General features: G+C 41.1%; 1 protein-coding gene across 1 annotated transcript; it reads right to left on the reverse strand.

The window, feature by feature from the left end:
* Positions 1-19,592: 19,592 nt before the first annotated feature.
* Positions 19,593-46,926, reverse strand: ZDHHC8 (zinc finger DHHC-type containing 8). The gene is given in 11 exon segments (XM_009274343.2): positions 19,593-20,173; positions 23,130-24,166; positions 27,121-27,230; positions 27,949-28,066; positions 28,971-29,103; positions 30,796-30,887; positions 34,244-34,346; positions 35,038-35,210; positions 38,447-38,604; positions 42,949-43,070; positions 46,874-46,926. Coding segments are annotated over 11 exon segments (2,271 nt in total). The 3' UTR covers positions 19,593-20,001.
* Positions 46,927-71,951: the final 25,025 nt, after the last annotated feature.

The raw sequence follows: 71,951 nt of genomic DNA on the forward strand, positions 1-71,951 counted from the left end.
CGCCGCCCCGCCCCGGACGGAGCGCGGCGTGGGGCAAGATTCCTCCGCGAAGGCTCCTGGAGCGGGGCGGGAGGGACCGGGCGCCCGGCGCTGCACAAGCCCTTCCTTGTCGCGGGGAGGGCGATCCCCTCTCGCTCAGCCGCGGGGTCTGAGGCGCTCGGGCGGTGCCGGGGGACTTGAGCCCGCCTCGCGGGCCTTGGCCTTGTCCTCTGGGCAGCCCGAGCTCAGCCTCCCTCAGCCGGGCTGCGCAGGGGTCAAGCCGGAGGCCTGGGCAGCAGGCTGAAGGGGCTGATCCTGCCTGGCCAGTCCAAAACCGGTTTCTGGCCCAGCCGGGTCACTGGGAGCCCGGTGGGGGCTGGGCAGGGAGATCACCTCCAGCCCTGCCTGGTTTTCACCACCCAATGCAGGTGCCAGTGTGAGCGCTCCCCGGCACGAAGAGGAGGCTGCAACTTTCACGGGTAGAGCGTGCATCATGTTTAGTTACAAGCCCTGAGCTGACTTACGTAGGAATCAGTCTCGTACAGTCAGCATTGGGTTCCTGGCATTGGAAACCCGGAACCTGGGTTTTGGGAAACGCAAGCGGTCACCAGCCAGCTGGTCTGAGCGGAGCTGAGCTGGCTTACGCCGGGGCTGGGCATTCCCGTCCCCACCTCGTACAAGGAGCAGCGTTGTGTCCCCTTGAACACTGCTCCGCGCTTCACAAGGAGACTTCTTTCAGAAGGAAGATCTCAGTTTAGCTCCACCAGCATTGCGTTGTGCAGAAGAAACTATGTGGTCGAACTGGAACGTTAATTATCCGTAGATCAGCAATGGTACTGTCTTAATAACTTCACAACAGAAGCCTTGGGGAAAGAGCAGCAGAACAGGGCAGAGCCCCTTTTTTCTGAGCTGACATCCAAAATTCAGCACTGATTTCTACCCGTTAAATTCAGCAGTTTGCATATGGTGACAGAAATGCTACTGAATGTGGATCTCGGGATGCTGGCAGATTTTACAGATCCCATTATTCAGCCTTTGCATATTTATTTATGCATTCTTATCATTCCTGTCCACCTGTTCAAGCCTTGCCTCCATATCCACATTCCCCACACTACAAATTGCACTATTCGTGTTACTCCACTAATAAGCCAGCTGCCAACAGCCAGATTTCAATCAGTGTGAGTGACCCCAGACCAACTGAAAATACGGTCTGTTCCCTCCCCCAAGCACACAGGGACCTGTTCTGCTTAGTCACGGTGCTAACAGGCTCCTCCGTTCTGCGGGACTTACAGCAGAACGACGAGGACGCTGTGCCTGCCCAAAAGAAAATGGTCTTTCTGCTGAAGAAGTTAAACCACTTTCCAGCTTTCCCAGCTGCGTGTCTTTCCCCTGTCCACCACTTTGTGTCTCTGTCTCACACATACATGGTGCAGACGGAGGAGCAGACCTGACTGTGTGACAGGTCCTTCGGCTCCAGGACATTTTACAGATCAAGAGTGGCCCCCAGGGGTCAAACAAGTGAATCGGAGACCCTGATGAAAATTTGCTGCAGGCTAGATGGCTTTTTCCCCTCCTTTATCCTTCTTGCCTGCCTCATTCTCTATATTTAAGGTACTCAGCTTTCTGTTTCTTCTCATATAGCTTTACAATTTTAATTTGATTCTTTATCTTGGAAGTATTAGCCCTTATCATAGAGGCAGGTGTGTGTATTTATACTGTATTTATACTATGTTCTTTCTTTTTAAGAGCCCAGAAGGAAAAAGTTTCTTTTCAAAACTTCACATCCAATTCCTCATAAATAGCACAGTTCTTTTTCCCCAGTTCTCAGTCTCCTAGCTTCCTGCAAATGACTTCTAAATCTTTTCCCCCCGTAATGCCTTTTCTCTTTTATCCCTCGTAACACTCATTCTCCATTAACTGTCCCACTTGCCCACAATCCCAGTTGCCATATTTGACCTCCAACAACTCACAAAAGAAGGAAAAAACTGCACCAGATACCATCACTCACTTGGGGACAGCTGAAGCTGGATGGGACAAATAGTGCAATTCCTGATAAATCTCTCAATTGCTTGAAATGAATTCCAAAATCATATGGTTCGCTTTGAAATTTCAGTGCTTAAAGGTGCATCGATTGCACACATAATCTGACACTTGAGGTCAAAATCCCAGCATAAACACAGGCAAGTTTCCCAAGTGCACGACAGTGGCACCAACTTACACCAGGGCTGAACTCAGCTCTCTGCCAGAAAAGTTTGAGACTGTTGTTAAGCAATAATCAAAACTGTTTCCTCAGCAAAAATGTATTGCTGAACATCTGGGCAAACTCACTGTGCTAGAAAATGAAAATGGATAATACTGATTGTTCGCCTCAGTGCTGCATTTTGGATGTCATTCTTCTGTGGTAACACTTCACCATCAGAAATCTCCTGTGCACGTGCTCACATTCTGCAGTTTATTTTTGCTTGGTTTAGGTACTAATGGACTTACACAATTTATGTGCAAAAGTCTTTTGAGATTATCTTAGATTTTACTCAGTAAATCCAAAAATGTTATTGTTAATTAAATTATGTTTACCGTTTTGTAAAATTTGCAATTCAATTAGGTTAAAAAAAAATCTCTAAAAATAATTTGTTGAAAGATGCCACTAGCTTGAATATACAGTCCTGCGTTACATTAATAGCTGCTTAACTTCTTGATCTTTGCTTTTTATATATATCCATATTGCTACTATTCTAATCCGGTTTTATTGTACTGTATTTCATCTGCGAGCAGAAAATCCATCTAAGAGGATAACAACCTACTGGTGGTACCCACTAATGGAATTAATCTGTTAGCTAAAACAGTGCTACTGATGCCATAGGACCAACACTCGGGGATGATTCCCAGGGGTTTATCCCATTTCTGTGGCTAGATGCAGAGATAACTTCAAGCAAGGTGCCCAAGGTTAGGGTGGCCTCTTAACTACGTTGTGACCAGAACAAAGCAAAACAGAAGTCAGAAAGCCAGTATGGCTGGCAGAAAAGTCAGCGCAGATGTGGCCTGACAAACAGTGTTGCTTTCCCGTGGCAGGCAGAAAAACCTTGTGGCAACAGGAGGAGCAACGGCAGCCCTCCGGGTTAACTTCGCTACACGAGGAATACGAAGAACTTCTGTTTTCTGTACGGGACCTGGATCACTACAGCCATGAGTCAGTGTTTGGATGTTTTATCATTAGCTACAGGGAGAGCAAAGGCAGGTCTCCAGCCTACAATTGGCAAGCAAAATTTATGAACTTTCAGGCTTTTTTTTTTTAACAAAACAATTAGAGTAATAAAAGGACATTTGAAATGAGGAAAATGTGGTTTTGAAAAGCCTTTTCCCAAGCGCATTTACTCACCATGCATCACTTTCCCAATGTAAAAAAAATCTGTAAATTTATTCTCAAAAGAGACAGAGAGAGAGAAAAAAAGGAAACATTATGTCTATTGATCCAAATGTATTCAGACATATACTGTGGACTTACTGCTGGCCTTCTTAAATGAAATATTGATGTCATCCTGGCATGCTTCAGACGCAGCAAAATTTAAATGATACACTAGTTTAACCTTTTGGGTTATAAAATGATGCTACTTAAGCTCACTTAATACATTTTTTTTATAGAGCAAGAGAGAATACTGCTTTTAAGCAACTTCGGTTTGTATGACTTGACCAGTTAAAAAAATAAAAGATTTTGAAGCAGATACTGGCTTCCTGACCATATCTGACCGCATCACTGAAGGGTAAGCACAACCACGCAAGTACTGTGTTGGTTAAATACAGCATAAAATTTAGGGAGATTTTGGCATGAAAGAAAGTCTACATATATATATGTTAGCAGTGATTCAGATCTTGAATTTAATCTAGGTGTTGTGAATCACCCACTACAGGATCCTTCAGATCTCTTTTGACCAGAAAAAAATGAGAGAGAAGCTTATTTAGGATGAAAGACTTGTCCTCTTCCTCAGACACACTCTCTATAAGCATATTTAAAACTAGGCTTCACCTTATCTAGAGCACAGAAGGTCTTTATATCACGAAAGATTAATCCATTTCTTAATTTTACACTCACAGTCACTGTCTTTCTAACAGAAGTAGATTGAAAGAAATATTTTTAGTAACGCTGGGTATCACTGGTAAACTCAAGTATCTCAAATACAGCTGTGAGGAACTGCTTCTTTCCTGTGACTGAATCTCTTGCCTTACTCCTTTAGAAAGGAGTAAGCCTCTTTAGTACACTGTGACTAACGTCTCATTAACACTGAGAATTTAAAAAAAATCTTCTTGCAAGCTCTTGTACTTCTTAAATTGTCCCAAAATGGTTAAGACTGCAATGACAGGATAGCTCTAGGATAAAAGTCTGTCTTCCGCGTATCGGTGTTATGAAGCCTTGCCTCTGACAGAAAGCATGCGAAAAGAGTTGCTACAGGGGGCAAGAATAGAAGCTTTTAGAGAACTTCTTCAGGGGTGGGGGGTGTTACCTGCCAGATCTTCAGTTGCTCTCAAATCACATGGGTGTGTGCCTTGAATGCTACAGGGCATTGCAGATTTATGAAAACGGATGTTACCCCATCATGTACAGGGTATTGTGTTTTCAGCTTTAGGTGTCTAACAGTTTATTACCAACGAGTCCTTCTCAGTATCTTAGCTTTCAGTCATTTAAAACCAGAAGGTTTCACTCTGCCAAACACAAACATTCAGAGTTACAAATCAAAAGACACACCAAAAATATATTTGTGAAAGGAAAGACCTAAAAAAAAAAAGTAATTTCTGAACTGGTAAACTAGTTTTATTAACACAGTCTCTAGCCCTTTCATTAAGTAAACACATCCAGTTCTGCCCCTGAAGTCATACTCATGAAACTAAGGGTTTTTAACAGCAATACTAACACTGCATTATCTAATGTAACGCTCTAATAAATAATGATGTGTCACGCCAGAAGGGTTTAATTTGAAACAGATGGTCTAAGGAATGGAAACATAAGCAAAGTATTTTACTGTAATCACTATCCAGGAAACAAAAGGGGATTTCATATTATTGCCTCAAGGACTGCCTTCCCCCCCTCAACGTTTTTGTCTTAGATAACAGTAAACTTTTATTTTGCTACCAAAGCACAGGTGCTGCTGATAGCTCACAACAATGAAACAGAACTCAGGCATTTTTCCTAATCCTGATTAGCAAGTGAGAATTTGCTTTTGCAACACCATTTGCTGCTTTTGCAAAGTTCACCTGATCTCTCTTTACACCATTTTCTTTATCTTTTTTCTGTTTTAGAAAAGAGATTTGTAGTTGTTATGGACTTGACAGTGTTGGCTTCTGTAGCAACAGATAGTTATTAAATATTAGTTGATAGTTATTAAATATTAATTTAGGCACCAGAGTCTAGGGCCTAAACCCAGCTCTGCTTTTGGCAAACCTTTAAAAGACATGATCTGCAAAATTCACTTAGCAGGAAAGAGAGCACTCTGCTTGTAAAATCATTTGAGGTACTGTGATGTACATATTTACACAATTTAGGAGACTTCTAGTCTTAACAATCCATTTAATTATTTACAAGAAATATAAAGGCAAAATTCTAACTCCCTCAAAATGCATATTCTTTCCTACCTCTCTGTCAGGAGCTGTTTCAGATATTCCCTGCTTTACTTCAGAAAAATCACCCTAGGGATGGGATTGGCACATGCTGTCTAAACCCCGCCGTTCCTTTTTTTGGAAACAAGCATTTAAATGCAGTGTTTTCACATACAAGCTTGCATTGAGGCTGAGTAGGCAAAACCCTGGGATGAAATAGTTTTTGGGGCGCTAACGACAGGTCTGGAGAACCCACAAGATAGTCAGCCACATACGTGACATTCTCTGCTGTTGACACAGCAGAAATAGCAGCAGCTCAGACTTAACTAGACGGGTTTTCAGAACACCACCTCTGTTTCAGAGAGACTAAGGCCCAGACCAAGCAAAGCACTTGCTTTGACTCCACCTACCTTTAAGTACATGAATAATCCTTCTGAAGTCAGTGGACCTTGTCAGTAGTGTGCCAGTGTTTAAAAACCCCACACTTTTCAGGAGAAATAATGAGCTTGACACTTATTTTTCTCAGGTTTGGGGAGTTTTGGAGAGGTAGAATTTTCGTATTTCAAGCTTTTCTCTGCAATGCCGAAGACTTTTTTTTCCTCACCTCTAGTGAAAACTCAGAAACCCCCATAAGCAAGTGTTTACTTGAGACTTCAGGAGCTTGGCACCTTAAAAACCCCAAGCACTGTGACATCAGTCCAAATAGCTTGAGAAGTAAGAAAAGTTAATGGGATATTCAACTGTTTAAACACAGATGTCTGCTTAAGTGTCTTATTACACATTAGTCGCACTATCTACTAAGCATGGTATAAAGCCAGGAGCTAAGAATTCTTGAATATTAATTGCTATTCTCTTGACTTACTGTGTGACAAACACTTCAGTAAGAAATGGCCTGAGAGCATTGTCCTGGGTGCTCTACAGAGACTCTGTGAGCACAAGCTCCTTTCAGACCCTGTGTGGATGAATTTCACACTGCGTTTGCTGGGTTTATACCTCTAGGGAGAATACCAGTGGAAAGATGAATTTGTCCCAGTGACGGTATTTCTCAAGAAAAAAGGGATGTAAATTATCTACATGACTGATGAGACACAGAAATAGCCTTGCCTCTGCTGACAGAAATGATGAGCACAGCATCAGACTGAGCAGCGCTCTCTCCTGACAGCGTGGTCGAGAGCTGTTGCTTCCAAATAAGAGGAGTTAGTACAGTTTCTATGTCTGTTCAGTGTTTATTTTTGCCTGAACACAAAAAGTTCAGGACTGAGGAAACAGAGTCTAATCTCAGTTACAACAATCAGCACCTGGATCCTGTGGAAGTATTCCAAACTTGCATTAGTATAATTGAGACCTGTCCTACAGCGTAACACCCCCCCTCCCCCGAGTCTGAATCTCCTACCTGGGAGCAGCACATAATGATGTTATTTTACCTGGGATTTTTTTTTTTTTTTTGATCAACAAGTAGAAAATCATGGAGAGCATCTTCTCATTACAATACTCATTACTACACATGTCGTCTTTCTGTCTCATTCCCAACACTAATAAGCATAGGACCTAATTATCCCCATTTATAAATAACTTTCTTCATCCTATCTCTGTCCAACAACGTTTTGGCAGGCATCCTCAGCAGAAGATTTGAAATTATGTCCCTGCCAAAAACTATTGCTGCTGATGAATCACAGCACACACAACTGAAAGGCTGTGGTTGCTTTTATAAATATCTGCACACATACATATATATGTAAATGTATGTGTCTGTATATATGTATGTGTGTGTGTATAGCAACTTGGAAATTGCTGTACATATAGATCAGGCAAAATGGCATGGTGGCTTCTTCTGTCTTCCAAATGATGTTACTGAGCTCATTCAATCAAATTTCTGCTAATGTATTCATGCATTTCCTAGGGAACTTTTAAGGATCCTCAGGTGAAAATCATCCCGCTGCATTGAGCTAGTCTGACCACCACATTAGTTTAAGTTATCAAAGTCACCAGTTGTAGGACTCAAGTGATGAATTTCTTCTTGAGCATAGAATTAGGCAGTCATGGAGCATCCAAGGAACTAGGCTTCAAAAATCAACTAATGTCAACCCAGAGTAAAGAGGGCATTGCTTTCACATCCCCATGCAGGGGGTTGCTAATAACAGTAGCAGAGTTAATGCTGTGCTAAAGGATACCTTTGTCGCTTTTCTCCTGGTCCAGTGATAGGTTTTCACAACATCCTGTGGCAATTTAATCCGCTTTCTTGAAAAAGTTCTGCCTTGTGTTTCATTATGGTTTTTGGTAATTTCATTTAGTGCTCACTACTTCTTGTACTGTGGGAAACAGAGGTCCTCATGCCTTGTTTGCTTCCTCCGTGGCATTAATTATGTCATTTATCAGCTTTAAACCAACTGGGTTCAAGAGAGAGTTCTTGATGGGAGATGCTCCAGAGAGAAACTCTTTGAAGAGCATTGTTTTTCTATCCTAAGTGATTTGCCGCTAGCACTTTATTGTTATAACCTGGTGCGATTTACCAGTGACTTTGCTTCAAAAAGCAGGAATGTATGAAAATTACTTAGCTGAAATGAACTACAGGTTCATTAGCTAAAATAATTGTTGCTATTAGTAGGAATTTATGCAGAACTATTTTTAAAATATTAGCAAAATCCACATTCAGCAGCCGTGGCTGTAGCAATAGCTGAAATACACAGTGTACATTTTATGCAAGTTTTTTGAATCTGCGTTTCAGATCTTCTATAACATTTTATATCTGCAAAATGAAGAGTAATAAGCAATTTACTGTTGCTCCAGATTGAATTTATGTTTTGTAATGAATTTAATATTTCATATAAAACATAACTTTGAACTGTAAGCTGGCCTGGAAAAAAAATAACAAATGTTTTCTTCTTGCCAACTTCAACAACTTGGGGAGGGGAATGAATTCTACAGTGCTTCACTCCGGCTTTTTTACAGTGCATTCGACAGACACATGGCATTGAAAGACTGGTTGCTGCTTAAAATGAAAAAAATACATTTTATACTAAAAGTGTCCCTCAAAGATAAGTGCAGAGGAATGTGGAATTGCCAAAAACTAATGGCTATCCTGTGAGGACAGAGCTCCATTTGAACTTTCCCCTGCTAGCCTGCTTTCAGTCCCCAGCCAAACCTGTCATAAGGCTCTAAAGATTTATGTTATTACTCTGCCTTATACCCCTGCCCTCACCAAGGCCCTGCCTACATTATAACCTTCTGTCTTTCTGCAAAATAAGGATGGAAATCCATCTGGAGCAGGAAGAAGAGATCTTCTATGTACTTAACAGCGTGCTGCCTGACCCAGCCAATCAATCCTTCATGCTGATAGAAACCTGAGGAAATTTTTCTTGCCAGCAATAAACCCAGCTGCCCTTTGCTCTCTTTTGATGCTGTCTATTCCCCTTCATGTCAGCTGAAGTTATTTCTTTTCCCTTTTTCATTACCTCTGTTTTCTCTTTGACCTGAGCTAGGGACTGTAAGAACACCCTCTGAACTCCCACACCCCTGCCACAAGGCATCATGTCCATATCGTCATCATATAGCCTCTACCAACCAATGCCCTATTGCCAACAGATTTCAGATCTGGCCCCAAGGAATGGCCACATGACCCAACACTGCAAGTCACTTAGCAATTTAAATCCAGAGGATCTCAGATTCTGTGTCACACTGGAATAACAGCTGCCGAGTGTGACGTGACTTTCCCAAGGTCACTGAGTAAGTCAATGACACAGCTGCAAACACAGATCGTGTCACCGTTTCCCAGGTCTGTGCCTCACCCCCACGGGGTGGCAGGTAACACATCCTGATCGCCAAAGAGAAAGACCACAGAAGAGCTCACTGCTAAAAACTGCCCAGTGTTTGAGCTAGCAGGGAGCACAGACACACTGTACCTAGAAAGACACTTCACAGGTCTCTGCTTCAGGCAGGCAAAGCATTTCTGGGTGCATGGGTTGTGTAATGACTCCATCCAACAGCAGGATGCTCAGGTTCCTTCTGGCGATCAATCTCTGTGGGTATATATGTAACTAAACCAAAACCAAGGATAGCACACCCCAAGTCTCTCGTACCCAAAAAGGACTCTCTCCATCATTTGTGACACAGTGCTGAAATGCAATTCTGCAGCATCCAGGGCTTTAGATATCTATGCAGAGAGTTTGTATAGATATCTCTACAATTTGTGTAGATATAATTCAAGAAGAAAATTATTTTCAAAAATAAATGAAAATACTCATAAAGAATATTATAAATTCTGTAAAAAAATTAGGGAGAAATACAGTAAATTACTATGGTATATTTTCTTATGAAGGTTTTACAGGTTTTGAAAAATGTAGCTATTCTGTGCTTCAATTTAAATGGAAATAAATATATTTATTTTGCCTTTACAGTTAAATAAACTCATGCAACTTCTGTTTACACATGCACACACCTAATCTTCCTATCCCTTAAAGCAGGATGTGCCTTCCTGTGTTAAAAATTCCAGTGATTAGTAATTTCTAACTCTTTCCTGCCCCTTTATTAGAAAGGGAGTATTGAGTAAAAGACCATACTAGCAAAGGAATTATTTTGTGCACTAATAGCCAACGTTACTCCTTCTTTGATAATCTTCATATGCTATGAATACGGTATTGTAGATAAATAGATATGTATTTCTGTACAACATTAAAACAGACACAAAAAAGACAGGAATTAATAACAGTTTTCTCATGGCAATATAGCAGCTTAGTCCTTGCTCTCAAGAAAAAAAGTAAAAGGCTGTATTTCCTCAGCAGCCCACAACACGTCAATGGCTGCGAAACTCAGCTGTCACTGTGTTCTGTGCCGTAACAGCACATTGTAGTGTCCCCCCTTTTTGAGGTCACTCCCAACCTACAGCTATTTCTTTTACTGTATTTCTGCTCAGTAATTTTAGTTATTATTATGTATATGTACAACTATTCCAATAAGCAGGCAAGGAAGAGTGGAATTGCTTAAGGCAATGAAGCATATGGTCTCTTGGAATGAGGATTGTGCTATGTGGGTATTATGCAGAGGGTTTGGATTATAAGGAAATATGCAGGAGTTCAAGGGAAGGATCAAGGCAGAAATGTCTTTCATATATATACTAAAACAGCTTTCCAAAGTCGGTGTGAAAGACCAAGACTACTGTCAGCACCACACATCACACAAACACCCAAAAACTTCCTCCCCAAGAACATGACCTGAAGCGATGCTTTCATTTGAGGTTAAATATGCCCCAAATCTGCTCGATTGCTCCTGGATACCTATGGGATGTATCTGCTTGGCTCCAGCTACACAGCTGATTGCAGAATGATAGGGTTTGAGTCTCTCACAACGCATTTGTGAGGTCAGGAAGTCGCATCCCCATCTGACATGGAGTGAAGAGGCACGGAAAGACGTAAGAGTCAGCAGTAATTTGTAGTGGAGCCAGGAACTGGTGCCAGAATGCCTGAAGCCCATTCCTATGCCTTAAGTGCAGACCATGTTTCCAGCTGAACATCTAACTGTACATCTTTTACTGCGAATCATAGCTTAACACTGGGAAACTGCCAACAAGATAGCAGTGCAAAGCATGTGCATTTTGATATAGAAGATTGCGGCCAACAACAGAGCAGTTTGTCTGCATTATGTCATAGTGTCTGAAAAATTAGTCATAACCAAGTACCACCTATTTATAACTACTTACTTCTCTGTTTTTAAGTCTGTTATTTTAGATATCTGTCAATGAGACAGTAAGGGCTGATCCCAAGGCCAGATGGATTCATAATATTCAGGCTGCAAAAATAGGATCATGCTGTTACTCACTGAATTTACTCAGACACTGCAGTTTCTACAAGGTGAGTTTTTCCTAAGAAAAAGTAGCATTGGTTTGTATTTATAAAAAAAAAAAAAAAAAAAACCCTTTCACCATCTGTTTAAATGACTGTACAAGAGAAAAAGCTGACAGTAAAGCTGTATTCCGCTAAACCATCTGTGCCCAGGACTAGAACCAGATTATAATGCCATTTTATGAGCTTCCACAGTCATCTTTGATCCAAAGACCCCTATGTGCTCTGCACCTACACAACTGAAAGAGGCTTTCAAGATGTATGCTCCGTGGCAGGGAGCTGTGCTTTGCAGCTGGCACACACAGGAGCTGTCCACCTCATATCCATTGAAGCAGTGAATGCAGGAAGAAACCACTGCCCAGGAACCACTTATCTGGACACCGCATGAAAGGACAAGCCAGAAGGCAGAAGAGCACCACGTTGCTGCTTCACTAGTAAACCCAAATTCCCCCTTGCTGCCTGCCACTCAAAAACACCTACATGAAGACTATTTATCTAAGTTCTCTGTAGTAGGGACAGAAGCTCCATTAAAAATAGTTGGCCCAAAAATGGGATGTGTTTATGAAATTCCACTTTTCCCTTTGTCCCCTGTTGTGGGAAAAAAAGATGACAATATTTGATTTGCTCCAAGTTAGAGGCTTGAAGAAGTCCTCATGTCAATGAACTATCGCAGTGAGCTAATTCCTGTGGGTGTCACTCCCAATGGCATGTTGAGTATAATGAGGCGCCATTAATATTAAAGGAAAAACTACCATTGATTTCAGGGGAGCTAAGATTTCAGTGTGAGCTAGGCATGGCATTCATGAGCTTAATGTGTTATTGTGCCACTTTAAAAACAGGAATTCTCATTTTAGGTGTTCATCTCAAGTATTCAAGGCTTGTGATTTTGGTGTTGAAACCTCTACGTTGAGTCCTCGTTGCTGACTGTGTGTAATGACATGATTTATTGAACCCAAACTCAAGGGCATGCTTTGGTTCCAAAACAACAGTGCTAACTAAACAACAGTTCTTCATTTGTATGGAAGGCTACTTTTTCCCTTGAAGTGTTCCAGGCACTGACCCTTCTCCAGCTAATCAGACATATCCTCCCCATCATTTATTTCAGTTACCACTGAGTTCAGTGGGAGGGTTTCACACAAACAGACAATGCCCAAATACATCCTTGAAAATCCTGTTCTTACCCCATATTGAAGAAATAAATGGACAGTACAAGCCCCACGTGGAGGCTAGGAGTTTAAAGGTGTGAAATAATCTTTAGGAGGTAGTATATGGCCCTCATGGTTTTTACATGGCAGATAATTCACAAAGTCTGCTGAAAGGAAGGTTTTTGAATTACTTATAGTTGTAAAATTGTTTTATTTCAGAAAGGGGATATTTTTTAAAATACAAGACTTACTTGTGGTACCCCTGTTATTCTAAAATGCAACTAAAGTAGAAAAGCTGATGAACTGGCAGAATCTGCTGCGTAAGTTAAGTTGTGCACTTCTGCCATATAATCTGATCAAACTGGCCTATGCCCACAAATGCAGAAATTATTACTTTGATTAATGAGGAGTGGATAGACAGAATATCTTAACACAGTCTAGAAATATTGGTAAACCTCAGCATTGCCCACAGTGCTCACATAGCCTCATATGCTGTCCATCTCAGGCCAGATATATTCTAGATCTAATAGCATATGGATAGGCTATGTCAGTGCTTTATATTCCTTGCAAATAAATGGCAAAATTACTGTCTGAAAAATCCACACAAGGGATGCATGTATAAAAGGTGAACAGGATGGCAACACAGCATGAAATAATTTGTAAGGGAAAGGAAACATGAATAATCTTCCTTACAGTCAGGAGGTGAGAGTCTCTTCCACAGATGCCACTTTTCTCTCTCTAGATAAGATCCACTGTCTGAAGCTTTGCAGAAGTCCCTGTTCCATATCTAGCTAGAGTCATGAGTATTGCATCCCTGTTGGCAGAAAAACAAAACACTTTGGGGGAAGGAATCAGTTTGCCCGTTTGAAAGAATTGGTGAAATACCATCAATGCCAGTGGGGCTGAAGGATCCTTGTTGCCACGGCCAAGAGCCAGTTTCTCAAGGCCACTTGTGTGAGGCAATTTCTGATGGTTCGTCTAAGGTCTCAGCTTCCCCTGAAAGACAGCCCATCCCGTCCTCCTGCACCTCTCCTTTATAGGTCAGAGCACTGGGGTGCTCTCAGGCATCCCTCATGCTCTTACATATTCTCCACTTTCTCCAAGCTTCCATCACTGCTTTCCCTTCTTTCTGAATATCCCTTAAAATGGCGGGTCTACCTACCAGTCTTCCGTGGCCTGGAACATAACCACTGGCAGAAACAGTTTCCAGTCTATTTTATTTCCTTGTGTTTTAGTAAGTATTTTTGGTTTTGTATTTTGCTGCTGATACAACCGTGGGGTTTTTTTTCCTATCAACACAGATCAGTTCCATTTAAAATACATCAGATAGGGACACCTGTAACTAGTTTTACTTGAATATATGTACACAGTTATGTACACATTATATACACATAGGCATTATATATATACATATATATATACACACATATATATAAGGCACTGTAAAATGTACCATCATTTCTCTAGCACTGTTTTTAATCTGTAAAAGTAGATCATATTTCTTAATATAATTTGAAATGTCTAACCAAGACATTTTTAAAATGTTTCAGGGTTACAGAAATATCAGCTGTGAAATAAGCCTGACTTTAAAATTCAAGTTATTGTGACAAGATCAACCAAACCTATTTTGACAGTAATTCTAATCTATTTATTATATAACTGCTCCTCTCTTAAAAGATATATTCACCTGTATAAATAGTTTCCTTTGTCTCTCCTTATTATGTTCCAAAATGTGAACTGAAACTTGTCCTGCAGAATAAAAAAAAACAGTAATGGAGAATTGAATACAAACTTGGATAATTTATCCATTACTTAGAGAGAGGAAAGCCAAGATTGCTGTAAGCCCAGATGTCTTTAAATAAAATGTACTAGAACAGATCATGAGCTTATATAATTCTGTTTGATGCAGCCAACATCAATGGAGCCTGGTGATTACATTTTTGGCCATTTTATATATAAGGTAATCTCTGCCATGTGAAGACATGACAGCACACAAATATGACTGGCATTTATAATGAGCATGCTTGAATGGATCCTAGCTTAATGTAATTACCCTACATATGCAAATTATGGCATCAGAAATCCTGCAGCAGCTGCTGTTAGGAGGGCTTGGCAACTGTGTGTGTTATAAGTCAGTCTTACAGATCAAACGGACATATTTTCAAAGACTAGAAACAGATAGATAGATGAAGATAGATTAAAAATTGTGTATCTTTGGGATGTATAAATCCAGATATGCTGGACAGAACATTTCAACAAATACCAATATAACATTTTTTCCACAGTTACTCTGTAGCAATGATTCACAATTGTGTGAGACCACAGGATCCCTATTAACCGCACAACTTTAATAAAAAACAGTATAGAAAACTTCATTTAGTGTTGTTTCATGGACCACTTACTGTGGCCTCACAAGCATGATCCATTGGTCACAACTAGGAGACACTCTTTTAAAGACAGCATATTTTCTACTCTACCATAAGCACCTCGAAAATGAGACTTAACCTGCAATCACTTCTTTTATTATTTTGTCACCTGCAGATTTTGCACTGGAACTGGTCTTTCCAGTTCTACTGTTTCAGTTCATGTTTTGCACAAGTGGAAGTGGAAAAGGGCAGCACACCATGAACCATCTCAGCGAACGAATGCATCTGAGGCGTAACTCATCGGGGAAAACCAGACACTTTAAAATACTGAAGTGACTCAAAGGTTTAAAAAATATATATGTATTACGAGAGCCACAAAAAAGGTTACAGACAGAGCTCCACAAAGCCTGCACGGATACATTCCAACAATTCAAGGTGGCAGAACAGGTGAAATACAGACCATAAAAATGGTTCGACATTAACTTTCCAGACTGTCAGAGACAGCAACCTTGACCCCATCTTTCCCACACAAAAAAAAAATATTGAATATATCTCTCTCTCTCTCTCTCTAGTCTGGACCACAGATATAGTCCAAAGAAAACCACATTGCAATTTCCACATTAGGCTTATAGGAGAACAGGCATCATCTGAGGAATGTCCATTATAACACCCATAAGGTGATTATCATAGGCCAAGTTGACGTAACATCATGCTTGGTTAGCAATTTTAGAACAGCAACACAACACAGTTCATTTGCTGCACATGGCTACTAACACATAGCTCTGTGCAACCCTTAGAGCTGACTTTAACCAAACTAAGTAACTATATTTGTTTTGTTTTGTTCAATTTAAAAAGAAAATGCAAATGTAAGATATTAGGGCAGTTCCTGCTATCACCTTTCTTAAAAATTCAAGACTTGAAGACTTCTTTAATGTACTTGCTTACAGACACATTTTGAGACTGTATTAATGATCTTCAGGAAAATATGCCACCCTGAGGCTTTTTCCCTTGTTCACTTCAGGTTATGTCTGCATCCAGTTTTGACATAGGGGGCCAAATGCTGGTTGTATATCAGTGCAGTATTTGGCCCAGAGTTTCAAAGTCTTTGCTATTCAGACTTTCCTATGAGGTCAACAAACAAAGTAGTAAAAAAAGAAAATATTAAGGCTTCAAGTAAAAATATTTCCTCTCTCTCCCACCCATGTAGTAAGGTACATTTAATTTCATAATACTCAATATATTATACAATTAAAGATACAGAGATCCAACTTTTCAAGGCAGATTGTACTACAATGAAAACCTGGAGGCTAAATGGGAGTGTATGAACAGAGAACGAACGGCTAATAAAATGCAATATGCAATGAAAATTGATGCATAAACTAAACAAAAACTATTGCTGTTTTTTAAATAAGTAATACAATCCACAGCTAAAAATAAGAACATGTTGAAAAGATTTAAGACTTCTGAAACATGAAATAAACATGACAAAAATAAAGAAGCTACTTTACAAGATGTGTTAACGTGTGCTGGATTTTCATGGCTGATCCCCACCTACTGTAAATGAGCATCACTTAAATGAGCTTTGATGGAGCCACACCAATTTACACCAGCTGAATATTTGGCCTACAGTGTCTGTAAAAACTGAGACTATCTGGGCAGTAGAACCTTACTGCTAATCTGTAAACTGCTTGAAGAACTATACTTTAACATGGGCTGGATTGTGCTCCAAAATTAGACTTAATAAATAGGTCCCCAGTCCCGCAACAGGAGCTATGGAAACAGACACTTACATTTATGAGAAAATAGCTGCAGGTTCAGTGCCTTGGAAGGAAATGAGGCTGGATTTGCTGCATGCAATCTCCTGTTAACAGTTCTGCTTAGATTATTCTTTCAGAAGATTTGAATAATTTATTCCAGGCTATGTGCACTGAATTATATGCAAACCTCAAAAGGAAAAAAAAAAAAAAAGACTTTGGTACCATTGTAAACCTATTAACAAGTTGAATGTCTCTCAACTGTGGGCAAAACTACTCACAAAATATATAATCCCTACATCTGAACCTGTAATGACACAGTGCATTCTTTCTTCCCTTACCCCTTATGAACTATGTCAAAATAACCCTGGATATTAGTGCTTTATACACACAATACTGTGTTTAGTCTTACTGAGAAATTCTCTCATGAACTAATGTAGTTAACTTCAAAGGCTCTTTGGCCCTTCAAGTTCCTCAGTAGCTTTTTTGTTTATAAATGCAGGAGAAAGAACAATCAAAGTGGAGCATCACTGGGATGCAAATCTCAAATATTACACAGGTGCAAATTTTCAGCCTTGCTTGCATGAATTTCATGTACGTATTCAAAGATACATGATAAAATGTGCCCTTGCCTAGTTCCCTAGCCCAAATTCAGTGTGTCACATATCCTCTCTTTTTCAGGGCTTACATATGGCATACATGATACTTTAAAAACAAGTAAGTCTTGTGATACTCTATGCACCAGAGTGAATTCCAGTCCTTTAGGAAGTACTGCATCTTCCTGAGGAGTTAACATCAGGGTAGAGTTGCAGATTAATAATAGTTAAAGATGGAAGAAATCTGTAAGGCCACCTGGTCTAGCCCCTTGTCCCTGCAGGCTTACCTCTTGCAGAAATTTTTTTAATGACTTGTCCAAACATAGTTTGACCATCCTAAATAGTCTCCAATACTCTGCCTTGGAAGACTGTTCCACTGCCCCTTCCTCTCCATCTTTTCTGCCCCCTTCTAAATGTAGCCCATTGGTTACCAGTGACAACCCTTTGATTTACCTTTGGTTTTACATATTTTAACTAATGTGTTTGTAAAATTATGATACTCAATTTCCGCTTCATTGCTTAGCCAGTGACATGTTTTTAGCCCTTTAAATCTTCTCATCAGCCAGCCTGTCCAGTCTTTTAATATATATTGCTCCATCTGTACCTGATCCAGTTTGCCAGCATCTTTCTGGTACCGTGGCGCCTCTAACTAAAGACAATATTCTACATGCCAGTGAGCAAATCTGCATAGAAAGACTATTGCTTCTCTGCTCTGCAATGTCCCTACAGTAGGCATTTAAAATATCATCAAGGCAATAAAATGCACACTGATTTTTAGCTCACTCTCTCATAAATTTGGCCTATTGCAGCTGCATTGCTTTCCAGGTTTCTCCCTTCAGGCAACATAGAGCATTACACAGAGAGATTATTAACTTTCTCATGTTCTCTTCAACCTTCCTCTCCAAAAAATGATGTGATATACAAGGGACATAATAAGCATGTATTGCAGCAGATGTCAAGATTTATCAAATCAAAAGATAAAATTTAACCAGGCAAAACTGAGGTCAATATTTGCCTTCTGGAATAATTAATCTCAACGTACATGAAAACAAGTAAGATGTTATCAACACATTCTGAATTGCTAACAAATATCTGGAGAGCTCTCCATTACAGTCAAGGACTGAAAAGGATTCAACCCCTTGAAACAAATATCCTGAAAGATGATGAATTTAGCTCTCTAGTCAAAACTATTCACCAGGAGAGCCAGGTGGGAAGTCAAGGTTTCGTATGCTGACTGGCTCAGTGATAAATAATCATTTTTAGTGACTTTGGCAACAGTCGCTCAGGATATTCTTAATTGCACACATGATCTGGCTAGTTAGCATTGGTCCAAATCTCAGTACTTTTGACTTCTGAGGTGGTAATTGAATGGGAAGAAAAAGGAGATAAGGAATGGAGAAAAGAAAAAAAAATTCCATTTGTCCCAAAATTAGCTTTGCCAGAGTCCTCATATTTGTGACAAAAGTAATGCACCCCTCTCTTGTTTTTTATAGTAAAGTTGTCTTTAAATCCAACAAAGTAAATGCAGTTTTCTGGAGACAGGAAAAGGAAACCTCAGAATGTTAAATAGATTTGATTGATATTATTTTAAAAAGTTGTTCCCCAGGGGAAAAAAACCCAAACGGAAAATCCTTTGTCTAACAGTATTGAAGATCAGAGGGAATGTGCTAGTAATTAGGCAGACAGAAAATTTATATCCTTTAGATGTACGCTTGGCTCAGTTACACACACTGTAAATTCAACAGATCATGACAACCTTGCTGCAGGATTACACAGACGGCACCAGGGCAAGGCAGTAAACCATGTTATTGCCTAAATCCAACAGGTAATAAGGAGGGTGCAGGGAAAGCAGCTGACGGCTGTTTAAAATATATTCCCATCTAAACATTTCCTTTTTTATCTGCTTGGTTTTGTTTCCGAGTCAGAGAAGCCTTTAAAAACCAGAGGGAGCAAGAGGTCAGAGTGGAAGATCCTTACTGGTGTTGTGGTCCTTTTCCATGAGAGACGAACACACGCGCGCGCACACACACACACATAATATTTCACACACAGGGAGGCGAATGGCAGACAGTGAGAAGCTGTTGCTATCCTTTCTCCCGCTCCCATCAGAGCGGGACCAGAGAGCAGGGAGGCTTTTAAAGATGACACGGCGTTTGAGGCCCAAGTGCCCTTGCCTTGCTCCTTTCCAGGAGGAGGAACCCAACCTGCAACGCCTGGGGGACACAGAGCAGTTCTCGCACACGCAGACTGCCCAGCACAGGAAGCTTGCTTTCCACGTCGGTAGGAAAACAGCAGTTGGGCCTCTGACTCCTGCCGGACACATCGCTGGCCAGAGGAACTGGGAAGGGGCATGGGAAAAACTGAATGATCCTGGACTGACCGTACTTTTTCACAGCACAACTGGTACACAACAGGTTTGTTGGACAGACACACGCACAATGGCTTTAGTGCTCTCTTGCACAAAAGAAATCCGCTCTGTGGTTGTGGTGTTAGGTTGTAGCCAGTTCCTGCCTGTCAGTTCAGGAAGGGTCTGATGGACTGTACAGTTTTATTCCCTCAAGAATAAGGCTGCAGCTGGTTTTTGGCCAAAAGAGAAAGATGAAAACAGAACAAACCCAAAACAAGAAAAGGAGAGTGGTCGGCTGCTGCTGCTCCTTCTTTGTTGCTATTTGAGTCTTCACAGTGCTCCTAGCTTCATGGCTGGCTGAGTGGATGGCTCTTTATTTTTAATTAATTTTATTTTACACTGAAATTTCATAGGTTGTTCCACCAACTCCAGACACCTTCTTAACACTTGAGTGTCTAGCAGGGCTGACAGGTGTCCCCTGGGAACTTGATGTTGAGCCCAACCTGGATATTCCTTTTGGCTGTCCATTTATTTTACTGTGAGGTGTCTTCAACTGCATGTCATCCCTGCATCAAAAGAAATACCAAAAGATGCAATGTTAGTGACCAAAGCGTGATAGCAGAATGGCTTCATTCAGGATAAACAATTATCCCTGTAACCCTGAGTCCCAGTGTTGCAAAATGTTCAAGCATGGGAGCAACCTGGTTGAAGCCAATATACTTGATGAAAAGCCACTGAAATGAGAGAATTCATTTGGCCATTAGGTTAGTGGATCAGACCCCAGTAATATTTGTTCATTTAATTACTTGCTTAAATGCTTTGTTGAACCAAACTAATTGCATAAGCATTTATAGGACACAGGAGGGTTTCATTGTCACCACTGTTGACCTTAAGCCAAACTGTGTCTTACGGTCAGAAATAAAATACTCAGAAAAAACACTTCCCAGTTAAATATCCAGTTAAACAAAATTATGTTGCTCATCTCTGAAAGATATGAGAGGTGAAGCGTAAGACTTCGTTATGACAGAAGACACAAACTGAATCAAGTCAGGAAGCATTCTAGGATGCCTGTAATTAAAGATCATATCCTGGATGGACTCTTTAAAATAATTTCCTTTCTTATGACATACTGCCAGGGAGCATGGACAACAGGCTTTCCTCAAAAGATCTTTTAAATCTAGGCCACTACACACTAAAGCTTAATGTGTCTCATCCCCAAGACTGACAAAGTAATTAGATAAAAGCCTACCAAAGAACTTGTGTATGTTCTGGAAGTCCCAGTACAACTGGGGTCTGCTGTATTCTCACATCTTACTCCTGCACAGTGGATGTCTGCTTGGGTTTGCCTCAGTCTGAAGTTTAAGACTGGCTCATGCCAACAACAGTGACCGAGGGCTGAAATACCTTCCAGAAGGGAACACTTTCTGTCTGCCTGCAAACCGAGGCGGCCTGAGCTATTTCAGACCACCCTGACTTTTTCTGGAGGCCAGAGGGTTTGATGGATTAACTGTAATCAAAAGGCAATTTCTTTCTTTACATGTGTCTGCAAAACAAAACAGACTACCCCAGACTTTTACACAGCTCTTGATAGGCTCAGAATAGCTCCAAAACTAAAAGCACGGTTTATTTGGCAACCTGGTCTGACAGCTGTATCCTGGAGCTGGAGCAGCAGGTCCATCAGCTCACACCAGCCCGGCTTCTGCTATGCATTTAAGCTGTGCTTGCACTAGAGAACGGAGTTGTGGGTTTCTGAACCAGCAAAACACACATACATAAATATAAAAAAAAAAGATTGTGTCGTTTCATAAAATGCTGCTGTATCCCCAAACAGCCGAAATATGCAGGGACCAAATCCTACATTTGCCTCACCAGAGTATTATAAAATTATTCAGCGCTCCTGAATTCTGCCTCCTGAAACAAGGCAGAAGGGAGCTGGGGAGTGTTAGGGGAAAGGGAAGAAGGGAAAGACATTTGTAGTGTTACTGACAGAGAAAATGTGCTAGGTTTATAAAGCACAGGGTGCCTGTGGAAGATTTACTTCACTAGGTAAAAAACTTCAAGTTTATTAAGCTATTTATTTATTAATCTAGGTACTTGACTTGACTTTAGGAACTTCAGTAAAGAAGATCCTCTGCAACGGTATCATATGTCTGCAACTTTCTTTAACATCTGATGGGATCTGTAGCTATTTTAATAGCTAGACCACTTTTGCCGGACACTGTATTTTTCATTACTTCAAAGAGCTGAACTGAAGTGAATTTACAGGCTCTACATTTTAAACAAGCACAATGTAAAAGCAGTGGAACCGACAGGCTGACAACATAATCAAGAACCAGAGACTAAGAAAAGGCAAACAGCTTTTCATATTAGCATCTTTCCTACAGCAGCAGCTGACACATCCGGGTCTCAGAGGGCAGAGAGGCAAAAGAAAGTCCACAGGTCTTCTTTCACTGAAGTAGACTTGCTTCTTTAATACATATGAAGAGGAAAAAATGGCTGTCTACCTCCTGAAAGTTAGATCTTCCACCAGCAGACAAATCACCTTAAGAACTACAATTCACTTGAAAACATTGAGGAAACACTTGCTAGCACTAAACTTCAGGAGACCTACAATAACGGTTCTCCCACATTTCAATAACTTTCCCCAAAATGTTGGATAATACTGGAGTGAGACACCTGGGACCTTAACCAGAGGACAGTATAATGCAGTAAGTGCCAGAAGCAAAGAAAACCTAGATATTTGTGATGAGCCCTCCAGGCCCCAACTTGGCTGAAATAACTGCATCCTCAGCGGGATCATGTAGCTCTTCAAATTTTCCAAGCCCCATAGTCTCCAGAAGGAAGAGGAAGAAAGATTAGTGCATACAGAAGCTGCAGCTGGGGATCTTGCTCAGATACCACTTACTCAGGCTCTCAGCACAGCAAGTCCTCTCTCTCCCATGCTTTCTCACAGAAAGGAAGGAGGCAGCAAGGCCTCCTAAGGTAATGCCAAGATGGTCTGTGCTTTTATCGCCAGTTCTGTATTACGGGACACTCCACACAGCTAAATACACAGCTCTCTATGCCAAGCACAATTTCCAGGACTGGTCTCAGCCCGTTTCCCTTAGAGCTGGGTATGCTTGCACATGCTGTGATCCCAGCTTTGCCTCTGTGTCCAAGCAATGGCTGGGTCCAGCCTCCCTTTAGGCTGCAAACTAAAACAGCTCCACCCTTTTGTGCATAACGGGAGGGATAATCTGCCTCGTATCTTGCAAATAATTACCCAATTCTGCTAAGACACTAAATCACTATGACTTTTACAACTTAATTGACCACCGGCAGTTCAAGTTACAGCAAATGTGCAAATATTTTGTGATGATGAGGTTGCTATGAGGGTGTCGCAGAATTGAAGAACACCCACAAACCTCCCACCCTCGTTGGCCTACAGCAAACATGTAATCTGGGTCGTGCCTCCAGTGAAGCGCTCTGCACTTGCTTGCAAACAGATTCACATTGCTGAGCAGCACCTAAAGCAGTACATACCTTTGTGCTCCCACTGGTTGCACCTCTGTAATTTCCACAGTGTTTACAAATGAGACAGCCTTTGGGCCTCCATAAGAGGGTGACCTAGGCATCCCTGTGGGGGACGATGGGACCTGGTGGCCTGGGGATTTGTAGGAGCCATTGCTCACCCTGCCCTGTAGTGCTTGATGGGACTGGACATTATTATTGGCTAAATCAGCTTGCAGAGAGGTTGTGGAAGTCCTTGGTGCTCTTGTCATTGCACTTGAGAGTGAAGACACTGAGGACTGTAGTATAGGGTTCCTTGTGCTAAAACTGGTAGCAGCCATCAGATTGTCTCTAGATCCGTATCTCATTGCCATGCTGCGTGGGTCTTCAGAGAGCGTGCTGACTTGCTGAAGGCTGTAAGAGCTAGGGGTGTCATAGACACCTGAGTCTGCAAACACTGAATCAGGGTGCGAGTGGAGGAGCTTCTCCCTCTCTTCCATCTCTTTCCTCTCCTGGATGGATGCCATAATGGTTTTGGAAAGGTTATCATAGCGGACTGGGGAGGGGTCTCGCTGATGTGGAGCTGGACCCCCCAGCACTGGGCTGAAGCTCTGCGGTGGTTGGCGTTGCAGCTCGCTCCCCCGTAGATGGCACATTTTGGCTGATAAATATGGGGAGTGGTACCCAACGGAGCTGACCGCAGAATGGGCGATGCACTTCCTCCCCGAGGGCGACATGGGGTTTAGCAAACTGTCATATGAAAGACTCCCATTTCTGTTTGACAGGGAATTGGGAGAAAAGATGCTTTTGTAAGGGGTGGAAGCCGCCCCTTCAGACTTTATTGGATGAAGGGGCACTTTGTCTGTCCCTCTCCTGCCAGCAGATTTCAGGCTCAGGGATCGTGAATTGATGGCAAAGGAATCTAACTGGAGTGGGGAAGACTGATAGGTCTTGTGGAGGGAGCTCTTCCGGTAGCTGGGAACGTCCAAGCTGGGTTCGGACTGGTAATCAAGGCTCCTGCCATCCTCTTCTATCAGAGCCCCTTGACTGTGTCCCTCCTGCATGGTGATCTAAAACAGAGGTGAATATGAGAAACAGAAGCCAATGATATGTAAGTACAGGTTTGCTCTCCGTGGTGAGTGCACGGGAAGAAAAGAGCTGGAGGTCTTCTCTCAGACTCTCAGCCCAGCTATGACACAGGTTCATTATAAGGAATCTCCTAACTCCTGTTCACCTTATGGATAAGCACCTTAGAAGCAAGGAGGAGTTATTCATAATAACTGCTAAAGAATATTGACAGTAATAGATATGTCAATACATGGATACTGAAAAAACAGAATGAGAGATGACCTAAACTGAGACTCAAACCTCAGTAAAGGTAAATCAGATTGTAATCTGATAATACTGCCCTTGGAAAAAGCACTTCACTTCAAGTTTTCTACAAATAGCTCTTGAGTTGAGGGATGTCTGGTTTTGCGTGCTGAGTCAGAAATACTTTACGCTTCATTCCAACACACTGGGGACCAGCACACTCTTATCCACTTTACTCAGAGCTATGAATATTCAGTAATTCTGAATTTCTGGTCATAGGTCTTCAGAATTAAGCACCTAAGCCTAATTAAAGCAGAGAGGCTCCTTCCCCACCATTGAGACAACAAAATGAAGCAATTTTCTCTTTTTTATTGCTTGTGTAGGAGAGAGTGGCCGCATCAGAGAAAGAAACACAGGCCATAATTTATTTATGTGCACTGAAGACAGATAGGAGTTCACTTTGTTTTACTCTATGAAAGATTGCTTACAGTTCTGTTCACTTAAAATGCCATTCTGTGCTAAGCAAATAATTTTTGCTATTATTTTTAAGGAAGAGTTTGCCATAATGCACAATAAATTGGCTACATTGGCTCTGCAAACAAAGAATTAGTATCAGTCACATCTTTAATCAGAAATGCAGTCAATGCAGTTTGTTCTTTATGTAATTTCTTTTAAAGGAAAATTATCCAAAAAAGCCTAACTGGCAAAAATCTGTTTTATTCTGAATTTTTCTTCAAGTTTTCTTCTTTGAGCTAGAAGATAGGGAAATATGCAAAACAGCTCACTATCTTCTAGAGCATGGTGCTAAATTTGGCCTTCTCTGCAAAAAGGAGACCAAGTGACAACCTGTAAAGGAGGAGGAGAGAGCAATGACATAGCTTATAAGTATATTTGTGCTACTTATCCTTGTGCCCTGATCCCTCTTTCCTAACAGCTTTCACTGCTCAAAAGCAGAATTACGTTGACAGGCTGAAGAACTGATACAGAAGAGACAACATGATATTCCTCACACCTCTTTCCCTCTGTACCTTATATTTAGATATGGCTTAGCAGACAAATACATGCTATCCTGTCAGCTTGCCAAGTGAACTCATTTTTATAATATTCCCACTTGACTAGTAGAAAGTTGTGACTACTATAAAATTGAACAAGTACACAAAGCTGATTGTACGCACACCAGTCAGCCTATAGCAACAACATCTTTTTAGGTTAGGATTGAAACAGCAACCCTCAGAGTGAAGATGCTGTACCTTGTTATCATTTCACAGCATTGCCCTGTCTCCTGGCCTAATCAGAACCTATCCTGTATCTATACTGCATCTATGGCTATGTACTGAATGAAGAAAACAAGCTTGCCTTCCATGAGTCTCTGAATTTTGGCATCATGACCCAAAACACTGTTGCTTATGCAGCTCAAAATTGCTAGCTGATGCCTGTAAATAGAATATTTTGAATTGGATGTCAAGCTATTTTTCATGTAATAAAGTGAAGATGATAGGATGTGACAACACACTGTTGTTCTTATGTTCCCTTTCATAAGCCAATCTTTTCTTCATTAAGTGGACAAATCCAGAGAGTAAGATTTACAATTACTGCAGTAAGACTAAAACCCAAATTTGGTGGTAGCTGGAATTCCACCATCTATCACCATCTTTCTTTTCAAAACAAGAAGGATACTAGAAAAGTTTTCTTCACCATTTAAGGAACAGTCTGTCTTATTCCAGTGTTGCCGCAGTCAATTATCTCTCTCTAACGTATTTTCCTTTCCTTACTAATATCACCCCCTTCTTGTTATTGTAGGGGTGACATCGGAGGACCTGATGAAATTAATTGTAAGAAAACTGCATTGTGTTAAGGGTATCTCCACTGGTGTGTGAAGACTTGGATACATATTGCAAATATACAAGTTAGACCAGTGATTTTCAAACTGCTGTACTCAGGTCCTGGGGGGCCAAGGAATATTTGCAACAAATCCATGAGAAATAAGTGAGAAAAACAAGCCTATTAGCAGTGGGCTTAGTTTTGCACTCCGCTTCCAAAGGAAACAGTGTAAACTGTTTCAAAACTCCTAAGCAAAAGAGAAAACAGTCAAAATTCCAGAGCAAGTCTCTTTAATTGTTTTGACCTCAAAGTTTTCCTGACAGGAGGAAATGATGCCAAGTGTTAGGAAGTTGGTTTCTTTTCCCCATATAACCCAAATGCACTGAGAAGGTGCTAAGGAAGGTCAAACATGAGGAATCTTCCATTAATTTTAACTAAAATATCTCTTGGGATGCTTTAAAACTTCCTTCTGTTTTGCAAGCTGACATCTTAAGGAATCACCGAACATGTTGTCTGTTGGCTAAAGGGTCTGATCCAGAAAAGCGCTAAGCATGCCCAGCTCCCTCTGAAGTGAATGTGAGTTGGCACCTATGTCAGGAGAAGCCAATGGGAGGTGACACTTCTCAGCATCTCAGGATCAGGCTGAGACACTGGTAAAGCAGTAGTGCACGCCTGTCAGCAGGACAGACGTGTCAAGCTCAACAGAGGAAAGCTGCGAAAGCAGACATGTTTTCATAAGGAACATAGTGAAAATATACACTATCGCACAACAATGCCAAGTGTTGTTATTTACTTTTACACCCTGACATTCACTACAGCCCTGCGGTGAATTTATCCTCAGGTCCATGTTGCCCGGTGTTAGCTGGGAGCAGATTCTCCCAGGCTCGCTCACCTGCTCAGCTGTAGCATGGTAGTGGACTTTGGGATTGGTGCTGAAAGCCGGTCGATACTTGTACATGGCAGGTGTAGGAGGGCTGATAAGTTTGGGCGAAAGGCCACCTTCTGTAAAAGAAAAAAAAAAACCTTTCTATTAAAACGTGTGGACAGAAAGCTATCATTCCTAATTGCTTGCTATCCATGGTCCTCTGCAAACAGATCTGTTCTGGAAAGAATAAAACTTGCAGTACTTTTGTGCAGAATTCCACCAAAATCAATGGGGCCCCTGTGGAAATAACAGTACATTGCTGGCAGACCAGCAATCTAAAGAGAAGAAGAAACAAGGTATAACATATTAAGTGGGGTGACATATTTTGGTGAGTAGTAATTTTGTCATAATTTGAAATACTAGATATTTGGGTTGAATACAACTGTTAGTTTTGTCTGAAAAAAAGAAGATTTTTAGTAGTATCAAAGCTTTAATTTCACATTTTCATAAATGAAATAATTCAGTTTGTAATGCCTAAGCATTTCATGCTAATATTTCTGATTCTTTAGTTCAAAATGATATTTTTCATTTTAAAATTGATTAAAAATTTAAGAAGGCGTTTAAAAACCCTGCGAAGCTGATATGAAATATCCAACCTAGGCTTGAATGAACCACTTCAAGCTGACTTTTCTCTCCCTTTCCTGCTGTTTATTCCCCTAGCTCAGAACTCCTATAAATAGAAAAAAACCCTTCACCCAGATCCCATTACTGTTTTGAAAGAATACCAGAAGCCTTTTAAAGAGGCTGAAATATTTTCTTATTAATAAAAATAAAACACTGATCATGCAACTATACCTTCACTGGTCCCCAGCTGCCCTTTTAGCTCAGAGTACTTGCTTGGATCTCCTTTGGGTGGGAGAGGTGGTTGCACATCCATACTTTAAACCTCCAGACCTTCCAGGCTAATTTTAGACTGAAAACGACCAAAGAATCAATCATTACCCGCAACTTGGTTAAATAACAGCACATGTCAGAGTGCTGCATGTACCACAGAACAGGAGCTACCTATACCTATAATGACAAACATGATTTAGCATCCACTGCAGACAAGGACTGTCATGTGTAAAATTAGCACTGACATAACAAGCCAGTATAATTTTAAATGCACTATCCTAGTCTACTTGGCATGCTAAATAACATTATCATCATGCTAGTTAATATGTGGTAGAAGACAATGGTGTTTTCTAGCATTTTTCAGCAACTTTCCAAGCAGCTCTCAGCAAGTAACTATCCAAAGAGTGTAACAAGTAACTATCCACAAAAATCTTGCAAGGTGGCTTCTTTTGATTCCACTGCTTTTTATATGACTAAACAAATCCTTCTCCCTATTTCATGCCAGGAGAAACTGAAAAAAGAAGAGGAGAGAAAAGAACTCAGCTTCTGAGCCAATATTCCTTTCACTGGACTACAAGTCTTCCTGCAGTCTGGAAGCTCAAAACCTTCTTTGAAGTAGAACAGCTGACCTGGTGGTACAAGGGTTCCTGCACAGTGTTATGTTAGTTAAAATTAATTTGAACACCACGAGGTGGCAACTCTTGGGACAGAAAGTAACTATTGCAAAGAACAGCCACCTCTTCCAAAAGACGCCCAGAGGCATTCTATTATAGAGCTGCAAAAAGGGCTTTTACTGGATCAAGATCTGCTGTTACTGAACCTGGGTTACTTTCAGAGGATGAAGTATACGACAAAGACTCAACCTCTATAATTTTCTCCAAAAAATGCATCATCTCAAAGAGATTTTCAATGACAAACTCATTCCCAGGCTTGATAATGCTCAATCCATGCTCTTCAAAAGCAGCGCTTGAAGGCTGCCTTACCTTGCTCCGGTTGAGGTTGGCTTGGATCCCGTTGTCACTGATCTTCACTGTGATCTGTCGCTCAGATAAATCAGGTCTGAGGAAAGGAGGCTTCACACTCACAGCTTGCTTTTTCTTGGGCTCAACTATGTACCTGATTAATTGTTCAACAGTCATCATTAAAATAAACAATAACCTAAGAACAAGGCATAGAGACAAGAAAATCATCCTGCTTCCAGGGTATGATTTAAGAATGTGTCAGGATCTAGGTAAGCAAACTCCATTTATTTCAATGGATGTAATAATTAAAAAGCAATAAAAAGATCAATGTTTTTTTTAATGAGCAAAAAGGAAAGGATGCATTAAAAAACCCAAGTAATTTTTGAAGCACTGATGGACAAGAGTACAGTTCACATGAAGAGAGAAAGAGAGGCCTACCACCAATGGAAGCGATTTACTAGATCTTACCTAGTTAACATGAAACAGCTTCCCTGCCGTGGAAGACGGTGACTGGGGGAATAAGACCCAGCACATGGGGAGTTAACATGGAGAAGATGATGTGCTGTCAGTTCTAGCTTACCACACGGTGACTTGTTTCTGTAGCATGTTTAGAGTGTTCAAATAAATGGAGGCAAAAGAAACAGACAGGTCTATAGGAAGCAACAAATCTAAAGGGAAATGGCTGACTTTAGATATCTAATTTCTTTCCAGTGGACTAGAATTCTGTAAATGCAATTGGGCAGTGGCTGTACAATACATAAATATCAACACACACACAAGCTTTCTTTGTTTTATCTGGTGAATAGAACATTCTAGTAGTGATGGCTCAGTGACTTTCAATATACAGGACAATTTGAACAGGTCTTCACAAAACACAAACATTCTGCTTGCTGAAAGTCTGAGAATAGCCACGATGATAGTACTCGCACCCCTCTCTTAACAGGAGTGTCTCCCAACTTCTAATACCTGTCTCTCTTAAAGTATCTTGACCTGATTTTCACACTTTGGGAAGTTTGAGAAGCAGCTATTCCAGTGTCTTCACCTTTACAAACATAACAGTCTTTTAGGACTTACTTGTTGCATAGCAAAGGGAAAAAAAAAAAAAGGCAGATAATAGTGTCAGGGTCTGGAATTGCTCAACACCCTGAAAAGGCTCAGATAAGTCTTCTTGTAGTACAATTATTAACATGTTTGCAGGCTGGACAGCTCAGCACCTAGGATATTTATACTCCATCTGATCTATTGCATCAAAATCCTGATTTCAAAATGTGAAACGATAAATCCATTTCCCCAAAAATAGAAAGCCATAAATAAAATCCCAAGTTCCATGATGCAGACCTCATTGAAAATCTGTTTTATGATAATGAAAGTGCCAGTGAGATTGAAAACCACAGCAGCCTTGAATTAGATTTAAGTCTTAAGGAGAAAGGCTGATTTTAGATTCCTTCCCTTTCTCCAGCAGACTAGAATACCTGGACATTGACTGTACAGTGCAAAAAGTCGTGTTGGGAACATGATAACATATGGAAACTTACCTTGTTACTGAAATCCATTGGATAAATAAGTTGGTGAAGACAAGGATATCAGCTCCTGATATAATTTAACTTGCTCATTCCAAATAGACATTTCTGGGATGGTGGTTATGAATTACATGAAGAAAGCAACTGCTTGGACAGGCAACAGTGAAGCAGCTATCACAGAGCTCTGCCTTCAGGAGTGTTTTGCTTTACTTCCCTGTTATTTCATCAATGGTCTTTCACTTGTGAACCCAACCAAACACATTTTCTTCCTCTGTCCCAACAACTACTCCACCTCTTTCGTTCCCAGTTGAGAGCATTTCTCTTACCTGGGAGCCAAGGGGCTGCAGAGCACATGTTCCACATTTCCACAGCATCCTCGGGTGAAAGGATTCACTCCCCCCCGGAATTTACCTGTCACCTGGAAACATATTCAGGACAGTGCTCAAACCTCTGGTTATATAAAAGTCATCATCCAACCCTCAGAAAGCCAAGAACAAGTATGCCTTGCTCTGACCCTACTGTCCTTCCCAAACAGATCGTTTTTCTTTGAATGCTGCACTTCCTCTCTCCTGCTCTAAACCACCACCTCCTTCAGCTACTTCTAGCTAGGAGGCACACCAACTAAAGATCCCTTCCCAAAAGGGCAGTGAGCTCAATGTGACTGGGTTTCAAAGTGGCCAGGTTCACCTCCCCATGCTGCTCCTGCATTAGATTCGTGCCTGCTGTCAGCCAGACATCCTGTTTTGGTCCCTTTCATTCCCCTGTCACTTCCGCTCCTCTGCCTTGGCAAGTCCCCTCCAAACAAACAGGAATGTCAATTCAACATTCGTAATGTTGGATGAGAGCAATGCTTCCCCTCTATCAGCATCCCATCCCTAGCGGCAATCAGTACAAACCACTGCCTTATGCAGGAGGGTGCCAGGAACTCCCTGGTGATCGTGATGTTTGCTTGGAAATGAGCTAGTTTAATAAAAGCCAAGCCTCATTAGACTGGCGGGATCCATTCAAAGCTTCATAAGCATTATAAAGGGTTTGTACGCTACAGGCAGATACTTGAAAGTAACCATATGGGGATAAATACCAATAAAGCCAGAGAGATTAATAGTGGTTGCTATGAAAAGCATTACTGTTGCTGTTTGCAAGTAATGTATTTTAATCAACTCATAGTTCTGATCTAGCAACAAGTTTACAGAGTAACCAGAAATACTTTAATTACTTGTACATAAATTAACGACGATTAAATGATTTTGCAATATATTACGCTGACCTCTTTGATATAACATAAAAGTCTTTAAGAGGCCAAGAGAGAAATGTTGGAAGTTCTGAGTGTTGGAAGAGTAACCTGATGACTAAAACATGGGCCTGGGACATTTGGCACATCTGCATTCAATCCCGGGCTTAAGCTGACTTGTGCCAGATGCTGGCAAAGCACTTCATATCTCTGTGCTCATTTTCTCAAACACAATATGAAAATAAAATTTCTCTAACTCACAGATTACATTACTAATTATATCAATTTGGTTTCTAGAGTAGTTTGAAATCCACTGATAGAAAGCAGTCTCAGAAGGAAGGATATTTATTTGATCTATTCAGAAACTAAAAATACCAGGATATGAGCAGATGTTGGGTTATGGGTTATTTTCATTCCATAAAAGACTTTCGAGGCATTCAGAAAGCTCACAAACATCTAAACTGAGCCACTATGCACTCCTAAATCACAGTCTGCCTACTATGAATGCTCAAAACCTACAAACTCTGGAATGAACAAATACCAAAAATTTACAGTAAAACACCAAAAATGTCTGTACCACTGGCCTATAAAATGTACTGGAAAAAGAGAAAAGAGGACAAGTGTAGCTGAGCATATTGTAACTGGAAAGCTGACAGCAGATAACTAACAATGTGAGAAAAGAGAATCAATACTGAGACTGCAGGAGAAAAGTGAATGTTTTAAAACAGTGGCAAAGCCAGGAGCAGATCTCATACCCATCACTCCTGATCTGGTACTCTAATTACTTAGATATGCTTCCTTTGAAAGGGACCCGAAGGCTGGGAACATCCATCCTCCAGTTACAGATAGGCAGTACATATGACTAAACAGAAATTAAGACCAGATTATATTTAATTTTCAGAAAATGGCATGGGAAGATCAATTAATCTCAAGTGGTTTGGTAGCTTAGGAAATCAAACCAAGCTAGGATGCATTTTCCAATAGTTATTTCAATCGAGTTAAATGCAAAATTCTCAACCTTCCTAAATGTTAGTTTAGCCACAAGCACAAGAAGTTAATTTTTTTTTAATTTAAATTTTTCCTTCCTCCCCAGCCTAAAATTTTCATGGACAGTTTTCATCACTGCACAAAGACAAGCCTAAGACAGACCATGATTTGGGCTATGAGACCAAAATGCCCTGGGTTTCATGCTACTATTTTTAACACTACCAAACCTAATACTTGGCCAAAATAAATTTTAAAATTAAGAGCATCTGATTCCAAGCAGGACAGAGAAAAGCATTTAAAGAACTACAGCTATGGTAAGCCTGCTTTGTTCAAAGTCCATGTTAGGCAACAATTCAGGATGATTTCAGATTCTTTGCTTATGTAAACCTCCCACACTATTCTGGATAAAAGTTTTTATTGTCTCTTGTGGGATAGGAGACAACCTCATCCCAGTTTACGAAGGCCTGGCCTCAGAGAGATGTCTTCAACTCTTACAGTCTGCACAGCAGCCATGCAAGCTACACAAGCATGAAGCCATCAGCCTGCGGGGCAGCCAGAACAGCACACTGCTCAGCATGAGCTAGAGAGCACCCATAGATGCAAGAGCAATAGAAATGCATTTGAAAAAAGAAAGTGAAAAAGAAGTGTGATGTGGAAAAAAAATTGAAAAAAACCCAGATGCGTGAGGGGCGCTTTGGAGCTGGAGCTGTGAAAGGGTAAAGCACTGGAGTGCACACAATTAATTAGCCTGGGAAGAAAGCTGAAAATGCTGTGTGCAGCTGACTGGCACGCTGCGTGACCCAGTGTCACGCTTTCTAACTGAGCTACCCCTTACGAATGGCAGGGGCATGCTATCGATCTAGATCTCCATCACCCGTATCATGCTACTGATATACACATGCATATAGGTCTGGATCGCTCACATAGGGGCTGTGGATTATATACATTTGAGTAACTGCAAGGGAACTAAAGTTTTACAGGCTTTTTGGCACAAGATGTCATGTTGGCACTTGATTTCAAGAAGCAAAACAAGTTAGGTCCAGTAGCCTCTCTGTGTGCGTGTGCACATACACATGAGAACAAGAGAGAGACAAAGAGAGTGAGACAAAGAGCTAGCTCAGACATTATTATGTGCGGTGTGGGTTAGCTGAGAGAGTTCAAAATATCAGGAGACAGGGCAAAAGCATGATTTAATCTTTTCCTTTCTTTCATTCAATCTCATGGTTTGTTCAGTCTGACTCATAAAGTTTGAACTTCTGGGGTTGACAGTACTTACCACATAAAACCTATTTCAAGGCCATGAGTAGATTTTAAATGGTAAATAAGCCTGGGATGATCCTTCATGGTTAGAAGGGGGAAATCTTTGCTTGTAGTGCATTCAAGCAAAAAATCTGAAAATAAAAAACTAGGCAATCTTCCTAGATCTTCACAAAAGCTCCAGTAAGAGTGTTACTGCTAAGATTTGGATCATTTTTTGCTTTACTCAAGTTACCTTGCTGACTTTCCTTCCCAACTCAACATCTAGCCACAAACACAGAGAAAGGATTGCTTCTTACCTGTTCATTCGTGGTGCGGCCTCGGGCCACTAGAACAATATGGAAGCCAGTGAGACCAATGACTGGAATAAAGAATAACCCAGCCACACACATGACAGCCATTCTGTATCCAGGAGTTAAAGAAACTGGGATGAGTGAAACGAAAAAGAGGCTATGAAGGAGAGGGAGAGGAAAAGGAGAAAAAAAAATCTTGGAAATAGGGAGGGTGTCCCTCACCTTTAATTAAGTCTAACTAAATTTTACCTCAAAGTTAAGTCCATCTGCTCCTAGCCTGGGTCCTTACCCTTGAGATGGTTAAAAAATAACGTGAACTCATTGATTCTGGCTCTAACCATCTTGTAAAGACCGTTCTGCTCTAATCTATCAATAGGGGTAGCACCCCTCAGAGCCAGCAGTTTGTGTCTTACACTAGCATGCAGGGGGACCGCTTCCAGGGCAAACTCTGCTTTAAAATACAGTAACAGAGTTTTAAATACAGTAAATAGTACCCAGCACTTTAGAGTCACACCCAATTGGAAGCAAAATTCGGGGAGGCAGCATATCCTTCTGCTGGGTTGTCATGGCAAAGATTGAGATAGACAAAAGGTCAGCTATAGTTTTGGGGGTAATTGATGGTTACACAGGTAAGATGGGTACAGAGGAAAACCTGCACTAAGCATTTACAGGGGAAAAGCAATGGAGGATCAGGAGAGGAGTAGATCTCCACCAGTTCCAGGAAGACAAAACTTCAGATTCATTCTTTCACATTTTCCTCAAGGCCACCTTGAGTCTTGAAAGACCAAGAAGAAGGATACGTAATGGTAGTATGAGCTGCTCCCAGCTTTTCCATATGGTTTAGTACGAAGATGAGCCCAAAGGTGAATACTCCAACCATGTGCGTACTTAAGGACAGCAAGAAGAGAAAAAAATAGCGGTAGTTCCTCCGTCCTATGCAATTGTTGACCCATGGGCAGTGATGGTCAAAATCCTTGTAAAGAAAGGGAGAGATAGGGAACAATATCCAAACGGTGAAAAGAAATACACTGTCTTAGAGATAAATCTGAACTATCGTCATGTAAAATTACATCAGGCTAGTTCTGCAGCTTTATAACATGCTAAACTCTCTTTATAAGGCTCTTCTTAGGACCAAGTGGTTTCTGTATCTATGAATGGAGAGGTACTTGAGTGTTTATAGGGTTCGAAGAGAGGATATAAAAGAATAAAAAGACAGGCTATTTATCTGCTAGCAGCTGAAGCACTAGTTTTTTATCACCCTTAGCATGAGGAGTCAATTATAATGAAGTTGTTATAACCTAGAATGTTTTGAAGATGCAATACTGCTGCAGAATTCTCTGCCCCACATTTCTGTATTTATACGTAGCTGAATGAATCCACTTTAAACAATGGACATCATGAAAGATACTTTTTTACCAAGCAGGTCCCCAAAGAAAAGCAACAGCTGGATAAGACACAGGCAAAGTTCTGCACAAGTTCATTAACAGTTATGAACGCAAACCTAACTATTTGTCTCAGTCCAAAGTTCAAAGTCCCTCATAAAGTCAGATCCCTTTTAACAGTAGATTTAATAATGAGGGCAAGCCACAGACACCTTTCAAGTGCCTTTACACAGTTTTATAAGCATGTAAATCCACTGTCTTCAATGGGGTTATTTTTGACATTAAAACAAGATCTGGTGCAAGAAATAAACCCTTCTTATTTCTGTGTTCTTCAGAACACATACTACACACTCATTACATCAACAAATGAATTGTTTATTCTTTGTTTTGTGATAATGTTATTTTTAATAAACATTCCTCAATGATGACAAAGGGGTTTTTGTATTTTTAAGTTTTGCACAATGTATTTACCGAAAATTTACAAAATACAAGAAAATGGATTAGAGCTTTCTCAAAGCACATTAGAAAATGACAGGGGCAATTTAATAAAGATCATTTCAGGCTATATCTGAAATGCTGTCATAGCATATGTCTATCATGCTAATCTGGTTGTGTGCAGCCCAAAATATCTATGGATTATGAAACTATATAAGTACCTACTACAAACACTTCAGTAAAGACAACAAAAAATCTCACTACTTTTGTCACAGATTCATTTTTGGGTCCCTCTGGTCACAGCAGGCTTTAGGTTTTAACTGATTTTACTTCTACAAATGTTGTTGGCTTTTGTTGTTTGTTAATTTTTATCAAATTAGCTCAAAAGTTTTATATTTGGGAAAAGAATTTTTATTGCACATTCTAGACTGAAAGTGAAAAGATGTGAATTACAACCCTGAAAGGGTTCCACACGGAAAAGCCAGTAGAGTCGCTTCTATCACTGCCTCCAAGCTCTTCTAAAATGGGGTGAGTGGGAAATAAGCATCACAAGAATCAATAAAGCATGCCATTTAAGACCATGATTTATTGATTCAGAAGTCATTAATGCTTTTTGCCTATATTCCTCCACAGCAGTCATAATTTAATTATACAAGCAGAGCTTCTGACTTGCCCACCACAATTGGAAGGAACATTCAACTGATCTGACCATCAATAAAACTTCTGGAGAGCTAGGCAGAGTCACCTTGCATTCTGCTATTTTATTTAGGTTACTTTTGGATTCTCTCCCATTTTCATTTCTGCTGCAGAACTGACTCCCATGGAGGCCTTATGGCAGTATGAAATTGCAAGTGTTTATATCAGTGAGTTTTGAGCAATCTTTTTCTGAGAAAACTTCATTTGTTGAAAATGAATTTTCATGTTGAGCCACTGGGGAGGGCAGAAGAAAGAAATTCCATGGGACAACTGAGCACTTACCATCATCTAAACAATCCTCAGGATCTAGAATTAGTGAAAACATTTATGTTTTAAAACTAGGAATATACGACTCAGGTTTTCTACAAAAAATCCAGCTCTATTCAACAATTCACAGCAGTCTAAAGAAATTGTGTGACACAACTTATGAATAGCTGTAGCTATTCCCTTCTAGCCAGGGACCTTGGCAGCTCCTTACTCTCCATCTTCTCAAATCCCGCATCCTTCTAAGGCCTTCCACTACAGGACAGCCTTGTCCTATTTATTGATGGTTACTAGGCACAGCACTGCTTCCAGATAATTATAACTTAGATATATATTGCCCTGAAGGAGAAAATGACTGACATAAGATAAACCCAGGCAGCCTTTCTCTCACATGTAACTGTGTTGCTTTCTTTGGGACTATTCCCTTGCTTATGGCAAAGAGGATTAGGACAAAGATGGTGTATACAGCATTCCAGCTGACTCTGGTATTTTTTCCCTTTCTGATTAGTAATTCCTTTCATTTTAAGGGCACAGCTGAATATATTTTAAACATATTAAAGATTTCATCTTTCTATTGGAAAAAAATAGACCTTGCAGCAGAAATGATCCTTAAGAAGTGGAATTTTTAGCTCAGCAATAAAAAATCCCCCCTGGCAATACACTGCTGTGGATACAGCACTCTGTACTTACAAGTTTGGGAGACGTTTATAGCCCAAAAGCACATCTTACTGTTTGGGGGTTATTTTTTAAAAATCCTGTGTGCCTCACCAAGACCCTAGGGCTATCAAGAAACATGAAAGTCCCATAATTCAGAGCGACCAACATTAGAAACATGAACGAGTTCATGCTCTGAGCTGGGGTGTTGAAACAAACATGGGGTCCTTCCATTGACTGGAGAACCACTCGATGAATTCTGAGTTTGGTTTTCCTAAAGCTCACACACCGTTGTAGCTTCTCTACTTGTCCACTAATGTAGGCATCAGTTGGTTCCAAATTAAATGACGAGCCCTAAGCTCACACATGACAAGGTACAATGGTTCACCCTGAATTTCCTGCTCTCCTGAACTCTGCCTCTGCATCAACTCTTCCATTCACCCCTTTTTTACATTCACGATCCCTCAGCTACTTCAAGGAAGACATAGCCAGCATTATAAATTTTTATTCTAATTATCACTGGCAACAAAGCTGACATCAAACATTATTGCATATGTAACATACATCATAACTGAGGGCTATGTTTCAAATGGTACTAATTAGTAGGAGGCCATCAACAAGGTGCTCAGTTGCCAACTGAGGTTAAACCACGACAAGCTGGGAACTTCTAAGAACTGAAATATTGGGGGAAGCACCCAGCTGCACGTTTCCAGTAGTATGTGCAACCCCATCACTGAGACAAAGCCAACAGGTCGTGTAATCAACAGAACTGTTTTACCTCAACACAGTTGTCACAGACACTGCAGTGAGAGCAGCGTGGAGGACGGTAGAAGTGGCAAGTGGCACACCATTTCATCCGTACTTGGATTCCTTTAATCTCCACATTCTTGTAGAGTGGAGCTCGGAAGTCGTCGTCTTTATCTTCATCTTCATCTGCTGCTCAATGCAAAACTAAAAGTTAGTGGAAATAACAGAGGGTAAAGATAAAAGTGGTACATGTGGTACTCAGTTGCCGACTGAGATTAAACCACAACAAAGAGCTAATCCAGTCAGTGCCTTGGGTACAGGGGCACTGCACGTGCTCTTGGGCTTGTCAGAGAAATAACAGAGTGGTGAAGCGATGGGCTGTCAGAACAGGTTGTCTGGGCTGCAGAACTCTTCAGTGATCAAGATTCATTTTAGCACCTCCCATAGGAGTGCTATGCAGCCTTACTCACCAGCCCCTGGACAAAGAGAGGTGTTTGAGTCTTATTTTAGCCAGCATTTACAACCTGAATGAGTAAGATGAGCTGCAGACTAGAGTCAAAGAGGGGATGGAAATCACCCAAGCCCTTGTTGTGAGAAGTTCTGCTGCATGCATTTGGGATTAATTCAATGCTACCAGCACATAAAGTGAAAGAAATTACATCAACAAATATTAGAAGGTGGTTGTGCTAGCTTAAACCACAAAAATCAACCCAGATGACCCTAAGTGACGACGATTTGTTCAGCACTCTACTGTCAGCCCACAATCACCCCAAAGACCTGTTGCTCAGGGAGTCTGATGCCACAGTGAGATATACCATTCTGAAGCAATTTGTGTGCCCGTGAAAAGTCCTTGCATCAATGCTTACTTCTTTAAAGCATATCCTGTGCTCACCTCTTCATAGCATAGCCAGAACGCTCATGCTTTAGTAATGGTACATAACTGGGAAGATCTCACCTCTCTCAAAGGCAGCATGGTCTACTGATCTGAGCACAGTACTGGGAGTCAGGAAGTCCTGTATTCTAATTTTCTCACTCTGTGGCCTTGAGCTAGTCACTTAGCCTCTCTTTGCCATTAGTAAGATGAGGATGACAATACCGCAGTCATCTTATTAGAGACAACGCAGAGGGCGGATGGTTTATCATCTCAGCTAAGCGCTGTTTAAGAAAAGAGGTCATAAAAATAAATGCACAAAATAAAAGCCAGTCTATAATAGACAAATATATATTGGAAAGAAAAGGAAAAAAAAGAGAATGACACTCATGAAAGTTAATCTTTTATTCTAGATTCCTGTGATCTTTATTTGTTTCCTTTTGACAGAGAAAATCTAAGAAGTTCACATCTATTTAACACCTGGTTAAGCATTATAGTGCAGCTGGCATTGGTTGACTGGCTCCAAATTAGGTGGAATTTGATATTATTGTCCCAGCGGGGCATCAATCACTGGCATTTAGTTCTATATTAAATCTTCTCTAGATGTGTTATCATGATCCAATTTCCATTGACTTCAGAGGGAGTTTCTCCCTTCACTTAGATAGCTTGGGATCTGACTCAGCTACAGTATTTACCTTGCAAGAGTATTCTCTGCATTAACGTTTGTGCGTGGAAGCAGAGTGCTGTACTGGCACCATTCTCTATAATTTTCCTTCATAACTGGTCAGTGGGGCTCTTAGTGGGAGCTAGACTCTAAATCCCTTAGGCACTTCTATAAATACAATCTGTAGGTTCTTCAATACTATTATAAACTAGCCCATGCTGTATAATACATATGGGCATATGAAAACAAGACACTAGAACAGTCAAACCATTTAAGCTCTTGTAAAAAAACTGACTATGCAGACAAAAAGTCTGTACATTGTATATACCTACATGCCTATAAACACATTAGTCTTGCAGAACTGACACACGCTTGAAGAGTTTGTATAAAATAGATTCACATAAAAAATACTGGAAGCCAGTTAGTAGTTGGCATCTATAATTAGCCAGCAACAAACATTGCCAGTCTCAACCCAGACTGTAAATCAGATTTGTCAGGGTAGCCCCAATTTCAGTGACTTAATACTTCCTTTCCTTCTCATTCATACATTTTGGTGTATTACTGGCAACTCACTCGCACAGAGCCAATCCTGATTCATACCAGAAACATTCAGAGAGCCAACAAATTAAAAATTTATTCAAAAATGAGTAACGGATCTGGGAGTTTGATTCAGGCCCTCTTCAACAATACAAGAGTGAGCTGGGTTTACTTCCCCCCATAGCCCAAGTTCTATCTGCCAGAGAACCTGTAAGCTTATACGATATAGCTAGAAATCTGTTTATTTCCAGCTTTCAGTGATCTGAGCAGAAGAATACATTGGCAGAGGAATGTATCTTACTACACAGATTCTCATACTCTGATTCACTGACACAGGGCAGCCAAGTCTCTTGTTTTTATAACATATCTTATGATTTTTGGTGGCTTCCTTAAAGGAATCATGTGATTTCATTAGAATCTCAGCTTTTGTACTGCTTATTTGTTGTTTTGGTTTTGAAGTAAATTTGTAACTATCAGAAATGTGCTAAGAAGCTTGAAAACCAAGAAGACTAAACCTAATTTCAATAACAGAAAGTAAATAGATCTATTATATATTCATTTTAAATCACTCCTACAATTTTTGAACTCCCTGCACTGGCAGCTCTGCGGGCGGTGTGGGGTGGTGATAGTTTTTCACATGCACACTTGTGATCTGAAATAACATCTGCTCCTCTTTCCTCCCAGCACTGGTATTTATAGTCTTTCCCATCTTTTTTTTTCCTTATCAGTTTGCATCCTTCACACATCTGAACTCCTACTCCATCACTTTCTTCCAGGATGACTTCCATCCCGTTTCTCATCCTTTCCCCACTCCCCTTGCTCCCAGCCTCTTCTAGATCAAGCACATGCACAGCATAGAGATATAAGGCCAAGGCCACAAATGAAGAGAAAGAGACAGAAAAAAGGCAAGCTGTAGGAAACTCCTCCTCTTCCTGCTTTGCTCCTGGCTCCCTTGTGTTAAGGGAGATGGGAAGGGAGGGAATGTGATGAGAAAGTTTCAAAGTTTCTATTTGATCTCCCTGTGTGTTTCTCCTTTAAATGCAAAGTCCAAAATAAAGAAATTTTTTTGCAAAAGAAAGTTAGAGAAGTGCAAAGGAAAGTATGAATTTACAATACACTCAATACTGATCACTCGTAGGGCATTGTGAGCGCCCAGCTGCAGACTCTGGTCTGAGGGAACTACGTTGCACAAAGATACTAGATTCCCAGACTGAGATTTTCAAAACTGAACAACTTTATTGCAGCTCTCCTCCTACCGAAGGCAAAGAGTATGGATACTTTCGATAACCTCACACCCAAAGCATGTTTAACCACTGCTATCTCTGCTGAGATGGAGGAACTAAAAAGTCCAGGAAACTCGTTAAAAGCTCTAAGTGCTTAAGCTCTTCTGAAAATCTCACTAGCACCTATTTGTACCTTTAAGCACCTAAACACTGCATCACTTAATCTTGCACAAAAGACTGAATCTTGCCTTTGCCTTAGTTTGCCTTTACACACAATAATTTCCTTAACTGGAGTGCTGCAACACTTAATCAGGGCTTCAAAAGCTTCAGCTGAAAGGAATGGCAGACAGATGATCATCATTAGACCCTGCTACCTGGAGAAACCTGGCACTTGCTATTCAGGGAAGCCAGCAGGACAGGTACCTTGTTCTTGTCAGGTAGCAATTCAAAACAGATACTGAATTCAGTGAATAGAGGTGAGAAAGCACAGCTTGCAGAGAGCACAGATCCATTGGTTTAGCAAGACTGCCTAGAGCAGTCTCTGCTGCAAACTGCATGTGAATAATTATTGGAAGACAGATAAAATGAGGTGATAATTCTCTCATTAGGATGTGTTAAAAGAGATAGCTGCATTGTGGTTCCCATTACAAAAGCTGAGCGATCTTTAATCAGCTGTGAATCAGTACTAATTTAAGCAGGCATATCTTTCTAAATGTATACATTTTTAGACACTCTAAGGCAAGCCTTAATCATTATCTTTTTTAGCGTTCAATGTTTTTGCATTTGTTTTAAGGCTTTTTGGAAGGTCTGCTTTGATGAAGCTGTTTCAGAAAGTTTAGCCTCTCCCCTCCACCGTGCTCTGCTACCCATTTTGAAGACCATGACTTAAATCCAATGTGCCAGCATGACACAGGGGGTGGCAATCCAATCACATCAGTCAGGAGAGCTACTCAAGGAGAACCATTCTACACAACCCTGTGCCCTCGACTGCCAGTCTGAGCAAGTGCAAGGACAACTGATGCGTCCTAGGTCAGAATAGAGATGGAGGGTATCCAGCATTTCCCTACCATCCCACCTCTACTGCCAGCTGAGTATAATAAATAAATAAATAAATAAAGTCTACAAGAAAGAATACCAGAAAAAAGGGGATTAGTCAGCAAACAGTGTATTTGGATACCTGACACCTCCTTTGGCTTGGGTTTTCAAATCCCCCCCCCAACAGTCCCATTCTCTGTTACCTCGTGGGAAAACTCCAGGGTCCATGAAAGTTGCCATGCTGAAGTTTGCCAGTACAAACAAGAACACGAGCCCATTGTATACTGGGATGGCTGGGGAGATGGCTTTTGTCAACCAGGGGCACCTGTGGAGAAGAAAAGTTACAGGTAAGGGCTCTTTCGGCTGTAACACGTAGTTTCTTCCCATTCACCATCACCACATAGAGAAGTAGTCTCGTCCCCTCCCCACCAGCCATGCAGCAAGGCTGAATTTGCAATTTAACAACAGAAATTTCCATAGAGCCAGTTTCAGTGATCTAAAGTACACTGCAGACACCCTTTGTAAAGCTGCTTTGTTCCATAGCACAGAAAGCACCAATTGTTCACATGGCTCATAGGGCTTTGCAACCCTATTGCCTTATTTGCAACCTGGCATTTTGCTTCTCTGTGTAAAACCTTCATCCCATTGTTGCATTTCTGTTTACCTTCTATATAGCCTTGTTGCAGTTGGTGTTGCTTTCAATTTTCACTGGTGTAAAGCAGAATAGGATCCTTAAACCACTGATCTCCACAGCAGGTACAAAGAGAAGCACACTCACTTCTCACTATGCTTCCTTGAGTGAGTGGCTTTTCAACTCCAAATAACACTCAGAACGAACGAACACTACAGAACCTCTCCTTGGGGGAAAGTTTAGTCAGACCGAGCATGGGCTCTGCAGGTGTCAGCAGAATGTAAGAATGCAGTATCGAAAAGAAAGTGGATGGCATCTGCCACGTGAGCACTTTTCAGAAACACCGGAAAGGCTTGCTGCCTACCTGGTGAACGTAACTGAGAGGAACTGAAGATAAAGGGTAAAGGAGAAAAAGTAGGAGACTTTGGAAAGAGGATGAAGAAATGCCTGTTAGTTATAGGAAAATTGTTCTAGTTGCAAAGGAACACTTCCCACCAGCAGAGGAGGGCAGGACCAAGGCAGAAAACAGCCTGTCTCACAGGCAACTTTACCCAATAAAAAGCAGTGTTTATTCACTCAGCCATTTACAACCTCTTTAAAGCTTATCGCTAAACACTAGACCCATTCTACTTCTCTGTTCTGCATAAAGAGGTTTGGTGTTATAGGGTTGCTGAGGGGAAAAATCTGATCACCCTCCTGAATCTTGCAAATATAAATAAGGAAAAATGTGGGACAAAGAATCTCTTTGAAAAAAGTAAGACCCCTGACTGAGTGGCTCCTTAGATTTCCACCTGCCTTTGACAGCCAGGAACTCCTCCAAAGCTGCTGAGCAGACAGCCATTCAGCAGCAATACCTTGCCACCATTAGCATAAATCATACGTCAGTCCACATATTCTGGATTGTATTTTGCCTGAATTACATCTACGGTTGAATCTGATTGTCTGCCAGGCTGAAGCCTGCGGAGAGAAAGAAAAAACAACAACAAACAACCAGCCTTCTCCGAAATCTAATTTGCGCTAGTTTTGCTACCAATATGCTGTTTTGAACAGCTGAGAATGGTGTTATTGACCTTGAAAAGACACTGTTAAACACACTCTTGTGGCCAGCATTAGAAGGGCATGACGTTTTCTCCTCCCATTTCTTTGTGAGCAGGCAGGAAGAGATTGTTTTGCACTCCCCTCCTCTTCACAGCCAAGCTTTTAACATTGCACTGCTGCAAACTGCTTTTAAAAGGACCTTTCCTTGTGTGTGCTTCAATCAGCCTGGCCTGGAGCAAGTAAAAGATTGACAAATCCTTCCCAGGGTGAATGAACTGTAAAGCTGAGAGCAAGATATGTCTGTGGCCGGGGCCAAACCTCCAGGCTGAGTAGGGGAGAAGGAAAAAATAAATCTTATCACTTGACTAAGGATGCTTTGCCACAGAGGGGGAGCAGAAGCATGGGGTTTCTCCTGGGACTGGTCTTAAGCAGGGGAAGGCCCAGGAAATTAACACCTATTAAGAGAATAGGAAAGGGCTGCGAGCTCAGTGGAGGAGAGCTGAATTTCTCTGTGTTTCTCTTGCATTCGGGATCTCATCCAGGTGGTTGTGAAGCTTGGGTGAAGGAGCAGGTCTTGTAGAAGAGAAAGCTGATGGAGATGAACGAGCTCAGACAGACCCAGCTGAAGACAGCTTAACTCCACGAGGTACCCTAAGACCCTTAACATTCCCCAAGAAGTGGAATTTCAACGTGCAGTGGTGTCATACTGACTTGCTGCCATGCTCAGTTTTCCTCAAAGCAGCTGCCGATGACTGAAAACCAAGGCGAGGCAGAAGTTTCTTGCTTGCCATGAAATGTGCTGCAGTGACCTTGCCAAGCAAACTGCAGGCCTGTCACTAACAACAGTTTCTGTCAGATCCTTTGGAGGAAAGCAAAAGAAATCCTGAAATAAGCAGTTATAGAGTGAATTCTACCCAAGGAAGGGTTCTTCCCTCTAAATTATAGTAAAATTAGATTCGGCAATGGGCATGACTGACTTCATTTCTTCCCATGAAGTAATTGCCTACACAGAGAAAGATTACTAAGTTACCCATTGCTTGTCAAGCATGGAGGAGAGATCTCCTTGGCAGTAAAGTCAAGTAAGTTGGCAAATCAAGGGACAGGAAACTCTTTCTTACAGATAACTAGTTACTCAGAACAAGATTATAATGAGAGAGACTGTCTCAGATGATTAATATAAGCATTTGTTAACGTTCTCATTTGTGATTTACTTTGTCATGTTCCCAACAAATACATCAAAATACTAGGAAGAGCTTTAGCCATAAGCTAAACTAAACAGCTCATTTAATGGGTAAATAGTGTATCTGAAAATACTTCACGGAAGTTGAAATAAAGGATAGAGTGAGTCATTGTACATATTAGCCAGAAGGTCTGTTCACAATCCTTCTATTTTTCCTTCCCAGAATCTTTATGCAGCATCACAGATTACATAAAATTAGATGGGCCAAAGGGGCCTCATTTGTAAACTAGACTGACCGATAAAAACAGATGTGGAGATCAAGTCCTGGCTTATAACTGTAAAAAGGTCTGAAAAAGAAAACAAAATTGCTACTAGGATGCCCAAAAAATGATGCATCCTCGCTGTCCCTCTCCCCTAATCCACACATAATTTTAGACAAAGTCTGGTAGGTTGTTTTATCACTAATCCATCACGCAAAATTCTGGCTTCTGACCTTCTGCATGCTCTGCCTAGAGAAGGAAGCTGCAGAAATGTTTGAGCAGGACCTGTAGTGCCTTTCTTTTTACTTTGTGCATATCCTCTCTCCAGGAGATCGGCTTCCAGCAGCAGTAATGCTAAATCTAGCTGAACTTTTCAGTTGCTTTTTCTAACAGAAGCTGTTATGAATCCAGATAAACAACACATGGATTCAAAGCTTTCTTTGGTTGATGAACCCAAAATTTCAAAAGGCTACAGTCTTTGTGTCTTCAACTCATCTCACAGTGGAATTATATAGCATGAAGGTTACCACAAATTTTATAGGACCATATAAATTGAGTAGAGCCAAGAGCAGTGTACAGTCCCCTAGTGTGGACCACCAACACCAGATTTTTCTGAGAGAAACACTAAACCCCAAGATTTCTGATGTGCACTGACATCTAGGAGAAAAAACACCAAGTCCTAACCCAGAGCTTTTCTATTACAGCTTAATTATTGTCAAAGAAAGCTGCACCCTTTGTGTTTGCAGGAGCACCTGCAGAATCATGGTCATTGCAGAATTCAAAGGCAATATCCTTGGACCACCAAAAAGTTAAGTGATGGAACACAGCACCAGATGTGCTATGACTTGCTTTTTGCATACGCAGCTAGACATGCTTCACCTGGCATATCTACAGCTCAGGTGACTCTCTGTTCCCCATGGCCATTATTCCTCACTGCATAATCAACGTTTAAGTTCAAGGTAGGTGTGAAAATATATGTATGATGGGTGCTCTATTCCAAGTTAGTTTGGATCCCTCACTTGAACCAGAAGACCTGAAGGATAATATTGCTACTGTTGCGGGTACCAGCCATGCTACATGAAGAACTGCTCAGGAGAGAAACCTTCAATGCTTTTGTTTACTGTAGAAATTAAGAGCCAGCACATGCCACCATGGCATACTAGGGATAATTATGGATCTCAAATTCTTCTGAACGAAGCACACAATTACATGGGCAGCATTTTCCTCATAATTATACTTCTCCAACATAGAGTGAATCTGCTTATAACTCAGAGGAGAGTAATTCAGGGTGACAGATTTAATCTCATTTATTCTGTTTGTTCTTGAAACCCTATCCTAATAAAATTGAAAGTTAAAAAGATTAACAAATGGGATCACACAACTTGCTAAGTGTCAGATAGACTTATGCATCATTAGCTGCCTTCCTCTGCTAAATTAAACAACAAATAATCCTTTCTGCTTTTTTGCTTGGTGCTTTGTAGCAACAAGACGTGTTTGTGTCTTATAATTATAGTTCACCTATAATTAAGTAATTGAATAGGACGTTTTTCTTGAATCCTGCTCTAAATTAAGATTTGGTGTTTTTTATTAAAACCTTGCACACCCTGAGAGAGGCAGCAGGCCACAGAGGATGGAGCCTGGGATTTCAAGAACCGGGTTTTAGTCTTGGCTCTGACAGTGGCTTGCAGAGTGACTGAAAGCCATCTGCTTCTCCCCTCTGACCCAGTTAGGCCTTTTGCAAACGAGACATGAACTACTGACAGACCATCTTCCCCACTGCAGGACAGAGAAGGGATCACATTTGATTGTGCAAATCTCAAAGCATCTCTGTTAGGGGCAGGCTGGTGGCCCTGGTGTTTGCTTCCCTGGACCCCAGCACCGGGCACCCACCACGCTCTCCTGAACTGGGCAGGGTGAGGCACACTGCTCCTGCTGACGGGCTGTTGTGTGAGGATGTGTCTGTGATTTACCTAGTAAACAAGGCCACTGGTTCATTTTACACTCTGCTTGGAGCACAAGCAGCACATGTGCACACGGGCTCCCTTGGGGTGCTGGGTGCCTGAAGGCCAGGGACGAGGAGCAGAACATGGAGCAGGAGCCTCAACCCTTCTCTTTCTAACAGAAAGACAGTGAAATCTGCTTGTGTAGTGCACAGAGAAGATGTGGGAACCTCAAGAGTACACACAGGCACCCAAACTTTGGATACTTACCCACACCTAATAAGAAGACCCTGGGGATTGTCTGTTTGGCTGCTCAGCTGCACCTAATATTTGATCTGAGATTACATGCATCCTTCTCCTCAGTCTCAAACAGTTGGCTGATATGCAACAAAACATTTATTTCTGTACAAATCACAAGGCATGGGTTTATAACACAGAAAAGAAAGCATCGCTTAACTTGAATCAACTTCTTCCACCATTAGAGTGGTAAAACACTAATATGAAATAGCTGATTCAGTGCATGCAAGTAGAAGCAGCTCAGTGAAGTAGTGACTAATTAGATAAGAGGGGTCAACAAGCAAACATAATTTGACTAAGCACTGGTACTAATTTCACTGAAAACTTTCAAACAGTGTCCATAAGCCTGTAGCAGCCTGTCCTGGTTTGATTCTTCTCCAAGAGTTTCTAGACAAACCCTGACTGTTAAGAACATGTACCAATTTGTGTACTGTAAAATCCATGTCAACAATTTCTAATCGTCACCAGATCTGACCAAAGATTTAACATTTCTAACATTACCCTGATATCCAGCAACCCTGGGAGCTGGACCCAGAGTCCTGGGCTGCCTGAAAGTTGCCCTACCCGGAAAGGCACTACAGTCTGGATGGCTGAGATGATATACCTGATATATCATCATGTGATATATCAGTATATATGTGTGATATATCAGTATATGATATACTCCTCTCTCTGAGGAGAGACAGGTACACAGAGATGAAAGTCCTCCTAATCCAGCACTGTAACAGCTGGACCATAAATGAAAGGGCTATCGACTGGCTGATTCTGAACACCCACGGAAGAATTTGCAATTAGATGTAAACATTGTACCTTAAAGCCCATTCCACCAGTGTGTACATAGGACAGAGAAGGCACAAGACAGCACCCCGAAGGCTGTACACCACCCAGTCTGCACCACAGAGCAGAGAAGGGCAGAGCTCTCTTAGTCTTTAGCAGTGAAAATCTAGCACATTTCTCACATATCCCAGTCTGGGCGAGATTTTTCCATTTGTATGCTCTTTCCTACCCTGAAATCACAGAAAAGTACCTTTCTGGAATAGTAATGGAAGAAAAAAAAAATGCTCATTTTCCATTTTTTGTCACTACCAAAGATAGTTTGGAGATTATTGTACATCTAAAAATATTTTCCAAGGTGCTAAGACATCTGTAGGTTTAACAAGGCATCACTGGAACCAGTCAGGAGAGAATGTATCTGAGTGTCATAACCAATGTGAAACAGAACGGCAGGTCTTGTGAAAATAGCAGGAGGTTCAGGATAGCCAGGTCCTTTGCTCAGCTCTGCCACATCAGATTTTGACAAATGAACTAATTTCTGCACCATATCTTACTCATTGGCAAGATTGCAGATAATATATTGTTGCCATAGCACTACACCCTCACTGTGAGTAGAGCAGTTGTACTGATAGAAAGTGATATCAAAGTAAAGGATAACGAATCTTACATAAAAATGGGAAAAGGAGAAGTAAATACTGGAGAATTTACTACTGAAAAACAGAAACTGATGAGAGCTGAGTGCCACATGGAGCAGCTCATGCTGGTGATAAGTGGGAGATACCAAAACATCTACCCTGGGTTTCCAGGGGCAGTTATCCATCACAAGAGGCAAAAAATCCCCCCAAAATCCCCCACCAAAACCCCCAAGAATTTCATGAGCCACCTCCTAATTGAAATATATCTGAACACTAGAGACAGAGGTTCAAATCCAAATTGAAATATAGCTGAACACTAGAGACAGAGGTTCAAATCCATCACCTGCTTAACTGTGTTTAATTATTCACAAGAAATGTGCTGGGCTGAAATTTAGTCAGGTTTAACAAGAGCTGATGGGGTTTCAGTGAACTTTCCGTTACACCCTGGACTCCGTCCAAAGGCTAGTGGTTCATGTCTGGCAATGTACAGATCAGAGGAGCTAAATCAATTAAAAAGTCAACTTGAGATATAATGGTCCTTGGTGGAAAGTCTTATCTGGGCTATACATCACCCCCGAAGTAAAATCACTCTACCCTTTCCACAAAGCTGCTTGAAAGCTCTGGAGCATGTTCCCTTCCTCCCTTTTTAAACAGTCTCCAAGACTGAGAAAAGACACTATTGTCATGTAAACTGATGTGGGAGAAATACAGAGAAGGAATGAGAATACCAACAACCAATTCTGAGTGAGACAACCTCAGGGGTAAACATATCCATCATCATGTTCAAGTTCAGAAGCCATCCAGCCATCCCACACGTATTGCATGGGCAACATTGACCCTGCAGCCAATGGGCAGGACATACTCTTATGAGATACACGCACAATGTGACTTTACATTGTGTGCATGGTGAGCAGACAGGACTGGATTGTGCTGGACTCAACGCACATTCTTTGCAGAGGTGCTCTCTGCACGCTCAGTAGCTGCTGAGAGCTCAGAAACCTTGTAGAGCACCCATAAAAGTAGCAAAGACATAGGTTACTGCCGGGAGCTGCATTCAGTTGCTCACAACAGCAGGGCTTGGGCAGGCAAGGGCTGGGCTCATTTGCAAATACAGATCAAAACAGCAAAATCCTTCTCTACACAGTGTTTTGAAATTTGCATTGTCCTGCAGTGAATTAAGGACCTACACAGAGCCGGTTAGCACTTACTGACTGACATATATGAAAGCCCAGGACAGAGTTTTTGTTTTGATATACTTGTAAAGGAATATGCTATAATAGTGTAGCATCACTTGAAATGCCCAGCTTTTTATTTGCACCTCAAATTGAAGGCATCCATTGCGCATTGATTCTAGGGTATATATAGGCTGGATTTCAGAGTACACAATAATATTTTTATATTAGAAGGATAATGCTCACATCAAAGTGAGATAGTAGGTGTTCATGGCACTTCAAGCATCTAATGGGCTGCAAGCAGAGTCACCCTGAGCAGCAGTAAACCCTCTGGTGCCTCATTAAAAGGAGCCAATTGCCAGTGCATGGGCAAATATGAGCAGACTCTGAGCGCAGGTTACAGAGTGAGCACACAGATCCAGAGACAAACCCCCTTATGTGAAGCTCCTGGGTTTGCTTTCTCAGCCCTGGACTTTGCAAAGCCTAAAATGCCACACAAGTTGGAAGAGGCAAGGACGATTGTAATCCAGGGCTTCTCAAACATGCACCAACCTTTTATCAGTACCATACTGAGCAGCTGGAACCAAACCTCACTTTTTTCAGCAGCGAATAGAGAGCTGAGCATATGGGTGGTCTTTGGGTCACGACAGAAGAGGAGGACAGTAAGGAGTCACTGCAAAATAACCACAGCAGGAGAGATACTAGTTGCTCTGTCACACTGAAAGTTTTAAATCCATTTGGTTAGAAAAAGAAGGAACTGCTGCCCAGTAACATTCCTTTGCAGTTCTGTCTGCATATGGCTGGCCACCAGCATCTCTGTACTGCAACAGCTGAATGACTTCCAGCCCATTCCAAAATTCACATAAGGGAATTATCAAGCTGTAGAAACCTTGCTAAATGGGAAATCAGAGAATTATCTCCAAAAGATGCTATATGAACCACTAACTCATAACACAGCTGAGTTCTCAATGCATGTGGCTGCACTGCTCTCAGTCTGTGCTCCCATGTGCACCATTTCCAGCAATAATCACACTCCAGCTACCCAGCACAGTGTCCAGGAAGGTTGAAAGATACTTCAGTGTCTGAAAGGGATACACATGCTACACAAGCTGAGTTTTTCTGAGCATTTTCGAAGACGCCATGTGGAATGCAAACTTGTGCTTCTAATTTGTAAACATCAGAATTATTAAATTAATGCCGTATCTACTATAGCAGTGCTAAAAAGAGACAGCCCCTCATCTTGAGTCCACCAGAATCTCATTTCCTTGAGTAATAAAGAACACAGTTTATTTGGGTTTTATACCACTAGTGACCTTCATGATCTTCCAGACCTCTCAGCAATCTGTAACCCAAGTTTTTGATGGACAGATGGAATTGCGCTTGCCAGATCCCATGCCTCTCTGATGAAAAAAATGCACAGGATAGCTCCTCCCTGACTGAAGGCTGTTCTCCAGTGTTTTCCCTATTGTCCTCATCCTTGTCAATACATGCATAATCCACCAGCAGTGCAGAAAGGTGAGGTGGGCTGCTCCTACAGAGCTGCTTTCTAAAATAAGTTCAAATTATCAGCAGCCTAATTCAGACACGCTTGAGGTGATCCCAGCTACTGGCACAAAAGGATTTGTACAGCCTTTGCTCACTGATTCCCCAACCACATATGGGCAGAACACATCTAGTACACATTCAGTGTTTGAATTCATGAGATAGTGGTGTAGCGGAAGCAAGGTAGCTCATTGTAAGTATGTTGTGATGAGAGAGAGAAACAGGTAAAGAAATACTATGAGATAAGGAGGGGGATGGTGACATCAGTGAAAAGATACAGTCTTTATTACCCTTGTTGAAAAGTTAATTTGACTTTTTAGATATTCCTTTTCCACATGAGCTTCAGTAAAAAGAAATTAAATTTTACAAGATACCATCCCTTTACAGCTACTGGAGAAATTACTTAACTAAAAGACAGCATCTATTACATTAAAGTATGTGCCACTTAAATTAACAACAAGCCAATATGCCTAAGGAATGTTCAATATGAGCTCTGAACTCTGTGATCACATCCTCAGTAGATTAGCAGAGAATTGGGTAACATAATGTGCTTTCCAAGATGCAGGGCAAAAGAAGAAGAGACAGCCCCGGTGTCTGAGCTTAATCTTGGACAGCCTGGGTGTCAGGGTGCCTGTCACCGGTCTGCATCAGAGAGCAAGTTGCCTTGTTAAAACTCTGCATTGAAAACAGCTGCAGGGGCTGCTTGGGGTAGCAGATACTAGTAGGGAATATCTTATTGGAGGACTTTATCTCTCTACCACGTGTGCCACTTGCTCCATGAACCGGCAGTGAGATGCCAGCTGGCCCCGTCAGGGACATTGCATGGCCTGAGCTGGAAGGACATGAAGGACCAGCCAGCTGCAGGCAAGGTGTGACACTGCTGCCACAATTCAGGTGTTTGGGTAGGGCACGCACCCCCGATATCCAGCCGGCTCTGACAAATCTGCCAGCTGCTCTTTGCAGTGCTGGGGCAGCTAGAGAGACTTGCACAAAGGAGGGGACGGAAAATCCTGTGAGGCTGGTAATAGCAGTTAAATTTCTTCCATGACTTGAGAGAGCTGTTCAGGAAATTTACAACTAATTAAGACCAGAGGTTCTTGCAGACTTGTCTGGATCATGTATTGCCTTTGAAATCTGGAAACAATACCTGTCTATGGCCTGAATAACATGCTTCAGAGCTGCTATGCACGTTCTTTTATCTATGCAATAGCTTGCTTATGCAGGGAAAGGAAGCCAGTCCTAATCTGAACTCTCTTATTTGAAGATTTCTAGACACATATGCAGCAAAATCACTGCTGTTATTGAAAGGTTGCCCTGTATGAATGAGAAAGATTAGGGATTTCATATTTTACAGAAGAGATGAATGAAACAAAGAGATAGAGGTACCTCTATTGCAAATAGATACAGAAGATGATAGTGTAGAAAGTGTAAACATTCTCATATATCAAGTACTGGAGCAAATATATATTAATAAAACAAAAGCCTCTCTTAGAATCCCATCTTTAATTTCCCTCTGGAATAACCTCCTGAAGGGGTTTTATGGAAACCTGAACTGGGAGCATGACATTTATATACCTTATTCTCGCTACACTGAAAAAGACCATTTGCATAGCTGGTATAAGAGGGCCTTAATATATTAAGATTTGGGGGGGGGGGGGGGGGAAGGGATCAAAATTACTTTAGCTGAGATTTAAGAAAAGAAAAAGGCAAGAGACCTTCATGTTTCAACCTATAAAGGAAACTTCGCATTTGGGAAGAACGTGCCCCTATGGCCACCTGCTTTGGGACATTTTACCCCTTCCCAAGCCACCAGCTGGTACCAGCCACCTCTCACGACAGGATATCAGAGGAGAATCATCAGTGATTTAGTCTATTTTGGCAACACCTTTAACTATAAACTGGAACAGACCTAACAACTATGGCCAAGGTTAACAAAACAGAATAGGACACGTCATCCAATCCCGCACCCTGCTATCACAGACCCCATGCATACCACCTCACCCGGCCATGCACTGTTCTGAAACCGAGCAACATTTTATAAAGGAGGTCTTTTCTTTGCAGGATGGATGCCAGCAACAGCAGGGCAGAATTGGGGTCCTGCCAAACCAGGTCACAGCCCGTTTCTGCTGGAGGACTGGGACTGTTTCAGGGCACAAGGACACAGCTGAAAAATCCTCATTTCTTCCAGCAGAGGGTAGTGGGACACACAAACCAGCAAGCAAGCGTGTAAGATTATATTGCAAGCAAGAGATGTATGCAGTTCAAAACAAAACCAAGGGTGCAATAACAATAATAAAACAAAACGACATTGCTTAGCCCAGTGGAAATGTTACAAAACTAAATGCATTCCTCCATTTGCGTTCATCAAAGGAAGAAATGCATCAAACTTTATCTTGTTCTCATTATCTCCACCCTTCCTCAGTAACATCATCATCTTCATTCCCCTTTCTAGTTTTGGGAAGGGACACTCCCCAGGCAGCAGCAGGGTCAGAAGAGCCTTCTTCTGAACATCTCTACTAGAAGTCTGTCTTCTCTTTCCCTCTATGGAGCTATTCTCCTTTCCTTAAGTCTCCCAGAGAAATCACTGAATAACTTTCAGGCACTGTTTCCTCTTTTCTCCCTCTCATTGTCCTGCTGCTAAATTAAATGACTGAGCAGTAACATACATGTCCTCATGCAGCAGAGGAACATGCTGCTATCGCTGCTTTAATTTGGGTGTGTGGCAACGCAAAGGTGTTCTCAGGTGCCTCCGCGGCCCATGGGCAGATCTGCAGATGGTCTTGCAGCCCATGGGCAGATCTGCAGATAGACGTCCCAGGCTCAGAGGCAAAGGTGACACACACAGGAGATTCACGGCTGTTCCCATGCACGCTTTCACTCAACAGATACCAAAAAGAGCCACTAAGGTAGAAGCACAGCCACAGTCTTCTCAAACTATTAAATGACTGTGACCCTCTGGCTTAGATTAAGTGTTTCCAATTTTAACGGCACAAACCAAGCCCTAGTCCTAAGCCTCCCCTGCCTGCACATCAACAACTGCAACATCTCTGCTCGCCATCTTAACAGGATTAGGGCAGGCTTCTGGAAGCAGCTTCTCCTGCAAGTAAAATCTATTACAGGACCTATCAAAAACAAAAATGCTTTTGGGGAGCAATAAAAACCTAAAACAATCCATAGCGACTGTCACATTAACAATCATATCTTTTTATTTAAATGATGAAACATAGCATCACCATCTTAGGTCTAAATGTTTCTGTCAGCTTGGACAAAATATAAAGGGAGTCTTCCAATATTTGTTTTGGTGCACAGGTATTCAATTCAGGTTGACAGAAAACAAAATTACTTTGCTTAGAAAACGTCCTAAGAGACAACAGCATCTTAATTACAGAGACAGGGAAATGGGATTCAACCTGGTACATAGATTTGTTTCTTGCCAATTCCACTCTAAAGTGCGACAAGGCGGAGATCTCATGGGCAGCCGGGATGGCAGGGGGAAGTGTCATTGCTTTACTTGTTTATTATTTGCTCTACCCCAAACCCCATCATTTCTAAAGACAGAGGAGTGGCTTGCTCACATACTGCAGTGGACTTAGGGTAGCTGTTTTGTCACATTCCCTACTAATACCTCAGTAGTCACTAAAAGCCTATGGGTTTATGATTTTGGGGGGTGGTTTTTTGGAAGAACCACAAAGTTATCAGAAAATCATATACATATCATATACAATTATGCTCTGGGTCTGATGAACTAAAAATCTTCCAACTCTGTTGCCATAATTCAGGAACATAAGCCAGGATTACAATTACCTGAGATGCATTAACAAAGCTTAATACACTCCCGAGTCAAAATGGGACAATTAGCAGCTCCTGTACCAAAATAGAAGACTACGGAAATGGCCTATGTGTCACCATCTGCTAACGATATGCAATAGGCAAACCAATTCAGGAAAAAAAAAAAAAAAGAAACAGTTTCTTGATGAAACTTGTTCCCATTTCCCAGAATCAAAGCGAATATTCAGTTTAAGCACTGTACTTTCCAGATTCCCAGCTGGGACCAGAATGAGAAGCGTCAAGCATCTTATGATTTAACTGTTGAGAAATTTCCAGGCGAAACTTTCAAGCAAGAGGTTTGGATACGGATCTGAACTGTGGGATGTTTTGTCTGTGGAGTTCTACCATTGATTCCAATAGCAATAGTTAGCATTAGTATGCGTACTTTTTAAATACCCAGTTGCTCCTGAACTTTGCTGAAGTTCATATTTCATGCTTTTTTCCCCTTGATTTAATTTAAAGAGTAGGGACCATCGTTTTGCTTTTCAGAAAAATACGAACATTTACTTCTTGCTGAACAGCTGTCACAGTGTAATGAAAATAATTTACTGTTCAGTTTTTCTGAATGAACCCCTTATCTCTCCTGCCCTTCTTCCCTTGAATATTTCCTGAAAATCACATGCCACAAGCAAACTAGTTTTGGGTTACACTAGAAAATGTCTTAAACTCTGGGATACCTTACTTTCCTTTTCATTCCTCTTCAACAGCAGACAGAGTCTACCATAATGGTTAGGGGAAGTGCGGAGCTGCCTGTCACAGGAGAAGAGGCACAGAGACATAAGCAAAGCTTGCAAAGTTAGAACTGTGCTTTCGCCTCCTTTGATTTGAGGGGGAAAAATTAAAAAAAAAAAAAATCAGAGTATCCCAGTCACTACAGTCCTTTTCTGAAGCTGTTTTATAAGTTTATTACATAACACAAACAGCTCCAATCTTCCTGGTCTCATATGTCACTGTCAAAATTTTTGGTAGGCTTTGGGTTTGGTTTTTTTTTTTTTTTTTCAAAACACATGACTAGTGGAAAATCCAAGCACAGACCTACAATTTATATGCTGAAGAAAAACTTCGAAGGAAGCTCATAACTTCTCAAAATGTAGCACACTGTACCTGACTCCAAAGGGCAATAACATGGTAAAAATGAACCATGTTCTGGGAAGCTAAATCCCTGAAGTACCCTTCGGTGAATATGAAAAGCAATTTCTTTTTCAGAGCCAAAAAAGGTCCCTTTTTATGTCTTAATTCCAGGATGCACATCTGAATCCTACAAAAAATATTTTTTCACCCACCCACTGGACTAAAAAAAGGCTCTTTTTATTTGCCTGAGAAAGTATAGTCAAGTAGTTAGAGTAAGTGACCTTGTTGAGGGTTATTTTTTTCACCAGTTTGCCTATATATTCCACAATTCAGCACATTTTTTACTCTGGGAACACCTCACCTTTAACACTAACTGCCCTCCTCCAGCAGTGTTGGGAAGTTTTCCTTTTAAAAGAACACAAAGATACGTCAACAAAAATTAGTTGGAAAGTGTTATAGCCAGTCTCAAGAGTTCACCAACTAGGGATAGATACAGATTTACTGAAAGAATGGCTGAAATCAATGATTATCAGCAACAGACTAGTAAGTGCCTAAATCAAGAGATTTACACTGCTGCAGGTCGGGCATGGAGATGCAGATGTGGAGTGGGGCCCATCCTCTTCCTCATCTTCTATCACAGCAGCCCTCCCAAAGCTTCTTACTTGCGCTGTTTATTCCTAATTTTCTGGCATGCTTACAGGCCTGTTTCCGTACACTACAGGTAAGAAAAGAGCCTTTTACATTGTTTGTTCCTCAGGCATGAGTGACACACTCATTTTATCAACTCTTCAACATTTGCTGTTCAACATTAAACATAGATATCAGCAGGGCTTTATTTTTTTTTTTTACAATACCAGATCAATCAAGTAATCGACAAGTTAACAAATCTGTTTGCTTTTCATGGTGCTTTGCTTTGATTTTTTGTAATTAAACAAAAGACTGTTTGGATCCTGCCTTTTCCCTCAAAATGGCGCACTGCCCATACAGGCACTTTAACTCTGTATTTACTTTCTAAAGCATCACATTTTCTCTTCTCCCTCCTCATGACAGCTCCAGGCAAACCACAGTCCCTGGGACATCTGGAGGTTGTGGTTTGAATGAATCCCTTCCAGCCATGAAAAAAAGCAATCATCTTTGCTGAATTAATAAATACTTAAGACTTGTTAGTATTTCTGAATTGCAAAACTCCATGCTTGCAAAGGTTATACAGAAAACAGCCCTCCTTCAAAAGGGTATTGAAAAGAAAAGCGAAAGCTCCATGTTTAGCTGTCTTAACTGTGCAAGATGAGAAAATGCATCTGCCTTGTGTCTTCAGTAATTGATATGTAGCAGCTCCTTTGCTATTCCTTGCTTCTCTTGAATTCACATAACCATGGCTTTAGTTTCCCAGGGACTTTTTGTGAATGTTGGGGGAAAAAAGGCCAGAGATAATGATATGGTTATGCTAAAGATACAGTGAACACAGCCAGCAAGAAAAGCAAGTATCCTCATTCTGAATAGTTACAGATGCCAAGACAGCAGAACCCAGCCTTGAACTGGAAATGTTTTAAATTCTTCACAATTTGTGCCAGCAAGACAAGGATGAGGCTAAAGTGAATCCAGAACATCTTAACAGACCTAGAAAAAGAAAAGAGTCTGTCCAGTCCCTACGGAGTGAGGGACAGTGCGGCATCTGTGTAGTTAAATCATTTCAACAAAGCTGCGCCCTTCTTAAAAGTCAACTTGGCTGTGCGCTTCTGGCAGAAAGGCTGCCTGGGCAGCAGAGGGGAGGAGCAGGCAAGGAGAAACAGATTCACTTTCTACCAGGATTTTGTTTCTTAGGTGTTCAACTCTACTCCGAACGCTCGCCTTCACAAACACACAGTTGAACGCTGAATTGTTCAAATTACATATAATCTTGTGTTGCTCATTTATGACACAACCAGCGACAAAGAAAAGAACTTAAAGTGCTCAGCTCGCTTCAAACAGGAAGAAAGCCCGTGGTGACAGGCTAGAGAATGCGTGACTTGTTTTTCCACCACCCCATGATGCACACATACCACACTGAGTTTGGGAAACTCCTGTGAAACTCTGTGCACAGGCTCTGAGCAGTTGTCTGCAAGAGAGTTAAGTCTCCAGCTCCCCCTCCCCGACTTAGGAGTACAAATCATGAAAAGCAGAACCTCTCTGAAACATCTCTCTTACAAATTGTTGTAATTTCCCATCCGTCTTCAGCTCAGATGACTTCGCCAGGTCCCCAGGGGATGATTTACAGCATTCGTTTTGGATTAAGGGTTCCTAAACTGTGACTCAGGAGACAGAGTAAATGATCTGCAGCTGCCTCACAGAGCCATGTTAAATGGTGAAAGTGCCAATCCCATGTGGCTGTGCTAGTGGGTCCTAAACGAGTTTGAGTCCAGCAGTTATCACCTGACCTAAAATTTTAGGAATCAATAACTGTGTCAAGTTGATTTGCAGACTGATAAAAATGTGAAAGATTTGTTTGATAACCTCCATTGAAAAGGACACGGTTTGGTCAGGCATTACAGGGTTTTTTTAACTTTAGTAAAGTTGTTGGCTGAACAAACCAACACAACAATTTTTTCTATTATTGAAATCTATTATTTGTCATTTGCTTTTGTGTTGAAAGCTACTGCTTACACCACACCTTGCTTTGTGTGCAAACAATATTACAAACAGTTGTGTTTGGCCTGACATCTAGTCTAACTGCAGCGTGACTCCACAGAAGTTAGTGAAGGCAAACAGGCAAAATAAGAACTGCATCCTCTGGATCAAAAAAGGTTTTCAGAAAGGACATATTCATTTGCTCATTATTTCTCTGGCAACTTCTGAATTTTGGAAATGTCTGGATTTTTCAGTAGGCACAAAGTCCTTTTTCTAGTAAATAGGAAAGGCATGTTTTATGTTTGTCTTTTATGATGGCATTTTCTGTATATTCAGTGAAAGGCAACCATACAGCACCATAATAATGTGTTACTTTACCTTCCCCTCAATTTTCAGTTTCCATACTGTCACATTTTAGTCATCAGCTGTTGCTAAGTTGTCTCCAGTGCTATATGAGCTTTCCTGTATCACACCGCTCACAAGTGGAGGCTAGACTGTGACAGTCACCTTGAAATGTTTTGCTCCTTAAGCATTCCCTTTCTGCAGAGTGGATACAACCTTACAGGTGGATGCTGCCAGCGAATATTGGGTAATTAACTGCAGTCCGGTAGAAAAATTGCATTAGCATAGCCAAACCTAACATCGATCTACTAGATCAGTGCAAATCTGCAGTGCAGATGCAGAAGCCTATTTAGGCAGTTCACTTTGGTATTTTAAGTTCAATAACTGAAGCAACTCTGCTAGTTAGCTGCTCAGCACCTTAAACACTGTGAAAGATTCTTCATCATCTACCGTCATTCTCGGTCACCGGGTGGTCTGCGTGTTGAAACACCGTTGTTTGAAACAATGAAAGTGGTTGTGCCTGCAGTATTTGCAGACTGCTGAGATACTCACAACGCAGGAACTAAATAAGCATAAACACAACGCTGTCAGTATTATAACCACTTAGCGCTACCTCATCTCCTACCATTGCAGCAGTGTGAGAAGAAAACAGTTCAAATGAAGATACATGCTCAGCTTCCAGATACATGCTCAGCTTCCAGATACTCCCAGTTATGCTCTATCTTAATGTGGCTGCGAACTCTGGCCCTTCAAAGCTTTTGCAACCAATAGCTGCAACTCCACTGTGTCAGGCTCCAGGTCCATTCCATATTTACATTTAAGCCAAATCACAACACTTACAATGTGGACTAATACAGAACAGACTAATAGACCAACACCTCTACCTAAGCACATAGGAAGACAGATTTTCCTGTGTATTAGTGCATTCCTTCCTTCTGAACAAAGATCTGACATGAACAGGATTGTAGTACCAAGTGCAGGGAATCAAAAAACGACCTGCCAGCACAGCTGGAATTGAGCACCAGCTGGAGCCAGCCTCAACCCTCGTCAAAAGGGAAGACAGCAGCCTCATCTTTGCCTTCTAAAGAAGATGGCCAGCAACACTGTCACCAACACCTTGCTGTACCAGGTGGCCCCTTCTACAGAGCAGCACATGGAAAGGAAAGCAGGACTTTTAGAGCTTTTCCTACAACATTCAATTGCATCGAGGACTGAATCAGTTAAATCACTGCTCCATGCCAGCTGATAATTCTATTCAGAAACCAAGTAAGCATTTTGAAAAAGGTTTGATTAGAGGTGCCTGGGGGCCTGGAAAGACGCAGGAAACTTATGTGACCCACTTATATCGCTGATCAGAAGCCTTTTCCCAGCAGATGTTGGGACGGTGCATGAGAACAGCCAGTAACATTTCAGAGGAAAGCTCTCCACAGAAATATTCTGTAGTTCAGTGTCTCCAACTTTCATTACCATCACCAAGTAGCATCACAACTTTTTTGGGCTCTTGTCTACCAAGAATACTAAAGCTTTCTCATTCCTCTAACTTCTGCTTTGAACTTGTTTCCTTCAATGGAGCTTTTTTGTAACTCCAAAAGACTTTACATACTATTAATAACGTGTCAGGAACACTCCCTGTGCATAAAGAATTTACATGCTATGCAATAGGAATCTTTTAAAATTGTTTGCTTTTGACCAGAAAGCAAGCTCAGAAAGAAGCCCCTGATGGAGCATAAGTGGCAGTGATGGTAAAGTAGGACTAGAGTGCTGCAGCCATGAAAGAGAAAAATAATTTAGTGGGATCATGAAGTAGATGCTTGGAACGTATGTCAAGGCCAGATCAAAACAGCCAATTGTTCTTGTTATCTACTTAATCTTCTGTTGTGTGGAAAAGGGAGTTAGGAAATTCTTTTCAGCCAACGCGACTGCCTAAGCCAATGCCCAAGGCAAATAATGCTCTAAACAATAAGGCATTTTGTTTAACTCTGCAATAAATACTAAATTTGCAAAGACAGCTGTTTGGTTGCAGTCTCCTTCTGCAATTTCCCGTCAATACTTCATATTTACATAAATGCATAACCATACCTAATCCCCCCACCCTCAGGTCTCAGCTCCTTGAGAGAGAGGGCATGAGGTTGGAAATGGGGGCTTAAAAGTTTAATCTTTGAAACAAAAAATTAGGCCACTTCCTTGAGAGCTGCCACATGGTGTCTATTTGAAAAAAGTGACATTCAATAGGGGCACCGTAGCACACGAGATCCATTTGCGGATTTTTACTTTTGAGTTATTGAAATCTTTTCACAAGGTGATCAATCATAGAACAGTTTCATTGCAGAAGGATCTCTAGCAGAAGAAAGACTTGACAGAAGCAGCTCCTGTAAAATGGGCCTTAGGAACAACCACAAGTCAAGGCAGCAATCTGAAACCTTTGCTTTCAAGGGAACCCAGCCTTGACAAACTAGCACCAGCATCTGACTGTACCATGCAATGGTCCTTGATCTTTTAGCAGCTATATTATTCATACAGTAGATTACCTGGTTATTGTTTGCCCTACCTATTGATTGTGAAAAGCTAATAAAATGCAACTTTGGCTGAAAATGGTACGTGCAAATCTGTGGCTTTACGCTGAAGACATCAGTAAACCGAGTCAAATCCACAAACAGAAATCTTAATTTAAAGGGACATTACCCTAAAGGTACACTTATCTTCCTGTATGTACAGTAAAGTTCCATCATCTGTCTTTGGCAGCACAGACCATTAGGGGCATAATATTCAGAGGTTACAATATAGACTGTAGAAAGACGGGAGTATATTCATTTAAGTTTTAAAATATTTAGTAACCCTCAAAATGCAGGCTTCTGGAAGCTCACATATCCCATTTTGCCAAGCAGAGAGTTATCCATTCTTGCACTCACACCAAACTCTGCTAAAACTTTCCATTCCAAGGCCACAGAAGTCCCTTGAATGAAGATGAATGAACATGGTTGGTTGCAGATATAGGAGCTGACAGACTAAGCCTGCCTTTTTGTCCACCACAAGCACTCCTACCTATGACCAGATTTCTGCATGATGGCATAGCACACTAGGGATGCTCACCCAGTCACTGCTGCAGACTCTGAGGATAAAAAAGTTTTGAATCTAGCATCATCCCTCTGGGAAAAAAAAAGTCATTTTTTCCTATACGATTCAATGCAAAGCACAGCACAACCTCTTGCAGTCATTGTGTTCAGTAGGATGAATACAAATCTTTAACATGATCTGGATCTACTACCGTCTCCTTTTAGAAGCTAACTTGCATATGGTCAGTCTAAGGCTAAAATAAATACATCCTAATGTAACCACAGACTATTAATGGATTGGAGCTATAGCTTGAAAACTCAGGTATTTGACATGCTATTGAAACAGCAGGTGCTTGAAATGTGTAAGAAAAAAAAAGAATGTGAGCCCTAGTATAGCTCTTATACCCAGGTGCATCTTGCTTCCTCTTCCCTAATTCTTCACCAGGCACATGGCCCATTCATTGACAACTGTGTTTTCCCGGTTTGGTTTCCTCGGAGTCTCTATTGGCTGCACATCAAGCCAAATGTTCATTTTGCTATCAACATAGCCAGGGGGCTTCGAGATGCTAGCCAACCCTTGTTCAACTAGTGTTACTGTTTTACAATATGTCATGCTTGGTGATACTGAAAGGAAAAGCCAATAAAAGGAAAAATTAATCTTGTGATTAAACACAACACTTTGGATTGCTGGCTGCTGACACTGGCACCATGCCACCCTCTCCAAGGACAGAATAGAACCTGTCTGCTGTCTTCACCAACAAAAGGATTTTTACAAAATAAGGGTCTCTTGGTATGAATGATCAAAATGAGCAGCTTGGCAAAGAGACCTGGCCAACCATCAATTACAGCTTTGTTCCATCCCAACTTAAAGCTGATACTGTCCAGTTCCAGACTGAGATGATCGAAGTCTTGCTCTTACAGAATTTCTGCATGCCATGTAAGTTACAGCTAAATTCACAATATATAGAATTTATAGCAAATCTGTAAGAGAATAAAAGTTTGAAAATTTGTTTTAAAGATATTTGCATGTGTCAACACAGAGTACAGATTGTTTTGAAATCTGAATCCTCAGGGCTTGCTAAGCACCTGCTCCCTCAAAAGCAGGCTTATGTGCCATTGAAAGATTTGTACTGGTCCTTTGGAAAGGGATTAATTCCTTTTCAACTACGAATATTTGTATAGGATACTGTGTTAGTCATGCCAAAGTCCTCTTTGATACTTGCACTTGAGCATAAACTGTGGGGTTTGTGATCAGTTATACAATATTAATTTTTATTCTGGCAAATGTTAAAGTTTAATTTAAACTCTGCTTAGAAGGTCGCCCTAAGGGAAATTCAGATATGCAAATATACTTCGTGAAAACAAGAAAGCTCATAAGCATGGTCAAATCAGAACATACTTCTGAATGACTTCTCACCATCATTGTGTTAGAGGAATATGACAGAAAGTCCATACCACAAACAGCAGGGTCTGGTCTCTATGTTATGTGCAAATGGAATCCCCACTCTTGCAGTCCTGCTCTCCCTCTTTCCACACATTCTTTAGTGGACCACAAAATCTCATCACTTTATACATGAAGTATTTTCTTAAAGTTTAACAGCATAAGCACTGGACAGTCCTTCCTGGTCCAAAAAGTTATCATCTATGGCAAATCATGTGAATGACCAATATAACTACCATCACCACCAAAACCATCAAGATGACCTTCACACAAAAACATTTTAAATATGAAGAAATCCAAACCCAAAAGACTAATTTCTTATTTCAATATGGTTGCTGATGTAACAGTATACCCATTAGTTTTGGCAGCATCAAGGCCTCTCAGTGGATCAGTGTAATGAATGATGCTTCTTATGAAATAGCTTTCTAAAAATCAGTTGTGTCCAGCAGCTGTATACGGCTGTCTCCCAACAAGTGTGATGACATAGCTGCTTCCCAGTAATAAATGGTAAAGATACCAGTGCCCCCAAAGCAAATGCTATCTTTATGAAAACCTCTCCATTTGCATGTTTTATTACTTTCAGCCATTCCTAAACTGCATCAAAGGGGGGAGAACGTCTCACTAAGAGGGTTGTGAAGACACAAATATTTTGATCAGAAGAAACCTTTGACCAAACCTTTGCTGATGAATAGCAAAATAACAGTTTCTAGAATCAGTGTCTCAAGCTTAAAATGGTTGTGGCAGACAAAAATGGTTCCGAGACATAAATCACATAATCTGAAATAGAGTACAATCTGCTCCTTTGTGTGCTTCCACTGCTGAAGTAACCGTAAGAAGCTGTTCTTCAGCTCACCAGGCAGGAAAAACCATGTGTTGATAGAAAAGTTGTGTCACCTAATGCTATGAATCTATAAAAGTGATGAATAACCCTAACATTGATGCAGCCGGTGAGAAGATGCTTTCAGATCATTAAGCATAGCCAGGCGATTTGTCAGTGTTCAAAGATGTTGAATTTTCTATCTTCCACTTCCTCCCACAGGCTCCTTGCACATGCACACGTCCTCCAAAGTTGCCTTTCATTACAGCTTGAAAATCACATTTTTCCTCCTCTTCTCCCCGTTCACCTCAAAAATCCTCCAGGTTTCCAAGGATGATTTTCATCTCAATCTCTTCTTTCTCAAAGAGGCTGGGTTTGTGCACAAACATTTATTAGCAAGTTTAGGCTAACACACTGGACTGTGATTTTCATGTGCAGTGTTCTTAGGGAATTCTTTGCTGCTGCAATAGCTGAATGCAGCCATCCTACATGTGGGCTTCCCCCCCCACCCCCCTTGTGGCTACAGACAATAAATAGTGCTTATGTATGCTTTTTACAGAGCAGCAGATTGGTGTTAAGATTAATTCTAAAGCCTACTTTATCAGTTAGTCTGATTAGCTTGGCTTTCAGATCTGTTCTGCAAGACATACTAAAAATCTCTCTCCAGTTTAAGTTCTGGGAGAAAAAACAGTGAATTCTCAAATGTATCATAACAGAGAAAGCTCCTGCTAAAAACAAACCCAGAAGTGAAAGGCACCAAGGCCATGACAAATGGAAATAGTAAAAGCACAAAGAAGCATCAGGAAAGCTCTTCCAGTAATACTCTACCATGATCAATGTGTGTATGACTTTGCTAAGTGGCATTGCAAGATCACATTGAGGTTTTTTACTTATGTAAGCAATTCTGCTTGGGCCAGAATGACTGTGCATATAAGCAACCTGCCAGGGATGTTTTCAGCTAAAGAGTTCATGGTCTAATCGCACAGCTACAGGTAAGAGGGTAGCTGGAGCATTCTTCATATTGTTCACAGAGTGAATGCTCTTCTGACTTAATCGTAACGCTTGAACTGACACATCTCGCAGGAGACAAGAGGAACAGGCACAAAGATTATAGTGTGAGAAAAGGATCTTCAAAAATACAACACGGAGAAAGCATTTTTCACACTTGTGCAACTAAGATAATTTCTACTGGAAAAATCCACTCCTGCTGTAGGCTAATATTTTGCATACAGTAAACATAACCCTGAACAAGGAGATCTCAACTATGACACACAGAAAAGCAGATACCTTTACATTCTCAAACAAAGCTAGTTTTTGACCTGCTAGGGGAGGGCTGGAGACACAGCAACCTCATTTTTGTCTCAAGTGACTGCTTTCCTGTAATTCAGCAGCAGCTCTGCACTGCATTAATCTTACTTTGCAAATGCTCCACAACATGGACTGGCTGGGCTTCAGGACAGTCGAAAAAACTCAAGTGGAAATTGCCTATGTTTGCTCGACACCTCATTTTCAGGCCACTTGTCATCTTGGTATTAACAATGCAATGGCAGTTCTACTGTGGAACAAATTCCTTATAAATATGGATTTACAAAACTGAAATGCCTAGGTAATAAAGACAGCTGAGACACACAAACCCACAAGTAGGATCATATTTAAGACCGGTTGCAAAATGTGACCAGACTGACAGCATACAACTCTTCTTAACATCTTTATAAATCTCAAATATGAAAAATATGCATTTGATCAATACAGCAAAGGACAAAAGTAGCATTAGAAGACTCAAATGAATGCAAGTCGCAGATACATAAATACAGTATTTTATTATTGCACTACATTTTCAGGCTGCATAAATAATTGTACATATATTCTGTGGCTGTACTAAGCCACTGTGACAACTATGACCTTATTGTGGCAACAAAATGCCAAGAAATCCCCTGAGATTTAGCAATATTTTCTGACACCACAATCCTGCAGCTATCTCCACAAGCAATTAAATGAAAATGCTGCACTGCTTCCTGCTACATTCCAGAGAGCTATATCAGGCAATTCAGCCTGCCTAAGAAAAACATTGAAGATGTATAACCAGTGACTGACAACTGCCAATCAGCTCTAACATACTCCCTGCAACTTCTTGAAGTGGTTCAGATAGGCTTGCAAGAGAAATACTACACTGTGTTCCCCTGAAGATGTGAAAAGTATCTTCCAAACAGGTTAGTCTTCCTGAAAAGGTAACCTATATTCTTCATGGGGAAAAAAAATTGCAGTTGTGGAAGATGCCAGATTGCTTTGCACTTTCTATGCCAACCCTTCCTGCCACCCCCACCAGATACAGAGAAACTGGGCCATGCTGCACTGAGCTTGGCAGTAGCCACCAAGAATATCCCAAAGGGGAGATATTCAGCTGAGTCCAGTCAGGTGCCCAGTCTGTTGCTATCAACTACTTGCTTGGCTGGAGAAGCAGGGAGGCTTGAAGCTGGCTAAGACGTGCCAGTGCTGGCATACAAAAAAGCCCTGGGAAGGGAACAGAAAGGATGTGGATGTTTCCCAGGGAGTAAAGGCAAAAAAAAGCAGTTAAGTGTGCAAAGGAATAGTAAGTGAGAACAGGGAGATACTGAATGTAGAAGAGAGAGCAGCAAGAAAGAAGTACAGAGGACAGAACGGAAAACAAGAGTAAAGGAGGTGGCAGAAAGTGTTGCAAGAAAACAGTAAAGCTGTTTTCCATGGCGCTACAGTAGCGACATACTGAAGACAGCAGGGGTATTTTTTATTCCAGGAATGGCTTCAAGGGAGAGTTCTTCCACCTTCATTCCCTCTAGTGTGCTTCTTACTCAATCAGTCCACAGGAAAAATCCCTGCCTCAGAAGGACTACTGACAACCCAATAAGCTTGTCCTTAGAACAAAGCAGGGTGCTGAACACGGAAAGGCTTGGCATCACACAAGATTGATCACTGAATGCTGCTAGGAAGAAATCTAGTGCATCCTCAAGCTCAAAGCTACCAAGGGCACTTCCACAGTAAACTTACCAGCATTTCAGTGGTCAAGGTCAGAATCACAGATGAGTCTCCGAATCATCAGTACAGTCTTTAGCTCTTACAGGTTATTCACACAAAAAAAGATAATGAGTAGTTGCAAAGTTTGGCTTTTCTTTTTTTTGTGGGTTTTCTTGCCTGGTTTTGACTCTTTGCCCACTAAGAGCTGGGCTAAGCTTAAATAGTTGATAGCTATTCTTTGTCATTCCTGAGCTGGAACACACAGAGATGCAGCCTATATGCATCTTCCTCAGGTTGTTCAGACAACTACTGTGTCCACCGAAGGACATGCTATGCAGGAATCTGACACACGGGAATTGATTTTAACACATTATTCAGGATTTTGCCTGTTTTCATCATGCTTTTCTATTACAAGCAAAATCACTTTCTGAAATTATTAAAGGACCTGACATCAAATAAAGCAGAGCCTCAAATTCCTGCCTGGAGGATCTATGTTACAGCATTTGTAGACTCCATCAAAAGGCAAAGTTTGCTGATAAACAGCCAGACTTTTAAACTTCATTTGCTCAGGCTGTACCAGAAGCATCCAGCACTAATACAATTCTAGCAAACATAGCAATCATTTGTTCTGCTTGACAAAGTTCACCAGACATCAGCTTGAATCTCCCACTGAAGTCCGTTTACTGAATTCTGCTTTCAGTGACAGAACCAAAGACTTACTTCACAATGAACTGGGCCTCATTTTTTATAATGAGCAGTCAGGAACGTTATGCCTTTCTTATACTCCGCAATTTTAAATTTGGATGGTATAATCCTGCAAACCAGGATTAAATTTAATATGCTTTGAATTCACGTGATCTCATTACAGGATGAGATGATTCTAGACAGACTATGCACAACTGTATGCTAAATGTACACAAAGGCCCCGTATGTGACACCTATGCACATAACTTAGCAATTCTGCCTGGAAAGGAGGGTTTGTATAATTTTAGTCAAAGAACCTTTTGATTTTAGTCTTAGTCAAAATCCAAACCACGTGGCAAATTCTGAACACTGAAGAAGCCTGCCACTTAATGGCAACTCCCCTTAAAACTATTAGATCTTATTCTGGGGCACAAAAAAGTTTTTGAAAAGTACACAGTTTTAGAGAACCTTAAGCTGGTCTCTTTTACTATAGCAAGGAATCAACTTGCTCTTACCTTGCAGTAGGATTTGCAAGGTAACAGCAAGTTGATACCTTGTCTAATTCCACAAGTGCAGAGGTATGTGGCTTGTGTGTCTAATTTATACATGGACATTTCCAACTTTCAAAGGGGAAAATGTGATCTAAGTACAAGATCGTCTGCCAAATTCCTCAAACAATTACAGATGTTTCTTACATGTCTGACCTAAGAGGGCTGACTGCTGAAACCTAGACTTATCCAAACCACTACAATTTCCTCTACAAGCCATTTGTCTAGAGTAAAAGGACAAGAGGAGATCTAGATTTATGGATCACAACACAAACTTATAAATCTTTGCTCTTAGTTTACAATCTAAAAAACATTTAAGTACGGAGTTTGTCAGCTGAAGTAGCTTTTGGTCCTTTAATCGTGTGTTCCAGTTTAATGGAACAGAAGCAGCACTTGTGTTTCCCTGCCTTAATGCACGCTTACTGTTTTTGTTCAATGCCAGTATCCACAGCAAGAAAGCATGTAACCAAACTTGCAGAATATTGGAAATGCAGCTGCTAACTCCACAGTGGGGAATAGCCCAGATGAGGTACCTTTTCCTCCCAGCCTTAACACTTCTCAAGCCTGTAGGGTTCCCTGCACACCAGAAGGCATTGATGCTGGCACACCAACTATCGCCTCTACAACCTCATAAAAAGATTGCCTGGGATGGCAGGAACAGACTGACTATTTACAACCCACCTGTCCAACACACAGGGTCTGTAGTGTGTATCGGTGTCACTCAGAATAGAGGATGGGTTTTGGTTTTTCAAACAGCTTGTCTTGATAGGTGTGAAGCAACCCCAGAACTGAACTCTAATGATCAGTTTCTTATTCTGGATCAAGTTGCCCCCAAATTATTGTTGCTTGACAATTCCAAGATAAAGAACCTGTCCTTGGTTTCATATAATTTACCAAACTTTAACCATTTTGGGTGACTACTCTGAACATGTAATTTTCAATCTGAAAAGTCAAATGACTTTTTCAGCTATTTTTTTAAACAAGAAAAACACTTCTTGCTCAATTAAATTACAGTAACTTAATCTTTGTGATACTAATGGTGATGATGTTTTGGGCCCAAAATTTGGCAGGGTGTTGCCACTGACATTTCTTCAAACCAAAACTTTTAATCATATATTATCCCAATTTTTTAAATAGCTTTAGCTGGTTCAAAACACCATTTTTTCAGTGAATGAGCTATTCAAAAATCCTAATCAGGGACCCATTTTACTGGGAGCTGTATAAACACAGCTGCTAGGAAGGGTCTGGTACAGATTGTAACATAATGGTTTGAATTCTGTTTGGAGAAGAACCTCACAGTGGCAACTTAAACATGCCAAACAAGCTTCTCTGACCCCAAAAAGAAATGTGATATAGTTTGATTAAAAATAAAGTGAAATTTAATACACAAATACAAAGAGCAGAAGGTGGAACCAGAGCAACCGTGACTTAAGTTATGTGTATTTGCACAGAAGAGCAACACCACATGAGTAAGAGAGGAAGAAGAATAGCTGAGGAGGAAAGACAGCTCTGAGGAAAGACAGCTCTGAGGAAAGAGGAGTGAAAACAACCTAAGGCAAAACCAGAGCCAAGGAGGCCACCTGAGACTTGCTCTGCCTACCAGAGCTCTGCTAGCCCTGGCCATCAAAGCAAGTAAGGAACCGCTAATCCTGAAGAGAGCCTTCCAGGATTTAGCAATAACATGTGGAGGGCTCTTCAAATTGTATTCTGCTTCAGTCGGGTCATTTTCCTTCAAAACTATTCACTGCTTTCAGGGTCCAGGAGAAATCCAGTGTGGAGCCACAAACAGATGGGAAAATGTTTAACAACAGCAGACTGACTCAGTGCCAGGAGAAAGCCCAAACGCAATGCTTCGGAGATAAGGCACATGAGGCTAGGGCTACAAGTGGAAACTACTGAGAGGACTGTTTCAGGTGGTTGCTTCCACAGGCTCCTCTGGATGCTGCAGAAAAAGATCAAATACTGGTTATACACACTTTTCAGTGGTTTTAGTGAGGGGGGTGGGGAATGGGAAGGTTGGTTGATTTATTTGCTCAATGCTGAAATAGCTCCCAGTTTCAGCCACAGACGGTTATAATCCTAGCAATCATTTTACTGTGTCACAGAAACATGTATCTGAGATAGTTTGGCTTCGATTTATTCAGTATGTATGAGTGGCAAGGAGTTCTCAAAAAGGGTTTGTGGTTGGATTGATGGACATGTAATCATTTTGGAAGGCAAGATGAATCACTCAAAATAGTGGGGTAAAGCAAAAATACACACTGAGTTCTCCTCAGCCAAGGAAACAAAAGAATAAATTATCACATTCTACATGTACTTTAAGGTATTACGGGGGGCGGGGGGGGGGGGAAACGGCCA

This window comes from Aptenodytes forsteri, unplaced genomic scaffold (assembly GCF_000699145.1).
Source record: "Aptenodytes forsteri isolate BGI_AS27 unplaced genomic scaffold, ASM69914v1 Scaffold79, whole genome shotgun sequence".
NCBI classification, from domain to species: Eukaryota; Metazoa; Chordata; class Aves; order Sphenisciformes; family Spheniscidae; genus Aptenodytes; species Aptenodytes forsteri.